This window comes from Paramormyrops kingsleyae, chromosome 15 (genome assembly GCF_048594095.1).
Source record: "Paramormyrops kingsleyae isolate MSU_618 chromosome 15, PKINGS_0.4, whole genome shotgun sequence".
In the NCBI taxonomy this organism is placed as follows: Eukaryota; Metazoa; Chordata; class Actinopteri; order Osteoglossiformes; family Mormyridae; genus Paramormyrops; species Paramormyrops kingsleyae.
This window is the reverse complement of record NC_132811.1, coordinates 7,477,824-7,549,912: the sequence shown is the minus strand read 5'-3', so window position 1 is coordinate 7,549,912 and position 72,089 is coordinate 7,477,824. Positions and strand designations below refer to the sequence as shown.

Sequence of the window (72,089 nt, the reverse complement as noted above, 5' to 3'; positions counted from 1 at the left end):
TGTAGAAGTTGTTCAGCTTGTCGGAGTGTCACAATTGGTGATCTGTTATCACAAGTAGCCCTTTTCAAATGCAATGTAGGCCACAATCACCAAAGTCAGTTTCCAGCTTATGCTTGTGTTGTTTTAATAATCCTCTGTAGCATACATCTGGAATTTTTGTACTGGTTCATGTCCTTGGAAATGAAAACTGCAATCTGCTCCTTTAGCCCTGGGTAAAAACAGTGGTGTTAATCCATGGTTTCTGATTGGGATATGAGTGGACAGTCTAGAAAGACACATGATTTTATGCAGAATCTGACATAGTCCATCACTGAGTCAGAATGCTTGAAAGTGAACCAGTCAGTCAAATCAAAGTAGTCTTGAAATTTAGATTCATGTTTGTGTATCTAGCACTGTGCTTCTATAAAAACTTGCTGGGTATTCTTCAGTTCCTCATGGCAAGCTGGAAGCAGAAGCACCAATTAGTGGTCAGATTTGTGTGGATGTGCAATTGACTTGTAAGCACCTTTGACTGTGGTGTAGCACAAGTTGAGAGTCTGATCACTCCTGGTGGAGCTGATGTCATGCTGGTGGTATTTGGGGAAGAGTTTCTTAGGGATGCAGTTGTTCAATTCCCCGGCTATGATAGAGTTAGGTTCTCAGTGCAGAGTCTGATCTACAAATGGCCGAACACAGCTAGTCTTGCATAGCTACAGCCGCCGGAAGAATATAAGCAACAGTGAGCCGCACGGAGGCAGGTAGGATGGCTGGAACATGATCGTCAGATACACCGACACTAGCAAACAGGACTGGGAAATTGCTTCCATATCGTTGCACCAGTCGTTGTTAAAAAAGGGTGTTTGGGCCCAGCCAGGTCTCAGTGAAGCAGAATACACTGCACTATTGATGGTCCCTTTGAGAGCTGATACGGCTGTGTAGCTTGTCCAGCTTGATTTTCAGGGACTGGAGGTTAGCCAGGAGGATATTGGGGATGGGATTGTGCACCAAGGCAGCCGGGTTAGCATAGCGTTTTGCCACCCCTCCCCCATCGGTTTTTGTCCTATCTGTTTGAAGCATTGTTAAAAACAGTATCTAGTATTTCAGAAGATTTGCTGGGACATTATGTCTCATATTCAACAGAGTGTGGTGTTTAAGCACAATAAAACGCATTACATGTGTAAAAATGAGAAAAACAGGCAAATTGAGAGAGTAGCTATAAGCTGCAATGGAACGGCAGCAAAATATTCCACAAAGTCAGTATCAGCTCTAACATTAACATGACATTTTCCATCCATCTGTCCATCTCTAACTGCTTATCCAGTTCAGTGTTGTAGGGAATGTGATATAGTGACAAAGCAAACACCTTCAGCTGGATGTGCCATTATGCCTATTGTATCTGAGAGATGACATTCAAACGTTGTCAGGGTTGTCTTTAAGCACAATTAGTTCTGTAATCTGTTATCACATGTAGCCCTTTCCTAGGTCAGTTTCCAAGTTATGTCTGTACTGTTTTTTTATCAGTTTTAATAGTCCTCTGTAGCATACATCTGGAATTTTTATATGAAAACTGCAATCTGCTCCTTCATCCCTGGGTAAAAACAGAGGCGTAAATCCACGGCTTTTGGTTGAGATGGGAGCGGACAGTGTAGAAAGACACATATGATTTTATACGGGATCTGAAGCAGTCCATCACTGAGTCAGAATGCTTGAAGATAGACCAGTGAGTCAAATCAAAGCGGTCTTGAAATTTAGATTTGTGTTTGTGTGCCCAGGACTGTGCTTCAGTTTTATCTAACGTGTCAACTATTTTTGTTTTTTTGCTTGTCGGGATCATTTTTTTTCAGCGAGATTTGTCCAACTGTTTGCTCTCTGATACCAGTAAGGGATATGGGCAGTCACCTCAAACACCCGTGATATGATGTAAATGGTTGACTTGCTCTCAGTGGGAGTGTGGAGGGTGAGAAGAGAAGATCAAGGCTCATCAAGCATTGTTGGATTAGAAACTAGCAAGTCAAGCAAATGAAAAACAATTCAGAGGCAGTACCATTCATTTGGTACTAATACACTTGATTTTGTCATGAGTTGCCAAGCACTGAGTATACACAGGGGGCGAGGGGAACTAGTGGATAAGCTACACCTGTGACTTGTTGAGGGAAACTGGAGCTTTTTATCATTCTCTAATCACACCTTATCTCTGGTCATTCCGAGCTACAAAACCAGGAAATGGGTATGCCTTTTCGCCCTCCCAGATACCTACCAGGAGTAAAAAATGTGGACTGTCTGGCAGGGAACTGGGAGGGAGCAAAAACTGGACCTTTTGGGGGTCCCCAAGGACCGGTTGAGAAACACTGAATTAAACAATATACCATTCTTACGTAGAATATTAGGGCATTGCTGTTTTAATTTTGCTGCTAAAGAGTTTACAGTGAATATTTGACATTTACCTTGTTTTTGATTGCTGCATCTAATAGTAGTTACGTAAAGCAGTATTTCCCAACCCAGTCCTTGGGGACCCCCCAGACGGTCCACGTTTTTGCTCCCTCCCCACTCCCTGGCAGACAGTCCACATTTTTGCTCCTGGGAGGGATCTGGGAGGGAGCAAAAATGTGTACTGTCTCTGAGAAACGCTGACCTAAATTATAGATTACAAATAAACTAATAAAGGCTAACTTATCAGAGATTGGTGGTAATTAAAACTGACACGGGGGGGGGCTGAACACCAAGATTGAGAACCCTGCCAGTGAATTAGGGAGTGCCAGTGTTTGTATTGGCAGCAGATGTTTTATGTTAATTCTTGTTTGTGGTGCCATGTTATGAGAGCTACAGGTTGAAAACGGCATGCTGAGTGGCTCGTGGCGGCAGGGATCTGCTGGTGGGTAGCTAAGTGGTTACTCCAGCGTCTGAAAATCTGACCGGAAATAAATGCCTTCTGATATAGGTTTCCTAGGGAAATAAACGTTATGTTCAACAGCATTCTTTTGTAATCCTTCCCTATTCAAGGGGGCTTTCTATAATGATACCGTTTAATAATGCAGCCGATATATGTATAGTTCTACCTTGGGACATTTTGTAATAATTTCATATATACAAAGCTGTTATAGATTTCTAGAAAAGATTTTAATGCATTCATCATAACTGTCAACTGGCTGACTGTAGCAGAAAGGAGTCTAACAAGAAAACATTCAAACCTTTGTATGGCACTTATATTATCTGCAATACAAATGTCGGTTATTTAATCAAGGTATTGTGAAGTGCTTAGTTAATTAGCCGGTCCATCAAAATGAATCTCACCCTGTAATGGACGTACTGAAAAGGAACAGTTTGCATAAAGGCTTTAATTTGTAATAATTACTGAATAAGTCTATGGACACCCTCTGTCTTTCTGGCATTTACCAAAATATAAAAAGAGAAAAATCTCATTGTATCTGTTTAATATGAACAAAGCTTAATAGAATACATAGGATATGAATTTGTGACACTTTGATATTGACCACTGGAACACACGTCATTTTAAAACATTCCGTTTTACTCATTCTGATATTTCAGGTTCACTGCAAACAGGAGCCGGTGTGCCGTCTGATCGCCTCATTATAATCATCTGCCGCTCTGTTACTGTAATGTCTCACATCCAAGGATATTAGTTCCATTTCCTTGAATTTGTGTCAATGTGCAGTTTTTACACAGTAGCTAATTTTCTCAGAATTTCACAGTCAAACTATTATTATATTAGATTTCAATTATATTTGCAAATCTGTCATAGAACGTCATCCGTCTTCCAGCCGCTCGTCCAGACCCGGGTTGCAGGGGGCCTGGAGGACAGCCCAGGCAGCACAGGGCAGACGAGGAGGGGGTATATACTGTACTGAAGGAGAAGGATCCGCAGGACACATAAACACAAGCGCTCCACCAAAACCAACTGGTAGTTACAATTAAATGGATTTACATTATTGGAAAATGAAAATGTTCAAGTGCTTATGTTTTTATAAATGAATGTATGTGTGCATTCATACAAGCCAGGGTCATACACAATAACACAAAGGAACTTATTACACAATTATTTTCCCAGAGGGAAGTCTTCAGCCTATTCAATTTGTTTAACCACTGCAATTGCTAAAAGTGTCTAATTCAGCATTCATTGTTTTCTTTTGTGTTTTTTCTTCTTTATTGCTTTATTGTACTGTGTTTCCCTGCAGAACCACATTATTTGTGCATTTCCAGCCTGTAAATTCTGCAAAGTGATGGAAATGTTGTTTTGCCTATTTAGCTTGCCTGCCAATTCAGCTGCACCCAAACTGCATAATATTTACACTTATTTGCAAAAGTAAAAAAATCTTTTTTGGATGATGAGGATGTCAGACTCAGGCATTCAGAGGCAATGTTCAGTAAACAAGCCTTCATTGTAATTTCACACCACTGAGAGAAGCATTCAGCAACACAGAATTTATATTCAAATCAGTACTTTAGGGTTTGATGCATATTTTTAAACAGGCATTCTATCAGTCAACCCTATTTCTTCTCTTGGGGGCACAAAAGGCCTCCTTATACCTGAGACTAAAGGTCAAGTAATCGTGCTTGTTTTTACATGTAATTCTAATGCATATTTTAATTGGCAACATTTATAACTTATACCACAGCTAACAAACAGAAAATAATAAAGTAAACTAGTCATGGTTAATTTTTCAGAAGAAAATTATTTCAGCTGGTATTCCATAATGTTCCGATATTATTGTTATAATAATAATAATAATAATAATAATAATAATAATAATAAGTAGTAGTGTCATTAATCATAATAACAATAGTGATAATAATAAATGTGTAATTTGTTGAATCTCCTCAACCTGATGTATTATTAATTACCAGAAGTACTGCAGTGGATCTGATTCTTTGAATTGGAGTCAGCGGACCCCTGTGTTTCAAAAAGCAGCCGCTAAAAGTCTGTTCTCCTTTTCCGTCTAAAAAGCTAGCAGTCAATATTGAGGCTGTGGGGTCTTGTTCCTCGCAGCTACACAGCAAAGACACATAGCAAATCTGACCTTTGTTTCCCTGAGCCTCATTAGCAATTCCATTGGTTACCCGTTCAGATATGTGTTATTCATTTCATCATTCCAAATTTTAATTCTGTTTGGCAATACTCCTAGAGTCCTGATGGGCTCTTTTGGCTCTTAGTCTTTACGATTTGTTTTGAACTGAAGTTCCAAAGAAAGAATGTTTTGTATTTTAGGGTTGGGAAAATGTAGTTACCTTTATTAATTGTAATGGATGTTATAGTCATAAAATTACCACTTCCTTGACATTTCAATGTAATCATTACTGTCATCCATACCTTTTAAGTCTAACAGTATCAACTGAGGTAACTTAAGCCCATACTCAGCATCATTCAGAAAAATCACCCCTTGTTGATTCCTTATAATCTTTTATTGATGGTGTATTTGGTCATATCTGATTTATGTGGTTTATATGTTATTATCATTACTATTTTTATTAATACAATTTTGTTTTGAATGTTATAATGGTATTCTTCCATTTTAATAAATGTTTTTTTTTTACAGAATGAAACACCTGGATTTATACATGGCTCTGAATTTAATGCAAATTGAGAAAGCAGTACTGTTGTACTGGAAAGAATTTATTGTTTTTCCCCTTTGTCTCATTTATTGTTGTTGTTTTATGAAATGGGGTGCTGCTTCTGTCTGGCGTGTCCATATATCGCCATGTTAAAATATCAAAGGTTTACGCCTGCTTTGAAGTTTCAAACTGAAAAGAGACACCTGCGTTTTCCCATAATTGTCATTGAACATTTCCTACACTTAGCTCATAATGAATAAGCAAAACATTTGCTTTAGCAGACCTGTTCTCAATACAGAAAAGGGCAGAGGTGATACACATGAACACCAGAAACACCAAGACAGTGGGAGACAATATGCATTAGTTTAGCGAAATCATGAAGGAAGGATTTGTGTGAGAAGACTGATTTATTGTGTACGTGACTGATTTTAATATAACAAAAATATGGAAGTTGAAGAGAAATACCAAAGGGATTAGAGGTATTCTTTTGAATGTACTCAGTATCTTTTTTTCACAGAATACACAGGGATGATGCATGCTTCGCTAGTCTGGTGGTGGCAGGTTTGTGGGATAATTGACTGATGGATACATTGGTCAGGAGATAGGAGACAGTGTTGTTTTCACGCCATAGCGAATCCCCAAGGAAGGTTACCTGGAAGTCATTGTAGTTTGATGAAAATTAGAAAATAGAAAATACAATAAATATGACATGCAACATCATACATTTATTCATAAAATGAGTGGAGTAGACTGGAGTAGAGTGGAGTAGAGTAGAGTACAGATTAGTGGTACAGTAGGTGCTTCCATACTGAAGAAGGCTATTAATGTAATGGTAGGTGCTATAAAAGATGCTATAAAATTGTAATCGTATATTCGTTGAATCCTTTATAGGACTTCCAGCAGCATCTAATTTTAGCTGACATTGAGTTCAGTCATTTATAATATGCATCTGTCCAGTGTTGTAAGAAGGTTATGGATGAGACACAAGGTATAGAACATGCAGTGCAATTTCACTATGTATTGCAAACCATCTAATTTGCAAGTGAAACCGCTTCCTTTGAGGTGTATTACACAACAGCAAGGACAAAATTTTAAGTGTCGAAAGGGCATAGCAGATGGTTTGGTGTACCTTTATTTTATACCAATATTTAATTATATTGAAGTGTTTGTAGCCTAAAACAGAAAAATATATTTGTATTTTGCAACAACTTTTCTGTTGATAAGATAGAAGTTGATCCCGTCACTAGCAATGATGGGTGTTCATACCAGAGCGAAGTAGTGGAGTGTTGCTATAAGAACCACCCCATCCTGAATATCAGTGAAACAAAGCATATTGTTCTGGAATTCATGGTCCACAGCAGGATTCACACAGCCATCACCAGTGATCGATCTCTTGTGGAACCTGTAAGTGACTTGAGGTTCCGGGACAAAGAACACTGGGTCAGTCCTTACAAAAACCTGTCAGCACCTTCACATCCTGAGACAGCTACGGAACAGTAGGATGACTGAGCCAACACTTATCAGCTTCTACTGCAATATCTCTGAAAATGTCCACACCGATGGTCTGATCTGGTCTGGTCACAGTTCAGGTTGTGAGGTCGGCCCAGTAGATCAAAGGGACAGGACTACCATCCATTGACTGGATATATAGCTACTACTGTTAAAGCAAAGTGAGAAGTGTATTTACAAAACCCAAACCAACCTGGCCGTGACCCTCTCTTACTCCTGTGGCCCGGTTGGCAGTTCGTCAGCATCAGGAGACTGATTACCAGATTCAATAACAATTTCTTCCCTCAAGTTATCCACCTAAGCAATAGCTAATTCTGGACTATAATAATATTACTTGCACCTATTATTATCTAATGGCTTTGTGTGATGGTCTGGTGGGTGGTTCAGTGTCATCGCACCTCCAGTGTTGGGTATGATACCCACCACCGCTCTGTGTGCATCAATTTCTATGCTTTCGCCATATTGTCTGGATTTCTGGAGTTACTTCTTTTGCCCGTACAACAGAAAGTGCCCCTCTTTTGACCTTCTAAATGCCCTTGTTTGATAACTGACAATCAAGCACAATGTACCGAGGGCCCCCCCCCCGCCCAAGTCAGCAAAATTTACCAGGGCCCCTAAGCCACGCCCTACCCCATCCCCCACTTTCAGCAACTGCCCCTCGTAAAATCTGTACACGGCATTGCCCCAGTCCCTGCAACCCTGTACTGAATACGCCATTGTAAGATGGATGGAAAACTCTTTTGATGATATCGTGATGAAAAGGAGCCATTACTTATGCATTCTATATTGATTTTTAAGACCGCAATTATATCTCAGGCTATTCTTAATCATTTAAAGATCTCTGTTCTCTAGTGATAACATTAATAACGTCTAGCAAGTCGTTGACATCATGCGAATTATCCCCCTCGCCAGAGGGGCCGTTGCCTTTGGGTCTGTACGCAAGCCTGCACCTTCCAAGGCAGCGTGTAGTGCAGGAAGCGTAGTGCCCAGATCAGTGTGCATAAAACTGTTAAAATATATTTAGAATTACAGTACAGAAAACACATACTTTTGAAGTTGTTAAAATAACTCTGTGCTTCACAGCTCCTCCTTGATATATTAACTGCCATGTAATCTGGCTGCCCCTCCAAATAAAGGGTGCTTATACTTAAATTGTATGCTAAAAATACTTCATTTTAAACATAACTGAACAAAACATAAAAGCATACGCACGTAAGCTATTTAATGCTACGGGAGAAAAGAGTACATGCTTGATTTGTTAATAAATCATTTAAAATTTTTTGATTTAGTCTGCAAGTACAATAGCACTTCTAGGGTTGGGGGTCAGAATGCAGCACCTGCTGTATGTTTGGACTTTGCCATGTTTCCTCCATGATGTCCTACTTGCCTCTTTGACCGCTGTATGCTTGTGTTGTACTGTCTGCCGTGCTTCCATGTTGCTTTGAACAGAAGCATCCACTAAATAAACGAGGCCGCCCTACAACAGGTTAGATCTGTGGATGAATTATTTCACACACAGAGCAAAAATGTTGTCTGACTATTTAGTCAGCATGTTGAATGAATGACTTTTCCATAACAGCTTATAAATGTGAACGCGATCTTTAAAATTCCATTTGTATTGTAAGTATTCTTTTAGTCTGTGAGAAGTTATGAATGCAGCTATTCTGTGAATGTTTTGTATGTAATCGAGACCAGAGAAAACTTATAAGTATAAGATGTTTAGTTTTCAGAATTTAAACTAGCGTGGGTCCAGAAAGACATTAGCATACGCTGATTCTAAGCAGCATGGAAAGGGCCTTAGAAACAGAAGGTTATTTAGGGTAGGAACTTTTACAGTATATTTGCATTTAAAATGCATGTCCGTTTGACGCTATTTTTATGTACTAATTTATGCCTTCAGCCATTCATTTAAACTCTAATCTAATAAGCTAGAGAGATAATAAGAAGATATGCAGGCAAGTCCATTGATAAATCCAGCCCATTAATTGTCAGTGGGGGTTTGCTGAAATGAAAATGTTTTTGGAAAATGTGACACAATCCTGACCTTGCTACTCAGATGGCAAAGTGGAAAGTAATGGAGACATGGGATCAAACAGAAAGGGGAGAGCGATTTGGAAATGATCTGGCCCAGGGTTGAGAATTCCATAGCACAAAGAGGGGCTAACGTAATCGCCACCACTCTCTGCAATGAAATCACTCCAATTCCACCAACTCTCCAGTGGGGGACCCCTCATTAGCTGCTTTGCCGCTATAAATGAGTAAGTTTGGGGGGCTGGCCCTTGGATGCCAGGCTTGGGAGATGGCTTACTGAGATAATGATGATATGAACAGTAGGAAGAACCATCGCCATTGAGTGGGTTGAGTTAAAGAACCAGGAGGGTGGAACGCCCACATAGCTATTAATACAAAACATTTCCGTGTCTTTAACACCAATGCACTAGATCAGCATTCAGCAATGCAATATGTTTGTTTAAATATAATGTGATTATGAATAAGTGTGAATAACACTTGTGTTAATGTAACATCCTGTCATGGAGGCTGATTCATTTGTGAGTGTCTGAGAAGTACTCAAGACTAGACATAACCGGATCCAAAGGGATTTTTTCACCCATTGTTATATATTGTTTCGGATTCTTTCCCATTGTTTTGGTGCTAACAAAGAACACTTACATTACCTTTGCCACAAAACTCTCCAGTCCAGACTCTGAAAAACTAACAATATACAGTACTTCCAGGAGGGAGTTTCCTACCTTACAACACCAGTGTTCGTTAGCCTTTACACACACTGTTACATCAACCTGATTTGAAAAATTATGGTATTAATGCATTGCTACAGCTTTTAAACACATTCATATTTCCCTATCATAATAATATTTAGATCTAAAATTACTTATAAAAAGTATAAGCCATGACTAGAGCATGATTTGTTAAAGATTTCTCCTATAGATAATATAACATTTTATATAAATGATGACTAATAGTAGCAAATAAGTATTTGTACTTTAATTCTGTTACTGAAAATATTTATATAATATGTGCTATTAAAGATTTGTGTTAAAATAAATATTAATTATCATGCATTTTCTGATTCATTTACATTTCTTGTCATGTTTTTACTAAAGTCATTATGATGGTGTGAATAGCAGAGTGTTTGAGCTTTTTCCGTCAGCCCCCATTAGTATGCGAATGTGTCTCTGCTTTTAATATCTATTTATAGAGATCGACAGCCTTTTAAGGTACAATACCTATAGTGTTTTCTGTCAGTATTTTTTCTAAAAACTCACCAGCGGATCCTTTTGAATCCCACACTTCCTACACTGTCAAATGTATTCTGTTTCTATTGTATTATTTTTACATTGACAGTCTGTATTTTAAAATTGGGCTTTAGTTGAATATAGTGTGTATATATGTTGTATGATCTTGTATCTGGAAGCTTATGCTTACTTTAATAGTTCAGTCATTCCTTCTGCTTTAAAAATAAGCCTGAATTGCATTTCTGTTATGTTCCATTCATTTATGGTTCCTTCTGTCACCATCCTCCCCCAAGAAGATTGACATCCATAGCTCATCTCCTTACATGCCTCGCATTGTCCTCTGAATCACCCTGCCACAAAGACTGTCACAGTTCTGCTGCAGTGACAGATAAACACTTTCTTACCTAATCAAATTAATCTCGAAAAAAAGGCTTATTGCTCACAATTTTAGCTTCTTGCTTATGTGTATGTGACATTAATAGGTAAAGAAACCACAATTTTTGAAATTCTTCTCTCGTTTTCCTAGGGAGAAATCCACGAATAACCAGCTGTGAGAACTTTTCAAAGACTTTTTTTTTTCCGCTCCGGTGCTTTATTTTGTAATAATTTTCCTTTCTTGTGGTGTTTTCAGGTCAGTGGCAAGGAATAAAGGTGAAACAAACCTTATAGTAAGTCGACACTTTGTAGCACATTTAACCACTCGTGCTCTGTCCAATCGCATAGCTGCAAATGTAGTGCAGCTTTAGTATGCTATTCACAGCCCCTGCTTGTGTGTTCTGTGTCAATCTGCCACCTTTTATTAGGCTGCCTCATGTGGTTTTTTCGCCCTTGAAAGGTAAGCAAGCAGGGACGGAAGAGACATCTGCCAATGTTCTTCCTCAAAATGATAGACTATTGATGGCAGTGGGAGCACATTTTATATGTTGTACAAATTAGGCGTCAGTTGATTTTTTTCTTTAAAATACAGTTCTTTCGTCGATTTATTTTCTCCAATACATTTTCCATTCCTTAGGAATTTTAATGGTTGGACTCTCTATATACAGTAGGTTTGACTGGCACAAGATTATCAAGCACCCACTTTCAAACAAAGCTGTTTACATAAAATTCTCACATATTTGAACACTAATGGATAACTTTCCTTTTCAGTGTCTGCATGAATGAAAAATAATATCAACATCCATAGACGTAAATCTATCAGTGTATCTATCCAAATGCTTATCCATCTATTTTCCATATACTTACCATGGTTAGACTCTCAGAGTCTATTCCATGCTACACAGGATACAATGGGGGGAGGTTAGGGTTATGGTTGGGGGGGGGGGGGGCGGGGTGGGGGGTGCCCCGGGTGGGAGCTGGTCCATGGCAGGAAATATACAGTACATTCACAGACACTATGGGCAATTCAGAGACGCTAACCTGCCAGACTGTGTTTTTGGACAATGGGAGCAAATCTGAGTAACCAAGAATACCCAAATGACATGGAGAGATCACACAAACACCTGATACTGATATATGTGTCTGTGTGTGTGTGTGTGTGTTTCTGTGTGTACCGATACATTATGACCATCCTCACGTGAAGCGGATAATGTTGACTGTATCCTAAAAAGTGGTGCATGTCAAGGTCTGGGATATACTTCACGGTTATCTAGCATTCAGTACTCGTAGCTGACATGTTGAATGCACAGGAAGGGGTAAAATCTGAGTGACTTTGATAAGGGCAAAATTGTCACGCCAGATGACTGAGTCAGTGCATCTCCGAAACTGCAAGACCAGTGGGGTGCTCTCAGTACCTGCTGAGAGTGGTCCATGGAGGGATAAACCACAAACCGCTGACAGGGTATCGGGTGGCCAAGACTCATCAATGAGAGATGCGAACAAAGGCTGTCCCGTCTGGTACAAATCAACAGAGGGGCTACTGTGGCACAAATCGTAGATGATTTTAATGATGGGAGTCACGGGAGTAACGTGACATTACACGATGCATGGAGCCCAGCTGCGTACGGGGCTGCAGGCCTGTCACAGTGCCCATGTTAACCCCTGTCCTGCAACAAAAGTGCCTACAATGGCCATGTGTGTTGGAACTGCACCTTACAGAAATGGAAGGTTGACTTGTCCAATGAATCCCATTTTCTGTTGCATCATGTGGACGGCTGGGTAGCTGTCAAACACCTGTGGGATGCGTTAGACCAACAAGTCCAATCCCAGCTATGTAGCGCCATACACCCCAGTGCTCGAAACACTGTATGTGATTACAAATTACTCCTGTGACCATTACTAAAATTATCTGTAATTTGTGCCACAGTAGCCCTTCTTTTGGCTTGTACCATACAGGACAGCATTTGGTCAGTTAGCATCAACAAGTCTTTGCTACCCAACACCTTGTTGGTGGATCATGGGTTTTTTTCCTTCTGCAGCCACTCACAGTGAGCACTCCAGTGGTCTGGCCAAGACGATTTGGCTCTTATCAAAGTCAATTGGGTCTTTACTCCTGCCCATTTCTTCTGCATTATATATATACACACACACACATTATATATATATATATACAGTAGAGAATAAGAATTAATTCATTATTCTCGATAGGTTACGTGACGTAAAGTTACAGTGCTTACAGAATACAGCAGTTGTATCTCACACTTTGCATTTTGTGCAAATAAAGGTATACACTACAGATAAAATTGTATATGTATATAAAATTCGTCATGTATATTAGAAATTAACTACTTAATTAGCCATTTACTCCTAAACAATGAATAATTTCTGTTGTCTTGGCTTTGTATTAACTATGCATGCTCTCCCGTGTATTTCCTCATGCTCTTGAAGCAGCATTTCCCCTGTTGGCAGCCATCGCCAATTAGCTCATTTTGGAGTCTGGAGTGTAAATAGTCTTTTCAGTCACCCATGTATGTAAAGAGCTAAGCCCAGACCAGCCCACTGCTAAACCCCACTGTGTTTGTTTGATAATTATGTCGAGTCTCCTTGTCACGGAGCAAACTTGACCAATTAGCCAAATGCAAGAGAAGAGAATAAATTAGAGCAGAAAAGATGAGGAAAGTGAAACACTGAAGAGGAGGAGAGAGTGGGTGGAAGGGAATCTTCAGGGAATGAGAGAGAAAGAAGGAGCAGACAGAATGGATTTTAGGGGAAGGAAATGAGTGAGTTTTCTTTTTTCGAGCGCATTGATCCTCTTTTGAAGCGAAGTGTCAAACACATCACAGAGGTACACTGAAGGGTTTTCATAAGCATATGCAAAACTGCGCTGTCAAGGAGTTTGATTACGATTCAGGAAGTTAGTTACAATCATTATTCATTTGTATATGATGGAATGTTAAAACAAGATTGCTTGCATTTTCTTTGCATTTTTTATTTACTGTGCAATCTTAGTATGTGGATTCATATACATTCCAAGCTACTGTACATATCACCGTCTAATTTGTTGCATTGTTTTATTCTGCATTTTGTCATTCATTATATATGCTTAGACTCGTTTGAGCATGTCGATCACCTAGTAAAGTGGAAGGTGTTCTCATTTGGGTTTGGTATGGAGTATTCTTCATCCAAAGTCAAATTTATTCAGAAAATACTACAAGACTTAATCCTCTCTTGAGAATTTTCCAAGTGCATCAACCAAAAGGTTCCTCCAATATGCTCTGTGCCCAGGCACTGCAATAGATTTTGGTAGTGATTCAATATAAATGGAGAGGCAGAAAGGGTCTTAAAAAGGGAAGGAGAGAAGAATTTTAAGTAATTTTATGTACAAAATAGCAATTATAGAAGAACAAATATTGAAAATATTTGATTTGGTAGATAACAAATATAGGTGGTAAGGAACCTTGCATTTGCTTGTCTTTTAAATGAATACAGTACCAGTTAAACGTGGACACACACCTACTGTCAAGAAAAAAATGACCAAAGACACCGCCCCCCCCCCCCCCCCCCCCGCTCCCCTCAATCTGCTCGAACAAAAGGCGATGGAGTGCTGTGGCGGGTGAGGGGGCCTTCACAGTTACCCAACTTAACTGACATGGTTATATATGATTTGGAAAGAGTTGGACGAGATAGTGAAGCCAATGCAGTCAGTAAGCGCACATGTGGAAACTCCTTCACATCTGCTGGAAAAGCATCCCAGGTGGCCACCTCATGTTCCACGCTGTCATCAAGGCAAAAGCCGGCTACTTTGAAGAACTGAAAATATAATATAGCTTTGATTTGTTTAACAATTTTCTCGATCACTTTCCAATTCCATTCGATACATGTTATTTCATATTTTTAACATTTTCAATATTATTCTGAAAATCAGTCATCTGGTTATTTTCTATTAATATAATCATTGCTTAATTTCTGTGTAAATGATTTAAGAAAATTTTAAATATAAATATGCAAAATATGAAAAGTTCTACTCATGAAGCATGAAGTAGCACACTAAATCACTGCACTTACTAATATACAATGTCTCTTGACAGTAATCCTATGGCACCAGCAGAAATCCTCAGTCTTCCTCCATGCAATACTAGAAAACCAAGTATTTGTTTGTTCATGGTCTAAGACTTTCCCGTGGGCATCTAGAATGGGAAAGATTTGAAGAAATACTTCTGTAGTTTTGACCATCACCTATAGGATTAAATTGAGAATTTAACTCGAGATCCATAAATATTCATCTACCACATGAATAATATTTTCAAGGTATTTTCTGTGTATTAAATGTAAAATATTTTTGTTTTTTTCTTTGTAAAGAGCAACTGCTTTGAAATTTAATCACAAGTACTGGTAAAGAGAAAAATATATCTTTTTCCTAATATTGGTTCTGTCAGTCAAAGTGGAACAGAGAGTTTTAAATGGTATTGGTTGTGTTGACAGAATGCACTTATCCAAATTAAGGCTTTTAAACCGGACAAATAAGATCACAGTCTTTAAGTGCATTAAATAGAGTATCCTTGTCTCATTGTTGTCTAATTGGTAGTACTCATTATCCTCTAAGAACCACAGCACAAGTTTAGTTCAACAGGATCTATAAAATGGAAAATCAATAACTCATATAACTGCATTCCCTGTAAATTGAAAGGAAAAAAGCCATCTAAAACGAAGTGAATTGTTTTTTCCTTCCATTTCAAGGTATTTTTTGATTTTCCTTGTCAATACAAACTCCTTAAATTTTAATTACCTCTAAAGTTGTATATTTATAACAAGAAGTACTGGGATTTACATTACTTGTGGTGTTTTTGATGTTTATATATTATAGTTATTATTCAAATAAACTCTTTTAGCAGTGAAGTAGCAGTATACTCCATTATAAGATTTAAAGATGAAATATCTTTCATAATATGACATGCTCAATTTGAAAGGTATGTTTCTATTATTTAACAGAATCCTAGAGTACATAATATAATGGACAATTGAAACAGACAGAAGTAAACAGAATCAAAATTTGGATCAAAAAAACATTTCTGTATCAAAAAAAGCTTAGTGTTTTAATATGGAAGCCAAACCAGTTTGACATTCATGCCCCAAACATCACTTCTAGTTCTGCTGATAACAGAACTGCGTATTTAACTGGCTGATTGCCTGCACCTGAGAGTGGTTAGTATAGTGAGTCTAAACTCAGGTGAATAGCAGTGTAAGTGTGTGGCCTTCTTGGCTGTGAGCCACGTGCCCCGTGTAAAAGAGAACACTCTCCACAGGGGTACTCTAAAGCCGATAGAGGCCAGCCTAGGCTTTGTCCTGTACGCAGGTCTCAGTGGAGGGAGAGCTGGCTCTTTTGCAGACAGGATCCTAAGAAGTGAGTGCTCTTCAAGGTATTTAAAGCGCTCTCACATAAGGAATTTATCACTGCCTGGTGTAACCCTAAGTACATACACTGTATGGACAAAAGTATTGGGGCACACCTTTTAATCACTGAATTCAGGTGTTTCATTCAGACCCATTGTCACAGGTGTATAAAATCAAGCACCTAACCACGCAGACACATTTGTGAAAGAATGGGTCGTTCCGAAGAGCTCAGTGAATTCTGGTGTTGTACTGTCATTCGATCCTACCTTTGCTATAAGTCAGTTCGTGAAATTTCTTCCCTGCTAGATTTTCCACACTTAACTGTAACAGGTATCATTATGAAGTGGAAGCGTTAAGAAATAACAGAAATTCAGCTACGAAGTGGCAGGCCATGTAAAGTGACAGAGGAGTGCTGAGACGCATAGTGTGTAAAAGTCACTCTGTTGACTCAATAATTGTAGAGTCACAGACTTCCTCTGGCATTAACCGCAGCCAAAACTGTGCGCCAGCAGCTTCAACGATTGGGCTTCCGTGGCCAAGCAGCTGCACGCAAGCCTCACATCACCAAGCGCAATGCCAAGCATCGGATGGAGTGGCGTAAAGCACACCGCCACTGGACTCTGGAGCACTGGAAACATGCTCTGTGGAGTGACGAATTACGCTTCTCTGTCTGGCAGTCTGATGGATGAGTCTGGACTTGGTGGATGCCAAGAGAACGTTACCTGCCTGACTGCATTGTGCTGACTATAAAATTGGGTGGAGGAGGGATAATGGTATGGGGTTGTTTTTCAGGGGCTGGGCCAGGCCCCTTATTTCCAGGGAAGGGAACATTTAATACTTCAGCATACCAAGACATTTTGGGCAATTCTATGCTTCTAAATTTTTGGGACCTGTTTGTGGAAGGTCCTTTCCTGTTCCAGCATGACTGTGCCCCAGTGCACAAAGCAAGGTCCCTAAAGACATGGATGGGTGACTTTGGTGTGGAAGAACGTGACTCACACAGAGCCCTGACCTCAACCTTACTGAATTGCGAGCCAAGCCTTTACATCCAACATCAGTATCTGACCTCAGACATACTCTTCTGGATGAATGGGCAAAAATTCCCACAGACACATTCCAAAATCTTGTGGCAAGCCGCCCCAGAAGAGTGGCAGCTGTTATAGCTTAAACGGGGGACAAACTCCACATGATGCCTATGGATTTAGAATGGGATGTCATAGAAGTTCTTGTGGATGTAATTTGCAGGTTTCCCAATACTTTTGTCCATCTAGTGTATATGCAAAATTTTATTAGAGTTTATTGAGTCCTCACACCTGGACAGGTTCAAGTTTAAATATGCTACCCTAATTTTGTTTTAACAATATAAAAGCAAACGCTTAGCAGTTTTTTCAGTGAAGAGACACTCATCCATCTTATTCAAGCATCTTCCAATGGATTTTCTAACTTTGTTCATGAAAGTTCAAAATCTGTCCATGCACATTCTCCAGATATCATTTTAATAATGTGTGTCTGTATGTGTGTGTGTCTGTGTGTGTGAAGAAAGGTAAACAGTAATCTTTTTGAGACATTTAAAAATGAAAATGCATCATGGAAATTAAAACTCAGACACTAAATTTATAGATATATTTCTTAAATAATTTAATTGCAAAAGGATCTTTTAAAAATATTTCTACAAGAATGCATCTTTTCCACTTGTGTTTGTCTTCAACATTAAATACATTTCAATGTTTTCAAAGAGAAAAAAATTGCATCTCTAAATGTTCTTTATCCTTTACTATACAGGTACAGTACTCAACATTTTTCCTTTCTGGCATCGTGTTTGATGAGGGACTAGAAAATAAACATTTTCACTGTATTCCTTACAATATTTCTTTCAGTAACAGAAAAAAAACTATGTAAAAGTAATAATGTGAAAATAATGGGAGAGACAGATATTTTGGACAGAAACCAGCCTATAATCAAAGAAAGAATCTTGCCACAGGAGGGAAATTTGATATCAGTTCATAACACCAGCACCTTTATCTGCTATCCACAAACTCCTTCATCAGTTTTGCAGGCACCCAAGAAAATGACTTTGAGTCTGTATAGCCCACAGTGACACAAAACAAAGTTTCAACAGGCTTCATAGCCATTGGATGAAAGACTAGAAAACATCTCTCAAGCTGTTGTATAAACAGAAGAAAGTAGCAAGATGTACAATTTTTTACACATTTAAAAAATTTCAAGAAATTTGACTTATTTTAAAGCCTGATGTAACTGTTTATTATTCTTCATAAAAGATTAAACACAAGTTTTTTTTTTTTAGATTTTGTTTTTGTACTCATTTTTGGGGTCTACTGAACCATAAAAAATTAATTAATAATAATTTTACTACAAATGGGCAGATTCTGCATATTGTAGCTTAGGAATAGAATCCTCCGCTTCATTTTCACTAGGCATATCATTTGCATCACATTTGTTTTGTAGCACAAATGTCCATTAGTTGTGTTGGAAAAATAAAGAATATTTAGCTTACATTTTTAGGATCATATTCCGCAGCTCATACCAACCATAAAAACATATTTTTGTTCACGCTGACCTGGATGATTTTCCATGATCGGATAGCAAGGGATGACTGTTTTGTAGAACATTTTCTTGTAATATCAAATATTGATTTTGTTGAAATAGAACAATGGTTGTTTGGTTAAAACTTGTCATTTGTTTTTGCCCTATGAGCACTGTTAAATCAGAGTACCTTTTATTGGAATACCTTTTAATCGGGGGTTTTTTTAATTGTTTTTTTTTTCTTCAAAATATATAAGAACATCCTTAAGTTATATAACTCTATATAATTCTTCTATAAAATCACATCAGGAGAAACTGGTCACTGCTCATTCTGTCATAGTCACCCCCCCACCCCCACCCCCCAAAAAAATGGCCAGCTCAGCGCAGGAAGAGGAACATGGGAAAGAACATTATTTTTCTCTCCTTCGTATTGACTTCAAAATGTGATATTACACCTTTTAAAAATATATCATATATATTTCAGTAAAAACAGATACAAGATGCTGTAAGATCATAACTGTTACTGTCTGACCTTTGCTGTGCTGCGTTTCGTATTCATAATGTTAATATTTTGGTTTTATTTAAATTTGTAAGTAAACAATGTTCATTTAATCTAACTTATAATTACAGGGTGCAATTTCAGTGGGTTAGTAAGCCCTTTCATGTGATTCAAGTAATGGTATGATGGTTTATCTGAACTGGGAAACGAAGAATCTAATTAGTTCGAGAGTACAAAGGTTTTGCATAATGTGGTTAAAGTCCCACAGAAAGTTAAGAAACTTAGGGATCGTGAAGAAAGGAGTTAGACGGGAACAATATATTCTTATGAAACCTGTAAGAAAGTACTATGATAATGCAGAATATCATCAGTGTCTGTTAATCCAAAAAACAATTACAGATCTTGCTGGACAGCCACATTGGCTGAGCCAGAGGAAGCTGTTGTTCCCTCCCTTTACCTCTGTGTGCTGTATTGTCCATGTCAGGCAGCCGTTATCTTTTTTTTGTTCCATCTTTCATGTTTGAAGCTAAACCCGTAAACATCAGACAGGTTGCCTACCGCTCTAATCGGCCCAAGACAGAATGAAGCCGGGCGATTGCAACCGGGCAAAAAATAAGACCGATATCCGCGGGGCGGCGATCTGTCTCTGGCTGTAAATATATTCCTGCAAGTGCTGAATTCCTTGCTGCGTTAATCACTTTGACAAGCTTGGGCCAGAGGTAGCTGATGAGTCAAAAACTGCACTTGGCTGCATTAGCTGCCACAAGGCCGAGGGGCGTTAGGCTATGCAAAGGGCTTGAGCTCTGGAATTTTCCGTAGTTTAGTGGGATGCTGCTCTGCTGCCACAAACGCTTCCTATATCAAGTACCTAGATCTACAAAGGCAGTTCTCAAATGGCAAACTGGACAGAACTGTAAAGTAGCGTCAAGGAACGATGCGTTTGTGCACCTGTTACCAGAATTTCAAGGGAACAGAAGCATACTGCTAAATGCTTTACTGGAATACACTCCTTTTGTTCTCTTAAGCATAGTAGATACTGGCTGAAGTGGATTTGCATCTAACCTAATAAAGATGAATTACACTGTAACATCCTCCTCATAGATTTCCTCATACTTATAGAGCCAGAGCTGGGATATTCAGTAGTTGCAAGGTCTTTGCTCTTATGGAAGCTGCTTTTGCTGTCTGTCCCCAGACACATTAACATGCGGCCACTTCCCAAACCCCTAAACTTGTCTCACTGCCTTCTCACCTCTTGCACGTCGACCAAATCTGATTTTTCCTCCAGTCGACACATCAATGGGGTCTCATTTAAAAAATAATAATAATAAAGTTCAGCTTTTTTATATAGACCTATTTTAGTTGCATGTTATTTATCTATTTAGTTACAAAATGTGAACAGGCTGTTTTGAACAAACAGAAATATGAAAAGAACTTAAGGTAATTTTCTTTCTTCTGTTTACTGAGAAGGGAAGAAACGAATGCACTGGTAATACAATAGAACAAACAAAGAATTGAATTTTGTAAATCCTTGTGATTGAATAAAACTGTATGTCCGTTTGAAATCAGTCCATAAACAATGTGTATACACTTGAGAACTTGCTTGACTTTGGATCCGATAAGCATGTTAATAATGGTATAATGGTCCAATAACGATTACGGAAATAGGACTTCCTTGTCACAACGGAATTCATGCAGGTATTTAGTTTGAATGCCTATATGAAGCTGTATTGCACAGTATTTCTCTGCAAACCATTACACTCTCACATAAGAATGACAGAGGGGCCTGGTCAACGTATTTGTGACGCACCATCCTCAACTCCCAGAAGCTCACCCAGTCCTGGTGGAGGGAAAGTGACCTCATGAAACACACTGAAGCGACTGGGCGCCTTAGAGGAAAACTCTCCCAGGAAAACAAAGAAAAAAAGCTAGGTTGACTTTCCCGAAGCCCTCTTAACGCTACGTCGTTCGTAAATTCTCTTTTAACCTAGAATTTACAGACAACGTCACGTTAAGAAGGCTTCGGGAAACTCACCCCTGGTAAACAAACAAGCAAAACTGCATGTATATCACTAAGAAAACAGCCCATGAGGTTCCAAACCAACCTTAACTTTGTCTTCACGGATTGTTCCGCTCTGTGGGAAGTCCAGCTAACATGCTGTCCTGCAATGACTGAGCAAACGTGTCCATTTCCACACCCTGTTGTTGCTCTGGTATGTCACCTATAAATATAGCATCTTCAATATGAAGATGGGAATATACACAAAAAAATTTGCTACCAATGGAGAGTTTTTTGGTTTCTGTTCTTGCCTTGCAAACCATTAGAATCAGGGGAGCGTGCTTGCTCCTTTTTCTTTCTTCGAATTGCATTTAGCGTGATCCATATGTGGTCTCTGTCTGATGGATTGAGAAACCTGGGGGGATGTGGGGCTGGGGGGAGGGGGGGGTGGTTTATCAGTGGAAGTCGTACAGATCAGGGAATCGGAGACGTTGCCGCCAGCTGCACAGATCACACAAATCGCACGCATGCAAAGGGCACCCCCCCCCCCCCAGCCAAACCCCGGGAGGCACGCGGGGGATGTCAGTTCCAAAAAACGTAGAAAAGAATCATAATAAATGTCCATCAGGTGGAAATGCAGTACTAACATAAAAAACAGGAAGTGTGGGGAATTGTCTGAGGCACTGCAAGCCAGTTTTCTGATTGGCAGAGATGGTCAGGCAGCTGGGGTTTCCCATTGGTTCTCTCCAGGACAGTCCCTCCCCCTTATTCCTCAGACTTGGACTGGAAGTGTTTGGTTCATCTGTAGCCTCATGTCCTGAATGCTGCCCAAAATCTTCTTTTGGTGGCCTGCCAATGTTACTCCTATCCGCAGGAGGTCCCTGAAGAGAGAGAGAGAGAGAGGAGATGGATGTCAGAGAAATCCCTGCAACGCTCAAGCCCATCAGCAAAAGACGAGGTTTCTGATGAAGACAGAGTTCAGTTGGGGAACAGAAGTGCGCACATATAAACGCAGCCACATTTTACTCTGCAGAGTTACCTTGGACAGAATTCACATGAGGATGTTTCTGGGAAATGCTGAAATACCTTGCAATTTGTCAAGAATGTATCTTGTGCTTATGTGTTGTTATAGTGATGGAGTACTAAAGAAAAAAAAAACACACACACACAAGAGTGCCATTTGCGCATAGTTCTGTTTGTTTTTCCCAGCAGATAACAGGTGAGCAAATGAACAGTGGCGTCTGGGAGAGCGATTAAGCCTGTGAGGTCCTCGGACGGCGGGCCTGCCTCTCCCAGCACCGGCTACCACTGGGATTTCACACGAATCTCTCTCGTATTTCCCCTATTCTGCTTCGTCACCCAGTACTGGGGGATGAGATAATAAATGAAGAACATTAGCAGAATTACCAGCCATTTAGAACCACAGAAACCAGCTCACTGCTACACCTGTCAGCCTGTGAAATTGAAATAAATTGCTCCACTCCATCTCCGATCCTCGAACTAATAAGGCTGATGTATTTATTACCATTACATCCAATTCATTATTTGATCCTAAATTAACTCTTTATGTTCCCTTTTTGCATTTCCAATTCAGAGCAAGAATGATTTGGTGTGTCCACAATTATTTTGTTTATACCTCTATTAATTTCCTTTGTTTTTTTATACATATATATTGTGTACTAAGGTGTTATCAGTTCTTAATAAAAGTGCAATGTCAAAAATCACAAGAATACGATGATCTGTTAGTGTTCTGGCAAGAAGCAGTTTCATCTTTAGCACACTGGCACCATTTTTCCAGCTTTTCCAGAGAAAGATCCAATAGGGATATACTTTAAATTAGTAAATGTGCAAACATTCTTCAGATTTAGTCACATTTCTCAAAAGGGAATGTATTAATGAAGATTTTCTACTAAAGCAGTTGTACTAAACCAGCTTGTACGACATATTACTGATTCCATTCTGCGTAAAATCTCTACATAAGGGATCAGCAACAGGGGGCCACTTGCTACTTGAAATTCTAACCTTCAGAAAAAACGTCCCACTTCCTGCTTACCACGGCACCTACTTCCTCCTTAGCATGAGTATCAGAACCTCAAAAACATTCCATATTCCACCTCTCAACCAGACAACAGGCTTTCAAGCCAATTACAACCCTACTTCCGTATTGTACGATTTTTATCTGTCTTTATTTCTCCTGAGTATGCAGCAGTGCTGCTCAAACCATCACTGGCCAGTTGCACTCACTCTGCAGTAATTTGTGCCACTAAGTCAAAGGAGGTGAAGCCGGCGTTAATGAAGTTGTCACGGTAACGGCTCATCTTGATGGCGTCCAGCCAATCGCCCACAGTGGTGAAGGTTGTAAAGTCTGGGATGCAATGGTCAAGCAAGGGCTGGGAGACCCTATGGTGGGAGAAAGAGAGACGGAGAGAGAAAGATAGATGGAGAAAGAGGGAAGGTATTAGAACAAAGTTTGTCCCCACCATAGAACCTTAACCACAACCCCCCCTGCTTGTTCTGCCAATCTGATTACATTCATACACCTCCACTAGGGGCATTGGACTGGACATACAAACAGATGGCTTTTCACTTACAGGGAAGCCAATGCATTAGAATAAGTATTCAGTCCAATTTCATCTACTGAAGAAAAGGAACTTAAATAGACCTAAGTAATTATCTACATCATTATACAGCTTAATGAAAAGAAGAAGAAAAAAAACAGCGTGAAAAATAGTAAATAATGGGCCTGCAGAGAGAGAGGGTAAGTGGGGGGAAGGAGTGAGAGAGAAAGGGCACTACTGTACATTCTCTCTGCTCTGTTGATCCTGTTTGCCTTTTGATGGCATTATATTAAAAAATTAGGCTTAAAAAAGGTTAATAATACTATACAGAAGCTCTATTGTAGAGCGGGGTATAGAACGATGGGGTTTTTATGTTTTTTTTTTTTAATAACCCTGCTTTTTTGAAGATACGGCACTCAGGTACAAGGCAGTCAGAAAAGGACCCTTAATGAATCATTGTCACGGTTGCCTTAAGTTATGCTTTGAAGAGCTGCTTCTCTGCTGAAAGGACGGCTTGTAGCCGCACATGGACAGACGCCAATTAGCACAGAGTCTGTTGTGAGTTTGGACCCCAGCAGCAAACACTGCTGATGTCACGTTTCCCATAGGGCTGGAAGATAAGAGCAAATACACCTTGAGGTCTCATAAAACGTAAATGTGGCCGGATACATGCATTACCTGTGTTGCTACAGTGATAAGTTCGCACCTGTTCACATACCACTCTGCCCTGGCAATATAAAGGTACCCCAGTCCATACAGACAGCAGTTAATCGCTCATTGCTTTGGAGTAGGTACACTCACTGCTTAAGTATCACTAGTTAATTAAAAGTGCTCACATCTGTTTTTTCCCCTTAATATAGCTTATTAACCTTACTCAGTGATGCAAAGGAAATCCTAAATATCCCCTTTTGTCCGAAATATTTCCCTGTCACGATCGACTAACTCATCCCAAGACGATAAAGCTTCTTTATGCCATGATGCTTTCGGGTCACAGAGTGATGTTAAGTTCACACTAAATTTAGATCAGATAGTGATGATGATGAATTTCATTTTGGCTCCTTTACCTCTGAGCAGTATAGATTATACGACCCTAACTTGGAGAACCGGTTAGAAGATGGATAGATAGAGGGATGGATGGATGGATGGATGGATGGATGAAGATGTTATACATAAGATGTATTTCTCTACTGAAGAAAGACTTCTCACTATCATAGACTCCTCAGTCTAGATACGCTAAACACCTGCAAAGCTTTTGATAACAGGTTACCCTACACCTGTTTTTGGGCAACAAGCGAGGATATTGCTACATACATGAATGGGAAATGATACACGTGGATGTATTTATTCATTTTCACCATCAAAGAGTACAGAATTTTTACTTAACATCTGTTACCATTTATGTGCAAATAACAGCCCACCTGTGCAGCTACGTGGTATGAAACGAATCCATAGGGAGTCAGGAACACATTTTATAAAATCAAGTGACAGCTATTTGAAGTATAGTTCGCTTATTAAAAGGCTTCTACGAAATAGGTGTCAACATCTGCCTTCAGCTATAATGTGATATAGAGACACAGTAATCTCTAAGGATTGTTCTAGAGTACCTGAATTATTATGCCTTATATCGTGTTGTCTATGTCTGTGCTGTACCCATGTGTTGCTTGTGATTCGCTATGATTCACAAGGCGCTTATAGTGATGGGCGTGTTCGGTCTTGTCTCGCTCACCCTGCCTGTGTGCTGGTGACCACCTTCAGGCTGGCCGCGTTGCGGATGAGCTTATCCAGCGTGTTCACAATCTGCGAGAACTTGGGCCTGAGATTCCTCTCTTTCACCCAGCAGTCCAGCATCAGCTGATGGAGCGCGGTCGGACAGTCCATGGGGGGCGGCAGTCGATAATCCTGCTCCACGGCATTGATCACCTGGGGGGGGGGGGGGGGGGGGAGACGGGACAAAGTCAACGATCGAGATTCATGAAGGGATGAAAGAAATTACCGCAAAAAAAGCAGGTGAGCACATGTCTCACTCACATCCTGATTGCTCATGTCCCAGTATGGACGTTCACCGTATGACATCACTTCCCACATCACGATTCCGTAACTCCACACGTCACTGGCTGAGGTGAACTTCCTGTAAGAAATGGCCTCGGGTGCTGTCCAGCGAATTGGAATCTTTCCCCCCTGCACACACAAACATGCTGTCAGAAGCCGAGCTACATACAAGCAGCGCTAATGCTATTCATAAGTACGCATAAATGAAAGGGAAACTGACCAGTGAGCTCGTGTAGGTGGGGTCTGTGGTGTTGTCCTCCAAAAACCGGGACAGGCCAAAGTCAGACACCTTGCAGACTAAGTTGCTGTTGACCAGAATATTGCGGGCAGCAAGGTCTCGGTGGACATAGTTCATATCAGACAGATACTTCATCCCGGCCGCGATGCCCCTCAGCATCCCCACCAGCTGGATCACGGTGAACTGCCCATCGTTCATCTGAGAAGGAAACCCGAAGCTCATAAAACACACTCATCCAATCCAGAGATCTCTGTCCTTCATTCTCTCCTACTCTCAGTCATTACTCGCTTAATATTCCTGTGAGGCACTGATTTATTGTCGAACTCCCCTTTAAATGTCAGAGAAAGAGAGCGTGTTTGTCAGAGCCATATAGCAGTAGGGTTAGGGCCTTGTTAAATAGAATAAAATATGGGCAAACTGCTTCTATATTGTTGTATGGATTCAAAACCAGACTAGAATGCAGGTGTGTTATTATCCCCATGGTGAAACTAGGTCCTTTTTATATACCCCATCTTGCTCTCCTCAGCTAGACAGCATTCACAGACTATGGTTTATGTTGATGAGAAATTGTGGCAGTAATATTTAGAGCTGATTCTTGAAAACTGCTTATGACAAAAATATCTGTTGAGAGCTTTCTTGAGACATGAGATGAAGAGAGGGGTTTATAACTGCAGGCTGTAGGTCGTCTTACTCTGAGAAATGAGTCCAGCGCACCGTTCTCCATAAACTCTGTGACAATCATGACCGGCCGGCTCTTGGTGACCACGCCCTCCAGGCGGATGATGTTGGGGTGGTCGAACTGGCCCATGATGCTGGCCTCGCTCAGGAAGTCCCGCCTCTGCCGCTCCGTGTAGCCCGCCTTCAGCGTCTTGATGGCCACGATAATTTCCCGACGGCCAGGCTGCTTGAGTCGGCCACGGCAGACTTCGCCAAACTCTCCTGAGAGAGAAGAACGTGGCAAAAAAAAAAAAAGAGAAAGGAGAAAGTGGAGGGGAAAGAGTGGAGGAGAGTGAGGGAAAAAATTAAAGGGAAAGTCACTGGTTAGAACTAAGGAGCAAGGGGCTGTGAGATCAGCAAGAGCCCAGCTGGCAGGCAGGATGCAGGGGGGGCTGGGCTATAGTGCTATAGTGCAAATAAAACGTGGAAGACGTAGCTGAGGGCGTGAAGTTAAAGCGGGGGAGAAGAAGGGATGAAGGGGGTGGATGTTGTTAGGCATCAGAGGGGAAGAAGGAGGGAGAGGTATTACGGGGCGGGGACAGAAGCTTGGCAGTTCTACGGGGATTCTGTCTGGAGCCTACGTGGATGCATATGTGCAGGTAAGGAGGCAGAAAATAGGCAAGGAGAGAGGAGGAGAGGGTGGATTTGTCACTAAAGGTACGCCTAGAACTCTAAAGGTACTAGGGGCAGCAGTTGATGTTAGATGAGCAAGGGGGCAAGTTGCATTTGCCTTCCATTCCTTCTCAAATCTTCACGGACAGTGGTGGCTGGTGCTGGGATACTGCAATCCTACAGCCTCTAACAACCACCACCATGTTACCAGGATGAAGATTAATAAAGACCGCAGTCTGCTCCACAAAGGGGATGGATGTAAGCATAAGTGCAAATGAAATATCCAATTAGGCCAACTAGACATAATTTTAACCTTGGAGAACAGAATGTACCACTGTAAGTCAGTGTTTCCCAATCTGGTCCTGGCGGGCCAACAGACAGTCCATGTTTTTGCTCCTTCCCAGCTCCCGTAGGGAGATTGCAAAAATGTGGACTGTCTGGCAGGGAGCTGGTAGGGAGCAAAAATGTGGACTGTCTGGCAGGGAGCTGGTAGGGAGCAAAAATGTGGACTGTCTGGCAGGGAGCTGGGAGGGAAGAGAACACGGACCGACAGTGGGTCCCCAAGGAAACACCGATATAAGTAACATTAGACAGGAGCTGAACTGGAATTCTGAAGATGCCATCACAGTGAGGGCAGCTAAAGGTCCATGAAGTGATGGAGTGACCTTCTAATGTTATGGCCTGAAAGTGTCTAGTCGTCCTCGCCCTAACGCTGAGGACCTCGCATGGGTTACCTGCCCCGATGACCTCCTCGATCTTCACACAGGAGATGTCAATTTCTTTGGCAAACTCGCGGACAGCTTCATTCGGATCCTCGTAGGTAAATGGGTCAATGTACACCTTCATTCCAGGAGTAACTGTGCGGAACGCAAAGCAATACATTGAACCTTGATCATTGAAAGAATAATTTATCTAGTTACTAACCCAATTACGTATCCTCATGACAAAGCAAAACATTACAATATGGATTTTTAAACATTTAAACATGTGTAATGAAGATGAGGATAACTTACTATACTGCTGTAATTTCTCTGTATACTCAGACTCTGAGCCATTGCGTTGCTTCCTACGGTAAGAACACACAGATTCAGTCACATGATCATTATTCTTAAATTTCCGTGACAGCTATTGTAAGAAATATAAAACTAAAATGAATTTTTCAATACTAAAAAAGCAAACTTTCTGTCTTAAGCACCTTAACTACTGAGATTAAGAAGGCCCCGAAGCAAATGATGTCATAAAGCCGGTGTTTGACAGCAACTTAAAATAAGTGACTGAAAAGGTTTCCATAAGTAAGATTTCAAGCAATGAACGTCACAATGAATCTTAACTGTTCTGTTTAACCCACTCCACTGTACACTCTCAAATGCTGCAGTTTATTTTTTCCCCCATTTAATTTTTCTTTCTTCAGTACCGGTCTATTAATGGAAGGGGGGGGGGGGGTAAGGGCTGCTGAAATTAGATGTTAATGCGGTTCTTTTGTTGTCTAACCAGTAACCGGGGCAATAATACCCGCTGGTAATTTACATCTCATTTACAATTCAAATGCAGTTCCAGAATATGCCAAGGCCTCTGTTTCACAAACACACTACGAAACAGAAACACAGTGGAATGATGAAAGAAAATAAAAGTGTGGGAGAAGGTTACTTAATCTAGAGCAAAGGAGCAATCATTTCCAGTAGGGTGCTTGATGTGAACTGCATCGGCAAACGCCAGGCAGCCGCCAGAAGGAGACCCAGTGGACAGTGTTCGCAAGTACGGCACTGCGTGCCAGTGAGGAGCCCATTCAGCTCTAACGAGTTCAAGACGCGTATTATAAACCCAAAGATCTTCCTAGGAACAAGTCACCTTCAACTTCTTCTTGCTATTACTGTTGTTACTACGGCTTTGTTCAAGATCGGTCATGCTACCTCAACCACAATTATATTCGTTTACTATTTTGGTTATGGATTTTTTTCCAGAAGGTCTATTCATAGAAGTTACCCATGTAGATCCGAGTGTTTTCAGAAGAACCGCCTTAAGGGGACAATAGCAATTTCCCTTCTGGGTCATCTAGATGTCTGCCATTTCAGCCACAAGATTGCAGCTTCAGTTTGTTGTACAAAAACTATGTGATGCTCTCACGCACACATGACGTAACGGTTTTCCTGACAGCCGCTAGCGGACAGACAATTTCAAACTGACATGAAACTTGCAGGGACTGTGTCAAATGAGACTTTATGGCAGAGGAAACTGTGTTACAGAGGCTGTATGAGAGAGAGCAAAGTGCAGCTCTGCTCAAATTTAAACCTTAGCAATGGTCCAGATATAGCTGATTCAAAGCCATATATAATATACAATTAATGAGAGCAGGACTGTTAAGGGAGTTCATCTGGCATGTGTTAAAAACATCAAGATGTGAAATTTTAAAAATTGATTTCAGATATCTACAGAAGGCATTTTAATATGGTGCCCTGTACTTCAGGCTTGCCTGGGAGAAACTAATCAGAACCTGAAAAAGGACAAAAACTCAAAAGGTGTATTTAAGTGTATTTGGAATTAATAAAAATTTATGCATGTTCGATCTGAGGAAAAGATATTAATATGAAACCGGTAATTTCGATGGGAGAAACTTCTGAATTAATGAATGTCCCCTAGATGCGATTTATCCTCGGGCTGCCCGGTGCGGTGTGAGGTCTTCGGAGGTCCTCACCTCAAGCAGACAATGGCGATGACAACAACGGCAATGATGAAGACCAGACCGGCAGTGGCAGAGCCCACGATGAGGGGCAGCTGTTCTTGCAGGGACTTTTCCGGGTCCCCTGAGGTTACAGAAGGGATGAAAGGGGTCATTGACTGCAAAGAGAACTAACAAAAAACATGCGTCTGTGGCGGCCAGTTCCACTGATCTTTAAGATGGAAAAAATCCCAATATGCACATTCTGTTGTATAATATCTTGCCATTTGTTTGCTGTGGATCTCTTTGAAGGCTCATAATGCTTAATCATACATTCTGAGCTGCTCCAGGTTTTAGGGGCCTTTGGCAAAATGCTTTGTGGTAAGGTTCTCTCCCTACTGAATTCAATCATGGAGGTGCTTATAGGCAATCTCGTACGCATTCATACAGTGATAATATACCGTGATGCAAGCTTAAAAATTGCGCAAGTTGTACGTTACTTTGGAAATATGCTACATAGTTAACGTGATCTCCTATCTATGACCTGGTTAGCTCCCTCGATATATTTAGAACCTGTTATGAGCTGAAAAACAACAGGAACTACAAAAGACAGCATGCATAGAATAGTGTTATTTTAAGTATAATGCCGTTTCCGGAAACAGGGAACTCACTCTGCAAGTTGGTGCTGAAATCCGCCGGGCTGCTGTAGCGGCCGTAGCCGGCAACGGTTCGTGCTCGAACCTGCACGATGTACGGCGTTCCTGCTTTCAGGCCCTCTATCCTGGCAGAGCTGCGCTGTGCAGTCATCGTGTGCGCAATGGCCTCTCCCTGGTCCTGGAGCAAGAGAGACAGCAGTCATCCACCCCTTCCCCTTCTACGATATTCGACGAGAATTTCTCTGCAGTTAATTTGCAACTTTAGCACTATTCAAATGCAGATATGGCAATCATTTCTCCTCTAAAATGTAAATCTCCTGTCAGTTTTCTCCCAGTGTTTTGGATTTATTCTTCAAAGGTTGAGAGAGGAAGAGCAAAGAGGAAAAAAGCTGAAACAAAAACTGTCAAAAAATATTCGCTAAAAAGAAAAAAAATGAATCCATAAAAGACAAAAACCGATACAATAAAATTATCACCATTGTTTTGCATTGTCGCTCACCTTCTCGCGGTACTTGATCTCATAATCCAAGATAATCCCATTGGGTTTTTCTGGAGGCAACCAGGATAAGCTCATAGTGCTGGCTGTAGCCCCCATCAGGTGTACAGTAGGTACTGCAGATGGTGCTGTCATAAAAGATAATACACAAACAAACAAACAAACAAATAATGAATGAAAGAATAAATAGATAAGCAGATAAGCCTTCAGCATTACCATGTTACACAAGTGTTCCAGTTACCATTCCATATTTGGATTCCAATTCATCAGAAAGTATAAGAATCTCATCAGAAGATAACGGGCAAATTTAATTATAGACTGAATTTCTTACTTCTCTTTTTCTTCGTAAAAAGTGATTCTCAGATTCTTGTTACACACATCCTGTCATTTATTCTCCCTCACTGCCATTCTTATCTAAGAAATACTTAAATCAGTTCTCTCACAAAAGTAAAGATGTTTTCCTATATCCGTTTTTATGTTTTGCCACGTAGAAGTTCTCCCTCTGTTCTTCAGGTCTGTGCCATCTTCTCCCTCCGGCGCCATGTTTTTTTTAAAGGATTCTTAATTCCTACGCATTTGCCTTTGATCCTTTTCTTGTAGCTCTTTATTCTTATGATCCACACCCCCCCCCCCTTCCCTACTCAAACTAAAATTCCCATTTAAAACTGCACCACCCCAATTCTCATCTCCTCCGTGTTGTCTCCCTAAAGACAATGCATTCTGGGTCGATCCCCTGGTAATCCCAGCCCAAGGATTAAGGGGCCTGTTTCATCTTAGGTACCGTGTAACCATGGTGGCCCAACTCTGCAGAGCCTTTATTTATTTTTGTTCTTAAAAGGTGAATGAATATTCTAGGACACCCTGGGAGAATCTTCAGAATAATCTTATTGCAGTGCAAGCACTGCACCCCTCTGACCCAGTGTTTAGATGAAGTTTGGGCCGCCGCTGACCCCAGGAATAACCCGCTTTATTGGGCCTGCAGAGCAAACAGGACGCTTTGTCCGAAATTTAGCAGTGGAGGTGGGTAATCCAAAGACCGTCTGAGCCAGCGGTGGAGCAAAAGCAGGCCTAATGCATAGTCACATGTCCTACGGACATATCAGATGTCTGGTGTAATATAAAGAAGAGGTGAACCTGCAATCTCTGGTTGCGGAGATGGAAGCAGAGCCCCATACAGGGAGACCAGATGGGCCAAGCGCTGTGAACTAACTCCAGCATATTATGTGTTTCTGCTATACTGTGAGGGTATCAATTTAAAGCCAACTGTAGGCTATTCATTTTATCTTGGGGCAAACAAAAGGCAAGAGAGGCCCTGACATGCAAGGACTCTGGGCGTGTCGACGCGTATCGGATTACCGGAATACCCACCGGCCTGGTTGGTGGTGATGTTGACGGCGGAAAAGTGCGGGGGGTACGGGCTCTTGTTGGAGACGCCGTTGACGGCCTGGATCTCGAAGCTGTACTGCGTGTGGGCTTGCAGGTTGCGGACGGCCACGCGCCGCTGCGTGAGGCCCAGGTGACGCGGGGAGATGTCCACGTTGTCGTCGCAGCGTGTGCACGCCCCGTGCTCGGGCAGGCACTTCTTGCAGATGATGTTGTAGAGCAGGTCGTCGCGGCCGCCCGAATCTCGAGGCTCGCTCCACTCCAGCAGCAGGGAGGTTTCGTTTACGCTGGAGATGACGCTGCGCGGGGCCGAGGGCACGCCTACCAGCGGCAGACGACAGCAGTTAGGTTATTTAACGCAACAACAGGCTTCCTTCGTTAACACATTAATTAGTTTGCCCCTGCTACCTTCCCACAGATCGAAACACCACAATTACTAAACCTCATACTGTGCGCTGACATTATGTGAGACAGATTTAATATTATATGCTACACAGAGTACTATGCAAAAGTCTCAGGCGGTCAGAGGGAATGTTTAAAGCACAGAACAGCTTAGAACAAAAAAACACAACTTTAGAACGTATGAATATCACGAGGAACAAAACTAACAAGAATTTCTTCTTCTCTCCAAAAAGTCACTGACAACGTCTTGGATGTCTAGATGAACTGGCACCTCGGCCATTCCATAGACTTGTTAGATTTCACCACCCACTCACTTAATTAATTGAATTAGTTCTTAAAAGGTCAGTGGAGTATTAATTAGCCATCCGAGGTGTTCCAGTGGTCGAGTAAAAAAATTCATGGGTTGATTGGAGGTTTGCTGCAAATTCTGGGGCGACTTTAGGACGGGTTTTGAAATGGCTTGGTTTTGAAAAGTCGACAAACTTTGACAGACATAATATCATAGTTTTACACCAACACTAAGACCATTTGATCATCATCTTTTTCGTCTGCCTAAAACTTTTGCACAGCACTGTAATTAGCATAACAGTGCAGCTTTTACTCAGTTCTTATCACAGGTTATACGTCTGCGACGGCGTTTATACTGGGAGGTCAGTAGCTGTAAGATTGGATCTGTTTTTACTCTAAATTGTGAGAGGAAAGTTGCTGGAAGGGTGATGGCAGAAATAAAGGAATTCTTTATCCAATTACCAGGACCGTATCTCCTGGAGCTCTGAGAGAGATTCACACAAAGCACAAAGAAACCTAAAGCGTTGAAGATATTATTTTCCTTTTTTTGATGTAGTTACATCGAAGCAATAAAGTCTTCAGTTTTACTGCAGAGACAAAATGACGGCTGAAAATGATGCTGATCACGTCCTAAGTGTGTGCACTGCAAAAAACGGCCTTTTAAATTGAAGATAAGCTGTTTCTGTTTTGAGACAAGACAGTCTAAAACGAGCAAGATTATCTGCCAGTGCAGTAAGAAAATTGTACTTGGTAAGATTTCCTAAAAATAAGACAATATGCCTAAATGCAAGCAAATTGATCTTATGCATTGGATGTGTTGTTAGTCAGTTTATTGATGAAATTTGAATTTTGTCTAAGTACATGAAAATTATACTTGTTTCATATTTCATTTTTAGCAGTGTGGTGCTTGCGTTTCTTGAGGACAAACTCAAGAAAGCCGTCAGCTTGTCAGTACTTCACTTCCCCATCACTGATCTATACATATCTAATAACATTCAACCAATGGACGTGCGAGAGCCGCCAAGAGTTCATAAAGGAGACCAATGGCCTTTCTGTATGCTAATCAGCCGAGGGGGGTGAACGCTGCTTCCACTGACGGGGAGCCGGTCGCGCGGATATATATCGTGACGCTTACTGGTGCAGGCGGAGTCGGGGGAGTCGTTGTCGGCACGGTAGTAACCGCTGCGGCAGGAACAGATGTTGGACGCCCCCGAGCTTGTGCGGCTGTTGGGGGGACAGGAGGAGCAGAAGTCCTCTCCCTGTCTCGACTTGAAGGTTCCGGGGCTGCAAGCTAAACAGAGGAAGAAAAGATTTTTTTCCATTATAATCTCGGATGCTAGGTTTAACGAATTCCCTTGCTCTTCATTTGTTTTACCCTTTGTGTTTGGGTGTTTTTAATGAGTTTGTCTTTCAGGGTAAACAAAAAAACCCTGCAAACATGAAAGAAAATGATTCAAAATTGCATGCAGAGCCTCTCACACTCCCAATAAACGCAGGAGGGCTGTGATATATATGGTAAATGCCACCAGGATGCCCCAACTGCACCAAACTGCCGTCACACCAGGAAAATTACACTTTCCCTGAATGCATTAGAACACCAGAAAGACAATTCACTTCAGTCACTTCAAAAGCCAATCCATCTTTGAGTAGTTATACAAAGGAAATCACCATTTATATTGTAGTCACTAGAACAACTTGGAATTTTCAATAAACTGGCAGTACAACAACATGACACGACTTTCTGGAAATTAGCGGCAAACTTTTCCATCACAAGTCCAGAGCCCTACTTGCTAAATTTAACAACCGATAACAGTGCATGTCAAACCAACTCCATATATGTTTTATATACTTGAGACCTCCAGGAGGCCACAAGTTGTCTATTAAAAGTTGAGTGTAAATTGAGGGAGCACACGGTATTGCTGTAAACAAGGCAAGGCATTTTCTGAAGGAGAGAAAGTGCTGATCATTCCATTTTAAGAAGGGGAAAGTCAGCCGTTTCCTTTCATCCTTGCTCTCCTTCAACATCCACTCCTGATAGAGTGAGAGAGAAAGAGAGACGGATAAAGGACAGAAAATGCAAATCCTGCAGGCTCTTTTTCGCAGATCTCTCTCTCCCTCTAGCCTCTTGTGTAGTGCGTCAGACTTAAGGAGCAGATTAGAATTTTTGCTGAACCTGGAGGTGAGGAACACATTGTGGCGATGGGCGGTTTGGCGCGGGTAATCGGGAGCAGGGAAAAAGGCCTCATTGATTAATATTCATGTGGATGTCTTCACACTGTGCTGACAGGGTATTAATGAGTTTGACGGCCTTCGGATTGAGTCAGAAAAGCGCGACGATGGAGATCCCCCCCCCCCCGGTTTCCGGGACGGCCTGACGCGAGTGCTTTTTATCAGACGCGGTCACCGGGACTGTAACCTTGGCCTTCCGCGAGCAAACAAATAGGTCTGATCTATGAAATGAAAAGATTTAAGGGGGGGGGGGGGGGGTGTCCTCCTTTGCACCTCCACTACAGCAGGACAGGCATTCAAATTCAGGCAAACTGCCGCAAGAGGACTCAGTGTGTTTCTTTCTGCACCTCCTGCATGCTTTATGTGTCCCTCATGCCAGTTTTCCATCATATGTAAAACGGCCAAGCCCAGGGAGAGAGTAATAATCACACTCCTATCCCTTAGCAACTTTCCACTTTATCACTTCAGGCTTGCCCCCAGACCCCCCCCCCCAAGGCCTTGTGCCCGCCGCACAAATGACATTTGCCCCCTCTTTCCTTTTCATCCCCATCATCCTTATTATGTATCATGTCTTGAAAGTTTTGTTTTCCTCTTTTTTCTTTATATCATCCAATGTCAGCCTGGTTCTTCAGTGACGCAGATGAGAGCACAGATGGTGGGACCATACAATGGCAGGATCTGCATTGAAATGGTAGACTGGTGCAGCTATCCTGCCAGATAATATAAGCGTACTTCAGACAATAGAATGACAAAAAAAGCTATACACTATATATAATCAGTTGCTATGCTGATTGTAATAAACTTCAATCATTCATACATTAGCAATTCTTTTTGAACGTACACAAGTTTATAGTGTGGTTATAATTTATAGCAGCATCTTAGCTTATATATATACTATGTCAGCTATTATATCTATTGTGACGGACTGACATTCCATACAGAATGTACCCCAGCCCTGTACGCCGTGTGGTATAGGCACACGACCCCCCATGACCCAGACCAGATTAAGCGACTGGAAGATGGATAGATGGAAAGATGAATACATTTTTTATATATGTTTGTCTACCTGAAAATGTGTCCAATAAGAAATTGGCTAGTTATTCTAATGGATGATGTGTTAACACTTTATGCAAATTATCGTATGCAAGCTCATCTGACAATGAAAATGCATCTATATATATTACTTAAACACCAGTTAAGGCTGCATGCATACATTCTTCGTGTTGCAGTGTATTGCAGATTCAATAGGTTGTAGTAAAGATTACTAAATAGCTCACCTTGGCATTGAGTGTCCTTTACGGCAGGCTCAAACCCAGCTGCGCAGGTGCAAGCCCCCACCGGAACCATCCACTCTCCGTCTCCGTTGCAGTACAGCTTGAGAGGAACGGACACTTCGAGCGCGTTGGGGACACAGACTCCGGGAGCAATCACCAACGACGTGGCTTCTGCCCCCGTGGCCGTCTCGGGGAACACGGCGAAGTTGGCGATAGTGGTGGAGCACTTCTTGTAGAAGACACGGACGGAGATGAGGGACATGCAGGCCCCCAGATCCTGGAAGGCCAGGTAGAACCCCGCCTTGGAGAGTGGCCCGAAACTGCGGACCTTGGTGTTGACGCGGCCGGACTCCAGCATAGAGAAGCTCTCATCAGGGGCGATGGTGTCCACCTTGACGTATGGGTTCTCCATCCAGAATGGACTGGTGGCCGTCGCTGAGTCTGAGTCCGACTCGTAGTAGAAGAGGTTGAAGGTTTCCTTGCAGGAGCCTGGGATGTTGGGGATGCTGTTGCAGTCACGCACGGTGAACTTCATTTCCACGTAGACTCGCAGCACGTCCTTGCGCGGGATGAAGTTGCTGCGCAGCCAGTTGTTCTGGTTCATTTCGCGCACGTTGCACACCTGGTACGTCCTGATGGGGTTCATGGCGTCATCGTATCCACTGACCTCCTCCCACTTAGAGGAGAAAGGAAACACTGCTAAAGTCCACGTCGTGACTGGGCTTCGACTTAACATTTAGCAAAACATTTAGTAAAACCTAGTAATACGTAATAAAACTGCATGATGAAGCAGAACACACGGTAATACATTAAGTACAGCTAGCTGCGTTTCCTTCTAACGCAAGTTTTAGAGTCACAGAATTGCTTCTTAAATAGACTAAGTGTATAATTAAAAAGTTTTATGTTCAGGACAGCACTGCAAAGTGTGTTAAGTACTTATGGTAACTGCACTCAATTTACATGACGATTTTTGAAAAATATAGCAATGGTACCGAATGCCACAGACGACAAGCAGATGTTAGCTTTACCCCAGTCTGAACAGCTACCCAGAAACCAATCGCCAATTATATTTCCGTTATGGGATATCCGCTACATTCACACTGCAGAAGCTAGTGGGTGAAATATATTGCCTATTCTCTCTATTGTAATTTGTGTTAAAGGTTGAAAACAAATAAATGAACGTGAGTCAAGCGAATGAGTCAGGTGAATGGATAAGCTCCGGATATGCATTTCTCTCAGTGTTTAATTGTCGTTATTATCGATCTTAGTCACACTTCCATTCGGTGCAAATGCATTGCACAGAACTTGTATCCAATATATGTCAAAAGCAAAATTAATTAACTTCACAAAACAGCAGATTATACAACAACAGTATACAACTTAAATAGGTCATTCAGTCTAAGTAGAAGCTATGTGAATAAAACTAATGGTATTCAGATAGTTTATTTAAGCATTGCTTAGCGTAGCATATATACACACTGCAGGCAAATTGCAATTTTAGGTTAATTTAATTACAGTTACTTTTAGATGTGTAGTTAAAGTGATAAATGGCATGCGGGCTTAATCAGAGGTGTTGTGCTGCGTGGGTGAAATGCTCGTGGGACAGCGCTATCCCGGTGCATTACTTCGACAAAACTGCTACGCTCGTGAAGTGGAGGAGATGAAATGATTTAATTCATGCATGATGCAACACCGGGATCTGCTTGGCGAAGGAACCGTATTTAAAGACGTAACAGTATGTTCCCACATCCAGTAAGATGCCCAATTAACCAGCCAAACTGAAAATTATACTTTCAAATACTGCAGTATAATGATGGTGTAACTGCAGGTGGGGGGGGTTGTCCAGTGATTGGTGTCGAGGACAAACAGGTCTAAAATCCAATTAATTTCTGAGGTGTGTGTGTGTGTGTGTGTGTGTGTATATGTGTATGTATGTATATATATATATATATATATATATAGTCACATATATAAGTCCAACATTTCTATGCCCAAATGGTTTAATGACATTAAGCTACTGTCTCCAATTGTCCTCCACACTCCTTAAAAATCCCAGGGGCTGGTGCCTATGTCAAATAAGACCTTTATTTCCCACAAACAAATGGCTCTCCCTGCTCTTCCATCTGTTACAGAGAGATACATGCTACCTCTTTTTGAAGGTGGAGGAGATAGATAACATGTGCCGCCAAGGTGGGCAGAAAAGACGGGGGTCATGTCTGTTCATTTCAGGCTGTCGCGTTGGAGTGCGCTACGTCTGTTTGTCTAGGTAAGTCAAAAGTTTGGTACTTTATCACAGAGGAGAGGGAATAATTTTCTTCTGATGTCTTGACAGACACAATTCTGAAGCAGGTTGTATTTAATCTTCTTTAAACACATTGTTTATTTGGGTACTTTGATTTGTAGTGTTCATTGCTGAATAACCAAATGCACTGAAATAGCAGTGCAACAAGCATAACACCTACTGACGTTATCAACAGAACTTGTATAATACAGAAATAACTGTGAAATTAGAAAAAAAAAAATGGGAATTAAAAGAACTGAGAAGAATGATTTTAAATTAGTGGAGTACAAACTTAAATGAAAAAGATGAACAAACGAATGAAAAATGACACCCAGTGTCTGGAACACAGGGGTTAGATTTCATACTGAGTTTTGGTGATGTGTTAATTTGACAACACATATCAAGATTTGATACCATGTGTAAAATTGGGTGTATACGCAGGTCGTAGGTGTGAATGTTATCAGTCACATCCCCTGGACTTGCACTTTATGGGGGGGGGGTTTATGGGAAAAGAGGACCAGGAGGCACCGGACCAGGTGCCAGGTGGCACTGAAAGTGTGGACTGGTAACAGCTGCAGTGGGATGGTGAGACCCCCAGCAGGCGGGTGTTGGAATGGAATGGGAAGACTGGAATGTAAGCACAATAAAGGGGGGACAGAGGGTGGCTTTAAAGTGGGGGGGTGGGGGGGTGTTGCATGAATAGCCATTGTTGTAGGCAGGGGTGCCGTAAGGGGGGGTAAGTTAGGATGATTCCAAAGGCCCCTGAGTGACAGGGCCCCTAAATTTTTTTTTAAATAATTGGATTGGTCTGGACTGGGGGGCCCAAGATCTGTAGCTACACAGAGGAGCAGAATACATGTTTGGGATGGTGAAGAAGAATCTGTGTTTATTAAAATATGGAGTAGCTTGTGCTTATTTTCCCAGATTGTGGACAGGAATAAGTTAAAAATCAGAACTATAATCCTCTAATTGGGCACAGGGGTATTTCTGAGAGTATTTTTAAGAGTAATTTTTTTTTTTTACAAAAATCAAACAGCATTTTTTAGTTAATGGCTGCGTTAATCTGAGTTTCGAAAACACCACCGCACACGTGTCGCTCCAAACGCACTTACTCACCCCCGTCTCAGGATGCGCTGTCCAGGCCAGTTCCGTCGTGGCCCATTTTGTGTCCATTAATGTTTCTGCAAAACAACAGGAGGAGAAGCATTACTGCACCTGCCGTTTCTCTACAGCCTCCTCGCGCATGGCGAGCTCGCCGCGAAGGGAAAAGGAGACGCTGACACAGAAACCAGTGTGTTCTGATATCCCCAGAGACTCAGAACCTGGCTGGTCGGAACTGATCTCGAGTGCTACGGCTCCCATCCTCGTGACCCAAATATTTTGGATCTACCTGTTATTGCAAAAAATGTGAGGGGGAACCCGTATTGTCAGAGGGGAATTCTCTGTTCTGTTACTATATCTGAGGCCCTAAAATCCTTATCTGAATAACCTGGAAACAACAACGACCACTTTTTTCTGGCAGACAGCTGAAAAAATAACAGGGCATCACGGTGGGTGTTCTGGCAGGCATTGTTAACATTTTACTGAAATGCTAGTTAAGAGATTAATTAGAGGTGTCATCGTTGCCTGAAATGCAGCATGACTGTCACCGAAAAACTACTGCCTCTATCCTCAGGGGTAGCAATTAGAATCTGAGGAGAATGAAATGGGAATGTTATAGATAACTATAAATGATAGAAAAGGCAAGTAATTAAAGAGCATACAAGCAAGGTTCCATACAATCAAACAGTCGTCAGTATACATACACATGGAAAATCACTGTACTTATGTGGATTTCTCAGTCAGAAAATATAATGATTATATATATCTCCGCACTCCTGTACGCACCGTCTACTTAACAGGTATGCATTATGTAACAGTTGTTATACTGACAAAGGTGGCATTACGGTTGAATCGCTTCAGGATGTCAGTAAGTTTGCATGTGTCTGTACTGCCGTTTGGATTGACAGCGTCACTCTTGACAGCGATGTGCAATTTCTCTACTCTGCATGCCGACGCTTAAAGCAATTTTTAATGCAGGAATTAAACTGACAGCATCTGAACCCTCGCATACAGGGGTGACGGTAACGCTGTGTACGCTTGTCTACATGCCCGCTCAGCTAAAAGCAGAACTTTTTGGACCGGGCCAAGTAACCTCCGCCTCCACATTTCCACGTCGTTCTGCTTTGTTTACGCTTTTGTAACGCTGCTGAAAACGGGCAAAGCTGTGCATTGTACAGCTGGTGTGTGCATTTAGATGAGGAGGCAGTATCGGGTGAATGAAGCCGGGCTCAGGACACAGCGTGTGATGACACCCCCCCCCCCCCCCGGGCCGTCACCCCCACCCAAAGCCCAGCAATACACTGAGCAGAGGAGTGAGGGCCTGTGAGGCTGTAATACAGAATAGCAGACTTTTTCTTGTAAAGAGCAGTAACCATCCTGTGTGTGTGTGTGTGGGGGGGGGGTATATATTACACTATTGGCCTCCGGGTCAGGCTCTGGGGACCTGCCCCATGACCCTGAACAGGACAAGGGATTACAGAAAATGGATGGATGGATGGACCAAATGTCCATCGCTCTTTGGTACCCTGGTTACTTAAGGTTTGGGCTGGGTAAGGGTTAAGGTTGTTATTGTTGGGAATAGGTTTTTACCCATATAAATGAATAGATAGTCCCCACAAAGATATTAATACATATGTGTGTGTGTGTGTGTGTGTGTGTGTGCTTATAGAACAGAAATAAAAACAGATAAGATTCACTCTTTGGGGCACAGGAAGCTATAGAGGAAACAGGATGAGGAAAAAGCCTCATAAACAAAAGAAAGATTGCTAACAATGCAAACATAGGCACCTCATAACATGGCTGTAATGGACGCTCACCCACTCTAGTCATATAGGGGAAAAAGGGTCCAGTCCAATCACATGATATCTGAAAGCGCTTAGTTACAGAACATTTTCTGCTACCTACAAAATACACAACGACAATAAAAGATGTCTCTTTCTGGCTTCATCCATGGCTTTTGGCTTCATTTTACGACATGGATTACGTATCTGCAGCCATCACAGAATTCTGTGTGTAATATCTTGATTTGTGACAGCTTTCAAAATATTGATATTATTTGATTCGCTTTAATAATCGGCTGCATTTAAGGTCAAAAGAAGACAGGGAGATAAGCTTCATTGAGGCACAAATGCACAGGTCCCTGACACATGGATTAGCAAGTTTTTTTCTTTATTCTGACACATAGATTTAACGCACCTAGACACACAAACGGTCCATCATGCAAGCAAATACTGCGTAATCCTATAATGACGGGGTACAATTGATAAAAGGGAGACAGACTCACCAATTCCCAACAAAATAAGATGGAGTAACACGCACAGACTCTCTCTCTCTCTCTCTCTCACACACACACACCTTTTACTGTGCCCTGGGTTAAGTCCGATTTTTTTTTTCTCCTTTTGTTCAAACAACCTAACCTAAGAAGAGAGAAAAAGAGCCATTATTTGAGCGAAAGAATGCTTGCTTGTTTTAGACCTTGGCTGCGAGGGCACAAAGAGCAGACAGGTTAGGGATTACAAGGGATTTTTCCAGAGCTTCTTTTGGCTTTCAGCGCCCATTTTGGTAACGCTCTCCTACAGTTAAACTCCAGGGTGAAGCACACCTGTAGCAACACAATACGACCCAAGCGCTCCCTAAGCATGAAGACTAGGAATATGCTGAAACGTGCATGTTTTTTTTTTTTTTGATTCTTTAAGGACAGAAAAGCTAAATTTGCTGCAGGCTGTGTATCTGAGAACACCTTCAGATGTTTATTACTATGCACTGTGACCCGCCATCTCTAAACACTACTTTCAAGAAAATGTAGCTTGGTCAGTCATCAAGACATTCACGCAAACCTTCTATTCCTGGCTATTATTTTTTTCTGTCTCCTGTTAATATATCATCCGCTGCAGCGTTCTAGAAATGCACATCCTTACACGCAACTGTAGCTCCTAAAAGCAAATGGAGGGAAACCTGGACCAAACTCTATCCTAAAACACTTCAGGTCTGTTTAACCAAGAAACAGAAACGTGTCAACAGCAGGCAGTAACACCGCATTAAACTTATTAGAGCTATTAGGCTGATTGCTTTGTGTGCGCCTTTGTCTGCTGCCTTTATTAGCCACGGGGGAGAAGAAGAAGTGCTGTGAAAGGAAGTGAAGGAAGGGCCTATTTAAATTTAAATGATGGCAGGCCTCTCCTTTGTACAGTGAGCGAGTGTGCTGATTAGAAGGACCACATTTGCGTAGAAGTGGCACCAGTAACTGGTCAACAGGAGTAGGTGTGGGTGGCAGGCTCCCCTGTGAGAAATTCACATAAAAGACCCTTGAAAAGACCCAAGCCTCCATCACTATGCCTTCTGTCACTCACGTCACAATGCCTATCACCAGTGCTGCACTGTGTATACTAACCAGGCAGACTATCAGAGCTCAAGAGATCAGCGCATTTCCTTTCAGCTCTAATGGACTTCATGTGTTTCTGTTGTGGCTCCGCTCTTTGGCTCTTTTTCAGCTGTATGAAGAGACGCCTATAGGACAATGATATGGGTGACTCAACATGGAAAATAAAATAAAACATACACGCATTTATGTAACCTTCTATTCTTCCAACCAACTATCTTGAAACTGCTTATTGAAAGGACATCCACAAAGAAAAATGTTAAATTAATTTTTAAAATGAATATATTAAACTTTTAAAGTTGAAATTTAAAAGGACTGGCATTATCTATCTATCTATCTATCTATCTATCTATCTATCTATCTATCTATCTATCTATCTATCTATCTATCGGTGCATTTCTTGTGTTTTATTTGCCTCTACGATCAGGAAGAAACATGCCAGTCAGAATGTCATTGTTTTATATACACGTCAATAAAACTCCACAACTCGTAACTTTGAAATCGGCCTGTTTTATGTTCACTTCCGTTCTTGAGACTATGGTTTTCTGAAGATGTGAACCGACCATTACCCTTTAAGAGCTCTCAGGCAATTCAGCTCAGGAATTACGGCTGTTCCTCAGAAGTCCGTAATTACAGAGCAAGGCGGGCCTGACAGACAAATAACCTTCAGGCCACTTTGTTCAACCAGGTGTGCCTGAGTATATGTGTGTCTTTGTACATATTAGTCTGGGTCTGTGTCCAACCCCTGGTCAATGACGATGGTCTACGTGTCCAACCCCTGGTCAATGACGATGGTCTACGTGTCCAACCCCTGGTCAATGACGATGGTCTACGTGTCCAACCCCTGGTCAATGACGATGGTCTACGTGTCCAACCCCTGGTCAATGACGATGGTCTACGTGTCCAACCCCTGGTCAATGACGATGGTCTATGTGTCCAACCCCTGGTCAATGACGATGTTCTACCAAAATCACGCTCAGCAGGCGCAACCATAAACTGCAGAACCACAGAAGCAAGACATCGACGGAACTTAAATTTCGTTCAAATGATCAGAGTGGACAATGGCCAGAGCTCAGATTTATAGATGCACACCACTCAAATGAATTAAGCATTTATTCCGATATATCTGACAAGAAGTAAATGAACATAATGAAGGTTCTTCTGTGCGTTTAACAGACCATTAACTTTCATAATAAAAAATCTAAAGTTAATATTTAATCTCATGAAGCTTAAACACTTTACCTTCCTTTTTACCTTTCGGTTATAAGAATAACATTTGGTTTTGAACATCTCAATTATTTTATCTCTCTAAATACCGCCTCCTATAATAGCATAACTATGTTTTTCTAATGTCAGCACAGATGTCAGTTGTGTCAACATATGTGAGTCTGCATGCTAACCGGTAATCTTGGATCCTTTGCTCTTTGTAACGTGCTTCCTCAGACAGGCAATACCTGCATTTCCGCATTCCAGGTATTGCGCCGACCTTTTATGCTAGCAAAACCTTTTACAGAAAATGCTGATACAGGTACCTGCAATCTGCAACAATAATGACCACAGTATTATTGAAGCAGCAAAATAATAAAAAATAGACACATTCTCTACAAAAGGCATGGCTTAGTGCATTATTTTTCTGGCGTGGATTATGACTTAAAATATCACAGCCACAGTGACAACATGAAACTGGATATACAGCAAAAGGATACCTTCAGGACACACGTAATTCATGGTGAACCACTCAGAACGGTGCTCAAAAAAACCTCAGATGAATATTTCAGTATTAAACTTCTTGTGACAAAAACATGATTTTAGTATTTCTGCCAAAATATCAAGAATACGACACTTGTATGTTATTGGTTTCAAACAGGCAGACTTTTAAAATATATATGCTACAGCTAAAGTATACCACCTCTTATGGTAAGAGGGTCTGCGCAATGTGCAACGTTAATATTGAAATTAGAATTGGGCGACATCTAATTTTTCATACCGTCAATCCATCTGGACGTCATACCACGGTATACGGTATTCTTAAGTTTTTTTTCAACAAAAGTTGCGCTTTGTCGTATTATAAAACTTGCCGACAGAATTTGGCGGGAGCGCGCGCGATAACATTTCGTCCAATCAGAGATCATCGATAACTTTCATTACGACATTTTTACTCTGCCACAGGAAACAAAACTTAGCAAGCATTGCAATTTTAATAATTGTTCCTTTTCGGGATTATCTGACTTTTGCAAGAGCTCTGCATGCATCATAGTCACGCTTGTGCTCACTCATAGACAGTGCGGTGTCTTTGTGAGAAATTTAACAAAAATGAGCAAGGAGAAAAAATGTGAACAAGAACTGGTCACCAAAAGGCATTAACATTCCGCGGTATGGAAATATTCTGGATTCCATAGAGATGATATTGAGCAAAAGCAATCGGTGCATCTTTGTGTTTGGTGGCACAACCTGTGGCAAAACCCCCAAGTTATTTGACAGACTCCATTGGTAGATAATAACAAGTTCTATATGGATACAGTTTATTTTGGGTGAATTTTCAACTCCCTTTTTGATTTATAAATACCATAATATTGGGGAAAAAAAACCAACATATTGTGATATTTGAAATTTTTCCAATAACATTCAGCCCTAATGGAGAGCATAGAATAATGATGTCACTATCGATTATAATGAAGAGGAACTGTGTTGTAATATGGCCAAGCTGCAGAAATCACCTTTGGGTGCCTTTTAAAGAGATTTAAGGGCCCATATAAGGATTTGAGGTCCAGTTTAAATCATAGTTTCAGAACTTATAAAGATTACATTGCAGATTACATTGTGTTAATCTACACTTTGTATCTTTGAATTTCAAGCTAAAATCCCCCCTAGTCACACAAAACAAATTCAGCACACAAGCATTTCAATTTCCAGACCACTACCAGCTTAATAATAAGGTACTTAACATCTATCTGACAACCCTTCAGAAGCTAAATGCTATATTGAGAGACATGCTCCTACACAGAGTGGATACTATCAATCTATCAGTCAATTTTATTTACTGTGGCATAATTTAACAAAATGCTTTATAATAGATTTTCCAGAAGTGAGAATAATGGCTGACCATGTTGACAGCAGGGCCAAACTCCAGGTCTCCAGTCTTCAGGGCTAAACTAATTTCTGGGGCCCATAAAATGCTGTAGTGACAACCAGGAAAAAAAAATTGGGGCTCCCTACAATTTCGGGGCCCTGGCCAATAGCTCAAGTTAGCCCGTGCATAAAGTCCGTTCTTGGCTGAATGAATGGTCTTCAGACACTGAAAGAAGCTATTTCCTATAGCAGTGGAATGTGTGTGTATCCTCTGAAGATAAAGACGAACGGTAAAGTTAATGAACCATACCTAAACTGTCTAGCTTTTCTTTAGTTGTTCTGGGAGATTAATCAGCAACCTATATACCACCCGTATTTACATAAAGTGGATAAATGAAAAATACCAGTATTTAGACAGGGTAGCAAAGCATAACAGTGCTATGAGGAATGCATCCACTTTCCTCTTTTGGTACCCTCATTACACTTGTATTTTACGTGTGGGCCTGAACAGATTACCAGCCCTGATTCGTGCAGCAGATAGCAGAGCCTTGCAGAGACCCGTCCCTCCTACAGCGAACTCCACTTACCTACTTAAAGACCGCTCCCAGCAACAGACTCATTATGCTGTGGTAACAACAGCCACTTGAGGCTGGGAAAAATTAAGGAAAATGCCCCTTCATTGTTGTCCATGGCAATAAGACCATACAAAATTAACTGCTCTCGATTGTTTAAATATTGTTTATGGGGTACCTATCGATCCGTCTCAGTATATAGACAAAGGCTTTTGCTGGAACTTTCCTGGTCGACTATGTGCCTTATTCACTGCAAATACTAAAGGCGTTTGATTTATGTGAAGCCTACACAAATGCTTGCCAGCACATTATATACTAAAAGCAAAGCAGCAGCTGAGTAAACGTATTTCTCTGTTGTTCATACACAGGCTCTTTTGGAAAATGTCCTTTCTTTAACTCAGCAAAAACAGTACATGCTTTATCCAGACCGAGCCTCCATGAGCTGGGGCCAGCCGCGGTGCATTGCAGGGCACTCACACAGTACAGGCGATTCAGAGCCTCCGATTCATTGAAACAACTATGGGATGGAACCTGAGCACCTCGAGAGAGGAGCCCTGTAAACACAGAGCGAGCAGGGGAGCGGTGTGCAGGCGAGCGGTGTGCAGGCAAGCGGTGTGCAGGCAAGGCCGGGAGCAGATTGACAACCACCACCGCTACAGTGATGCCCGATGAGCCTCAGTTGTATCCCAGCAAAACCTCATTCAACGTGAATCATCCTAGTCGCGAAATAAGTCATCAAATTTTAGGTACTAACAAATGTTGCAACTTCACACCAAAAGACAGCCACTGGAGTACAGTGAGTGTTTCATGTCTAGTCTCAATAGTTCCATTTAAAACTGAAGATTAACAACTACATTTAAAGACACATGTAACAGCCAGAAAGAATGGATCAAAATACACGGTGACTCATTCAAAGTTGTGATAATACCTGAGGCCTGTCATAAATTACATCCCATAATGGTTATAGTATTAGTATAGAGCAATGAGAGTATTTACTTTTCTACTCTGCCGTTTTTGTAAGCATGTATATGCTGGATAAAGAGTGTCAGATGACACATCACCCCTGGGCGGCGCGGTCGCTTTTGCTGGGTCTCACGTTAGCTGAGGGCACGGATCGCGCTAATGCTTACCTGCCTGCTTCTCAGGATTCAGGTCAGGAACTTCGACAACAAAGAGAAGCCAGTAACTGCCAGGAATGCGGCACTTTGGGTCTGGGTTATGCTAACTGACACGCAAAGACACACACACATGCCTAGCTTTGGAGGGACTTAGATTAGCTCTTCTAGATTACCTCTTTCATTTATGAATAGACTTCAAATTGCAGTAGCACACCTTCGTGGTAAAACGTCTGATCTGGAATGCGAGGGGTGGTACCTTCTCAATCTCTGTCACGCTAGGCCATTTATAATTTTTTTTATCTATTTATTTATCTACTCATCTATTAAGACAATGATACCCGATGAAACGTTTCAGGCTTTGTAGCATTCATCACTTTAAAAACCACTGACAAGCAGCTGTGGAGTAATTACTCCACTTTATATATTTATTCCTTCAGAATACTAGCTGTTAGAAAATTTTTTATTTGTTATTTGGGCTCATTACCTCCGAAACAGGAAGATCATTATTATTTATTGTTTTTCTATCAAATCACTTTGCTAGATAAATCACTTAGGATAGTTTTAGCGCACAGCGACTCTCCCCACCCCATGTGATCCTGTCAGCTGGGGTGCTAATCACCGCTCGCTTAATTAATCCTACACTCGGCTGCTGTAATAACTTGACTTATCAGGCCTTTCAGAAAACGTTTTCAGTGTTTTTTTTTTATTTTAAATTATGACTATTGGGAAAAAGTTGGAAGACTGGGATGAGCAGACATTTGGAAAATGGAAAATAGCTTTAACACAAGTCTGATCTTTGCTGCATCGTCATGCAAGTCAATGCAAGGGGCTCCACTTCGAATCCATAGATGCCACATCTTTTGTTTAATCGTGTATTTAACCATGACACCACGACTTGGACCATAATTCGCATTTCACTGCAATGAAAGAAATTGACCAATAAATTGATTGACGTCCAAAGCTCGAGGGCCCCATATGGCTGGGGGTTTATGTGTCTCCAAACAATTACATAAAGAGCTCAGTATAGTGGCCGGTCTGCGCGACGCTCACATATGGAAATCTGGGGAAATAAATCTAACCACCTTAGACACTGTATGACATGTTTACATACATCCATTATTCAAACATTTATGTTTGCCAATTTTATGATAGAGTGGGTTGGTTCATCGCCGGTTACATTAATAAGTTCCAGGTCATTATAGATACATCGATGTCCTTTGCAGCTCTTGGATCTTAAGTTCCATCCATAACCTTTCTCACCTATAATGACCCAAAATGGGTGTAACTCTTGAAGTGGTTCTTCACAGAAGGACAATTCGACGCATAAAGCACACGCATTTAATAGCTCCCTGATTACATTCTTACAGGCTCTCTGTGACACACTAAGGCCATACAATTCCACTAACTGTACCAGGTCTGGTTTACAACATCAGCCCAAAGGAGATACTCAGGGATCGAAAAAAAAAATACTGAAATCAAACTCCAGCCCAGCCAACCGACTAAAAGTATCCTCTCACCACAAGAGTAAGACTGCCAGCAGAGAAACAAGCAAAACGGACAGAGTATCCCAGATGTGTAAGTATAGTTAAGCATCTTTTATTGCAATGTGCATATATAATTAGGAGTATTTATACTGCTTGCTGCTAGCTATGCACAAGCTGCAAGGGCAAGAGAGACACATTTAGGTTTAATCCGGCCATAAGAACGGCATAACAGGCGCAGATGCTACAGTAGAGGGATGTCGAGGGAACTTAGCATGTGTGTCAACCAGAGAGGACAAGCGCTCTGGCTAATGTATTATTCAATCTTCATCGATGTGTAACCGAAGCCGCTGGTCAGGAACGGGGCTGCCGATACCCCAGCGGACGGCGGCCCTTTGAGGCGTTAAGCCAGATTGATTAATCCGCTGACACGGGGTTTTGGAGAAACGGAATAAATGAGGGAGGGGGGCCAGGCCGCACGCGGGCTGAGGCGGCAGGCAGGAGTGCGAGAGCGGAGCGGCAGCAGCGCAGTTAGCCAACTGTGGCAGCAGAGGAGGCCGATAAGGACAAGGACAAGATAAGGGACTAGAAGGAAATGGTGGAGGGAAAACAGGAAAGCAAAGTGCCACGAATTTTACTGTGGCGGGTCCACCCTCCCGTTAAATGTTTATAGAAGTTTGCTTTCATTTTGTCATCAGTTGCCAACTTCATATAAATCACATAATTGTCTCCGAAGCAGTAAAACACATTGAGTTATAGAGCTGTAGCTAGTACACTCAGTTACTTTCGTCGCTCTTTTTGTCTTGCGCTTACACCTAAATCCATGCACAGACAAATGACATGGTAAAACAGGTCTGTTAAGATTTCCTATATAACAAAACCGGTTTGGTCATAAGATAATATTGATGAAAAACAAAGCTTTGACAGGTTCACTAATAACTGACAACCGAGACTGTGACGACTTGGCCTAGTGCAGAAGCTTTAAATTCTATTGAGAATGTAGGTCTATGTCAGTTCACGATTACTGACCTAATTATAGACCATTTGACCACCTGCTAGTCTGTTTTTATCACTTTTCTCCCTGATGGTAATGCATTGGTGAAGTAATCTACAAGCAATTACAGCCACCCAACCTACAAAACTGCAAAAATAGCTGGAGCATAAGTCTAACATACACTGAATTCAGAAACACACTTTACTGTCTTATCCATATGTGGATGTTACAACACTATAAAAACATAATACACTTAAGACAATTATTACAGTTCATTCATTAATAATAAAAAAAAGATTTATACCCTGCAGTGAGTTTTACTGCAATACAGCCATTACGTACATTAAGAGACTTAATCTGGTGCAAAGAATGATTGTAGTCCATGACCTTTTTCAAAGGTCATATGCAGGAGGAGAGCAGGCAAGCCACTGAGAAAGCTTCCGCACAGTAAATATTAAGACAAACACGGGACGTTTTGCCCTCTGCTGCCTGATGCTCCTGGGTGGTCTGGAAGACGTGGGGTTTGCATGACTAATGGAAAACGACGGCTTTAAAACCGAATAGATGCTTATTAAGTATGAGGATGATCCGGTCACACATTAACCAGGTTCCATTATTATGCAATAAGGCACACATAAATCTGAGGCCAGCCTGAGTTCTCTGTACTTATCCCTTCACCATACAAGGTAACACTTTTCCAGCTGTGGTGATTCACTTTGCTGTGTTTCCAGGCTCATGGAGAGAAGTCAACAAACACAGTTACCATCACCGGTCATTGAGACATTTACAACCGTGGCCACATTTCAGGAACTGAAGGGAGAATCACGCTGACTGCAGCTCATGTGAAACTCAGGTTTTGTACTGTCCTGATATCGGAGGGTTTTTTTTTTCCAAATTAAGGCAGAACAAGTAGCACATTTAATCAGCTAACTGTAGACCGTGTCCTCTTTTATTTTATTAGCAACAGGAAGCTCTTCCCAGTCTAACCTTGCTTTATTTAAAGCATTTTAAAATAAATAATATAACAGCATAATATAAGGAGATGCTGCGTTTAATTTAAAGTAAATGTGAAGTATGATGTAGGACACAATACAAACGATGTAAGTGCTGCTTCAAATCGCTGAAAGATTTTTATTATTTTTTTTACTTCTGGTACCTGGAGGAATACACTTAGAATACACTTAGCCTGAATTGCTTCAGTAAAAATATCCAGCTGCAAAAAATGGGCGAATTTGCTGAACTATGTAAGACACTTTGAATCATCTGCAAATAATTAAAGCCAAAAATCGGCTAATAATATTTATGTAAATATTCCTTAGAGTCAAACCAGATGATTACAAGAAATGACGCTTTGTATTACATATTCAGTGTTGCTTTCTAACTATGACAATGTTTAGTGGCAGTAGAGCTTTCAGGTCATAACAATACATAAAACAAAGGATAGGCAAGATGTTCAGTTGAAGTCAATATATAGAGCATTTAATTGCAGTTCTTGACAAAACAAAGAATGAGAATTACCCCTTTAAATGCTGTTAAACATAATTCTGTGACCTGAATCTGATTATGTGAATACACTTCAACCTACATTATGGATACAGGTTTCAGCAGTCATAGAATGAATATATTAGCATACAATAAACAAAACAAGGTTAAGCATATATGGGACACTGATAAGTTATGGACTTGTTATTCCAAGTCTTCTTATCAAGGTTCCTTTGCAGGTTGAAGAAAAGATTCACGAATAATTAATCGCAGATGCTTCATTAACAAAAATGTAAAATACATTTCCCAGAGGACCAAACTGTATGTGGTGTTTTGAGGCAGCCAGGAAAAATCATCTTCTCTGGCCAACAGTGATTGATAGAAGGGTAAATTCAATGTCTAGTCATCAGTATCTTTTTAGCCACAGTTTCCCAGGGGGGGTGTTCAAGGAAAATTTAGTGCTGAGGCCCTTCTTTTCCCATCGCAGCCTTGCACTGGTGGACTTTATCACGCTTATTCATGCTTTCTTTCATTCCTATATTTCTGAAACGTTCTCTCTGCAGGCCTCATGCGTGTACACCGTGAGTGTGTGTGCCCTTCCGAAACGTGATACCATCAACTGAAGTTTTTACACAACGATAATACCGACTAGTTGCTGAGCCCTTCCTAAGGAGTTCAAAGACATAGATAAAACATTTATTTTTTTTTTTCTTGCACCCAGACGGGCCATTTGTCCCGAAGGTGCGAAGGCGTAATCGGAGGCGCAAGGTCTGACCTTTATGTTGGACATCCCCCTCAATATAAGAGAGAAGGGACAGTGTCGGAATGTCAGCTCTTATCAACGAACGGCAAACGGCAAAATCCCATGGCAGCAAATGGCTGTATCTCAGTGCCACTAAGTGACAAGAATTCTATACCACTAAAGAGAGATTAGCAGGAAAGGAAATAAGGGTGCAATTAGGGGCTACCCCTGATAAGAGCCTGTCACAAGAGAAGGGGGCAGGCAGATCAGAGGGGTAAGTTAGGAAGGGTGACTGGGGTAGAACGTATGGCTCTATACAGTAGGGAGGGAAAGAGTAACTGGGTCAAAGAGTAACAAAAACAGAGTGAACGGAAGAAAGCAAACAAGGAAGAAGGAACTCCACTATGCCACCATCCTTCTTAAAAGGCCACCTGTTTGGACAGGGTTTCTATCATCCTCCCCACGCCAAAGTGCACCCAAATTACTGAGCTTGGCCCTGTTCTCTCCTATTTTCTGTTCTTTTTCACCACATAAATAGGCCTACCATGATCTTTTTGACTTGCAGTTCCCTGCACTATGTTGCGATTAAAAATATTTAATTACAGTGACAAAAGCTGAGTCATTTTTGACGGTATGTGTGGTTATTCAGCTGAACGAGGCACAGTAACAAATGACAAAGCGGACGGGGTGACGTATATCACGCTATAGATCACTGCTGAGCATATTATGGACAACTTACTTACTTTTAACTTAAGCGGTACTCCTTCAGGGACTTGAATGGGAAACCTATTTATCGATCCCTTTATCACTGTTATACTCAATTAAGAAAACCAGCGCAGTGAATGTTTTATTGACACTGCGCTGAGTGTCACTGCATTCAGGGACCTGACGCAATTCAGTCCCACAGTCAGGAGTCAAGTTTACCGGCTCATGCGCGACGTCTTCTTTGATCACCACCAAGCCGGTTGTTAAGAAAATACCTCCCAGGTCACACGGAGACTTCAGCTTTTCGCGTGAGAGTGGAGCAGTGACAGGCATGTGCCTCTGGGCGCCTAGAGGTGAATAAGCCTAGTCCGGCCGGAGATGCAGAGATACGCAGGACCATAATCTAAAATATGAGATTCACACCCCCTCCCCACCCCTAATGCTGTGCAATAACTTTTCAAGACATCCCATAGATGAATGACTATGAAGAGATCGACCAGCGAGACCAGTCACACCCCCCTTGCCTTTACTCCAGTCCCCCCAGTCTCACCTGCTTTAGCCAGTCCAAATTCTCTGTTCTCTCATCACCTTTACAAATGAAAGGGCTATATTAAATCCGGGCCAATACTGTACCAAGTGCCTTTTGAAAGTCTCTCTCTCTCTCTCTCTCTCTCTGCAGCCCCCCCCCATTCTCCCACCCCTCACCCCCCCTAACTGCCCTGCCATCCCTTTCTTTCTGTGCTTCTTTTGCTTTATACAGAGTTCCCCGGTTCAGGTTCAGGGAACTTTAATAACAGATAAGCTGTTCGCCTTGGGTTTAATGTTGCTTTAGAGCACACACCGTACCACGGTATCTGAGAGCTTTCACCTGGCTGTGGAGTGCATTCGTCGAGGAAGCACCGGAGCAGCCAAAGCCGCGCATTCCTGCGAAAGTGTGACACTTCATCCACTTCATCCAGAAAGCGATACTAATGTCGCTCGTGTCACGTCAGTCCTGCTACTGAAACTGCAGCACTGAGTGTGGAGAACTGAGAGGCTCTCATCTTCCTAGAGATGGAATCATTTCTCATTCTCAAATGCCACGACAAAACCAGAAGATCCAAACAAACACTATATTAAAAATACACCAGTAAATAATTACGTCAAAATATGCTACATGGATCTGCAGCTGAGTGTTATTTTAACACCAAATGGCAAAAACTATGAGAAAAAATGGAGGCATGAGACTGAGACGGTTCTTTATGGCCTGTCATGAGTACATTTGGAGCTGCTCACTGCACATTTGTACTGGAATAGATGACACATCCCTTCTTCAAATATCCAATTCATTTTCTCGATGATAAGTTATATCTTTTGGATTTTATCTATTACTCATAATCCATTTGTTTCTGAAATTTCATAAATGCACCTGACCTGACAACAGATAACAATGAAAAGCTATTGTCCGTCGGTTAAGACTAACAGAAGGGTGCCTGTTAAGCCGAAATATTTGCTGCTGGAAGCATCTTATCTTCTCCAGCGTCTTGTGCTTGGAAGCAATCCTGTAATATCCAAGTTCGTGTGAAGCCAGGAACATCACCACAAGACAAGAGTCCACTTCCGCTCACGGGTTTCCATTCAAGCTAAAGCTCCCTGCATCGTCAATTAATACATCCTGTAATTAATTAAGCTACTTATTTTAAGAAAATCAAATTCTGCCAGGCACGCCGCTGTATCCCACAGAGCATTAGCCCTTTGCTGTGGTGGTAAACGGTAAAAACGGCGTGCATTCTGCCGAGTGGCTCAGACAGCTGCTGCCTGTCGCTCTCATCATGCTGCAGCCACGTCTGCTGTCATCTGGGTGCGTACACGGCCGCGGGTGTAATCACGCTAAGAGCCCCAGTAGCCGCGGAGAGACACGCGGCCGGTAGCTGATAGCGCACACTTTGACGCGCGTTAGCCGACTCCACATCAGAGCTGTTGAGGCCATTACACTGAAGAGGATACCTATGAGGGAATACGTGACCGTTACAAATTTGAAGGAAAAAAAACTGTAAAATCCATCCATTCAGCCATCATTTTCAGTACCTGCTGGCTGTACTCAGGGTCATGGGGGTATAGAGCCTATTCTGGAAGCTACACCCACAAGGCAAGGAATAACCCAGGATGGGGCGCCAACCCATCGGAGGCCACACCCACACACCATTCACACCTACGGGCAATTTGTTAACTCCAATTCACCTCAGCGTGTTTTTGGACTTTGGGGAGAAACCGGAGTCCCCAGAGGAAACGACATAGAGAGAACATGCAAACTGGAATCGTGGTCCCGAGGTATGAAGTGGCAGTGCTAATCACTGTGCCACTGCATTACGCCACAATGGTAAAATAAATAGTAAAGTCAACTGAATTCAACTTTACTGTCATTATATTATACTGAGGTACACATACAATGGAAAGTGTCTTGTGATTCCTTGAGCAGGTCCATGAAGATTAAAATAGAATAATGGAATAGAATACAATAGTGGAATAACAAATAAAGTAAAAACAAGTAAGAACACAATGGTAACATGTACATTGTACATGTACATTACAACAGCAAAATAAAATATAGAAATAAAGTATTTAATATTTAAAACCATAGTTGGGGCAAAATCCCCCCCGCCCCAGGAACCCTTTGAAGGAAGACAAAAGAAAAAAAAGATCAGGTAAGAGTGAGACTTTCCCTGAAGCTGCCTGTGTTTGATGTGCAGATTAGGAGCAGGTGTAGAATCATGTTGTTGTAAGATGGAATTTAATGCCATTACAAAAGGATGATATATGTCTGTAACCCAGGTAGACTATAGAGCCTGATACAGCTGTTCCATGTTTACTCCGAGGATCAAACACAGAACGATCTGCTTATTTATTGATGTGTCTGCTGAAGAGGCAAAAAGTAACGCAGACGTTAAAACTCATTCTCAAATAAATAAATTAATAAATAAATAAAACGCGAAACATCTTAAATCAACTGTTCAATAAATGTCTGGGAACCATCGGCTGACTGCTCTCTGACCTGCGCGGCTACAGAGCAGCGATTGTGATTCCTGTAAAGGCTGTTAGTCATCAGTCGAGAGACTCTCAGGCTCCACTGCGCTCAACAAGCTAGTCTGGGCTTACTGTCATTTGTGCGAAAACTTTCGACACCCTGTGAGTTTTTATGCATTAATGCTCGTACTGTATCCCGTCTATGCCAAACGATTATGCTTGATAAATTACGGATCTCAGCCAGAATGCTACAGTTTACTTAAGAACAATAACGCTAATAGCACACGTCACTAGAAAGCATTCAGCTATGCTGAGCACTGAATCCATAACGACGTCAGCTCTGGCTGGGACTCACTGTCACTCCACCCCTCCGTCCACCCTCCTGTGCTTAAAGGCACGGTGCATCTGTTCAACATGGCTACTCTTTAGCCTGTGGCCCACACCCTAATTCCTACTTAATCTCATGATACACTCCCTTAGCCTCCTGTAATTTCATTGAATTAAAAAACAGAATGCGTACTATTGCCTACATGGGTAATAGGTGAAACAGACCAGATGACTACAAGATGTGGTGATTTGTAACCAAAAAGGCCCCTGGATTTATTACTACTGCTTATACTGTAACACCAACAGCAGCAACAACAACAACAACAATAATGTTTGTGACTGACTGTTTCCATGGTGATGATGCACTGTAAATGTAGTGTCATACGGTTCACTCAGTGGTATCTTTCAAAGTGTTTAAACGATCCATTATTGTTTGTTTGTTTATTTTAAGCGTACACCAGTGTAGTCAGCCTATCGCTATCCTTCGTCGCAATTTTTCATCTACACAGTCGTTCAGGATTGGACGTTTTTTTACCTTTCTGAAATATTAACCAAATGGAGTTCCTTTCATTCTACATCAGTTCAGTTGACTTTTCTGAATAGCCTTGTCGTTAATCACTAATGGGCTGACTTCAAATGAGTTTCAGTTACATTTATAGTTTTCCTACGTACCTACCAGTATCTATATTTAAAATAGGTAATATGTTAAGTGAGTGAAGTACAACGGCATCTGAAACTAACCCAACACAACCACAATGTTTTTGTTTTTTTGAACAGCGCAGTCAGTAGAGTGTACAGTCATCCTATTTAAAACTTGCTGAAGTAATGCCAAACCAAAGAATTACTCAACATTTTTTTCTGTCTAGTTTTTTTTCTTTTGTAGGCTATACAAAACGCCTAGTAAAAAGAACAAATTATCTGTTATTTCTGGATTTCTATACAACAATTCAACAAGTATTGATCCACTCTCCAGTCCTTCAGAAGTCACAATGTGTCGCATACATAATAAAAAAAAGGACAAAAAGCTTATCTACTTTAAAAACTTGGGAATTAAATTTTATTCCCTTTTACTTGATGATGTAATACTATTTCAGAATAACAACTGTTACTACTCGTGTCAGATTTTTAACGTTCAGAGTGCTTCGTGTAAGACAGTGTTGATGTCACTTCTATCACTTCACTTCTAAGGGATTCTGCTTCCAGAGTTTGCTGTAACTTTAACTGCAGTGTCAGGTGCCTGTGAACCATGCCCAGTTTTCACTGGTGAATGAAGTCCCATGCCGAATGCTGTAAATAGCTCGAATCGCAATAACCTGATATTGCATTATAAACTTTTACTCGTAACCTTGGCTTTTCTGTTCGGTACATTCTTTTCTGGTGAATAAGCAGTAATAAAAATCAGAACAAAAAGAACCCCAAGATTTGCTGTATCACCATTCAGATACTTGGTTTGTACTCAGAGTTAAATGGGTACTCACTGGTGCGAGTTTGGTGCATTCTCACAGAGAACCCATCAACAGGACTTGATATATGAGGGAACAAGGCCTCTGATCTCATCTCCATGAAAATCATCCCATTATGACTCTTCTACACTTGCTAATCTGTGGGATCTAATTTGCCATCAGTTTACCCAGAATTTTGTTGTTAATAGAGCCATCCTGGAAATCACTTTCTTTTTTTCTGTTTCTAAATGATGCTATTATTCTCAGTATCTGCCGTCATATTTTAACTTGCAATTTAAACTAAATTGGTGACACGATCTAATAGCTTTGTTGCAAGTGGAAAGTGCACAGAAATTACTTTTGGTTAAATGAATGGTTTTTGTCTTGTTTTTTTTTTTCGGAATTCTTTCTTAAAGCACTGCTTCAAAAAAAAAAAAAAAGCCTCATCACCACACCACTGCGTTGCCGCTCAAACAGCCATTCCTTTAAAAAAAAACACAACCAACATGGTTCCAGATCTTTCCGTCTCTATCTGTTTATCCCTCAGTGGCCTGCAGGGCCTGGTAAACTCATTGTCAGTGGTATTCTAATGAAGCTTGGCTCTGATTCCTTTGCTTAACTAGGAGTAAGTGTTCAGAACAAAATGGCCCCTGCTGGTTTCCAATGGGTTAAGCAATAATAATAATAATGAAAGGCCTTCCAAGCACAGCAGAGTGAAGAGGATTAAAACCAGACCTGAAAACACTGCGAGCCGCACGCTACGAAACGCACAGGAAGGAGCCTGCAGAGGTGTGATTCAACTCAGAGGGACGAAGAAATACATGTTAATGCTATTCTGAATCACTGTGCATATTGTCTTCACAATAGGACAGGAGTAAATTAAATCTGCTGAAGTTTAAAAGATCGAGCTGACAGATGAGAACGGCAGAAGGGAGGGCAGGGAGATCCTGCTGAAGTTTTCTGAATCGTAATGAAATCATACAAATTAACCCAATGTCACAACATAAGGGCTGGCAGTTAATTCTGAGGTGTTACAACGTGACGTTATGTAATTATTTAATGGAAGGAAAACTTATACCTAAACCTGACAGTGAGCCCCAAAATTAGATTGTATAAACTTCTATAAATAAACATGGAATAGTCATAATAAATTAGACGCGTGTAAAGACTCAACTGGAGAATTTTCTGAGGATTTTTTAAGAATCTAGTAAATTTCTTGTAGAAACTACACTATAAAGTCTATTAGACTTTATATCGTCCTCTGAGACATATGTACTTGGTACTATAAAAATAGTAAACCGTGACACTGCAAAACTTCTGTTCTTGTAACAACAACAACAACAATAATAATAATAATAATTCCAAAATTTTAAGAAAATATATTAGTAAAAAATTAGCGTGGTCTTTGGAAAACACACCTTAGCAACTGAAATGATTATTTTCTTAAATGTTTAAGTGAAGGACTAAATGTTTGTCACCAAATAGTGATCAATGGCGTTATTTTGCATTGTGTACCATTTGTGGATTTGTAGACCATAATATAATTAATGGGATTTACAGTAGGCCATAGTGCACTGAAATGTCGCTGACACTGTAAAATCCTTGAAGAAAAGAGAAATCGCAACGTCAAAGTAAGAAATAGCCATTTAGTAAAGTTTTCCAGCACGTTGTTTTCTGGTGCTGACTTCATAGTGATATGAAATTTGTCTCGCGTCTCGTAAAAACTGGTTCAATAAAAAAAAAAAAAAAAAATCCTAAGATGTGGGGAGAAAAGCTTACAGTCAGGACGATATTATTAGATATGAAAGTGTGATTTCTGACAGCTAAGGATGAGAGCCTTAACTGCATGCAGGATACTTTGACCTACAAATCCGATTTTTTTTTTTTTGTTTGTGCAAAGTCTTTAAAGCTAGTAGGACTTATTACTGCAAACCCAGTCTCTGCATAAATTAAAATTATTTCTTTTACAAAACAGTAATGTTAAATTCATATAGTTCATACATTTTAGTTAAACATAGTTCCCATTGAGAAGTTTGTGGTCAGGAGTAATTGCAGTATGGCAGTATGGATCAATGAGGAAACCTGTCAAAATAGATACTTGAGGCATTAAATAACATGTCTTCTGCATTCCTTTGGGCGTTCGTCTCAAATAGGATCGTTAATTCAAGCTTACATTATCTGCGTTATTCACATTAGATTTAACAGTAAAGAACTTGTGATTGTGGATGGTTTGATATGGGCTAGAATGCAGTATCTCTTAATGCTTAAATTATATATATACACTTTAACTGTATTGCTCCTATCAGGCTACAGAACTGAACTGAACAGTATTTTGAACGATGAAGACGTGGGATATTAATTCTGTTTGTGTAGGTACATGTTATCAGTATTATTCTGTACGTTATTGGAGTGCAGCCCAGCGCTCCATGCCGGCTAGCGCCCTTTAGTCGCTGCTCTCCCGGGATCACCAAAAGCCACGGAGCAGGCCATATATCACCGAGCCATAATAAAAGCTTAGCTAAATCCCGAACCAGGTCAGCGCGGAAATTTATGGCACCACTTAAGGTGGAAATAGATTGCTTTAACAAAATATATCAACTTCGGCACGACGCGACTCCCTGTTCGCAGTCCTTTATCGCCTTGCGCGCGCAACACGCTTCACTTTTTTTTTTCTAGCACTGTGCCACAAGTTGGGCTTGAGAAAGAAACAGTGTCGATAGGATATACATGCACGTATATATGAAGATAAGGAAGAAATTAATACATATCAAAATAAACATGATCGGTGTCTATTGGTTCCAAACAGGTTTCAGAATAATTTCACTCTGCCGGATTCGAGCAGATTTTGATTTATTGATATAATTAGGCTACTTGTTGAATCCTACATAACTCGAGCAGGACAGGCAGAAACTAATCAAAGTATCCACTTTATATCTGCATTTAAAATCATTTTGTTTCCTAACACTATATTGCAGCTGGAAGTTTATTTATTTTACACGGCGGTGATGTTAGTCATTCCCAACTGATACCAATATTAAGGAATGGGATCGATAGCGTTACCAAGAACACAAATAAGTCACTTCGTCTCTGAATATAGGAGGTAGTCAGGATACATAAACATACCAGCGTGTTAAAGTCGTTATCTTTGTAATCAGAGAGGAAAGAACGTTAAAGGCAGAGGGTAGGTGATGTGTATTCTGCCGGGTGGGAATGGTGCGCTGGCAGCCGTAAGCTGGAACAGTATGAATTAGTCACCCAGTTTAGGCATTTCTTTTGCATTTAAACGTGTTAAAAGAGAAAAAAAGAGAGAGAAACAAAAGCATCCAAAAGCCAGTTGATATAAAAATCGTTGACTAATGTTAAAATGTTTTAAACCCAGCTTTCTGTGCATATAAACGCAGTTTTTTACAGTGCAGTCAGTCTCTGGTAGCGCGCAGTGTTACGCGAAAACATAGACCGGTTGTCAGAATTTAATGTTAACGTTTTGTCTCTGATTATTTAAAGTAAACCCGCAAACATATGTTAACGCGTCACATTTATTATGGCCCTCATCTAAGCGCATACTTATGTGTCTATAGGCAGACAACACGTGTGTATCGACACTGATATAAATTGGTAAAATTGGTAATTTAATGTCCAATATATCCGATTTCATTTGAATAAGTACAGCAGAAACGAAGAGGGACCCCGGGCTGTTTCGTTGCATCTGCGTTCAGCTGTAACTTCACTAGGGCGCAGAAGTTGAAGCGCAGCGCCGTTTAATTCCAGTAAAGACGAAGCCGATAATTATACTTATATCATAACATTAAACATTTAATTGTTGAATTAAATGGCGCAACGGACTGGAGAAAATCAGGAAATGTGTGTATTTTCTTGGGACTTTGATTTTGTCTATGGGCACCGGTTTACACAGACAAGCCAGAGACGATAGTTTTAGGAAAGGGGGTCCCCCCCCACCCGCTGATAGATCGTGTTGTGCTAATTTCTTTTGAGTGAAACTGAATAGAGGTGCATCACAGACACAGTAATTCTCAATAAATCGTATTACGATATCCTAAGGTACAGGTAGAAATTAGTAATGCTTATCCATAGAGGTACGCTGCCGTGGTGGCCACGTACATCGGCTTCAGAGGGATTTTTCCAAAACATGCATGATCGGGATATCTAAAACAGCAGGGATCTGTCAACTTCTAATATCTCGAATATATACTCACATATATTTGATGCGTTTATCCCAAAACCGTCGAAATACAAGGAACTGACCTGTGTACATGTGCATCTGTTTTATTCATGGGTGTGTTTTGAAAGCGTGTCGCAATACATATAGTTTCTCTTTATATTTAACTAGTACGGTTATATTTTTTAAATAATAGATGATGGGTGCCTTACCTTCTACAGCTAATGCTGCAGGCAGCAAAAAATTGCATAAAAACAGTAAATAATCCATTGTCATAAAGCAGAGAGCGCGAACATGAAAATAAGTTCCAGAGTGAATTTGAATAAAATCCCCAAATGTCTTGAAGCTTCCTCCAGCTAAGTCTATTCAGAAATGTTCAACCATTCATACATCATATTGTCTTTATTTCTTTTTTCCTCAATGCTCGGAGGAAGAGTCCTCTTGCTGCTTAAGAGAAGACCTTGCCTGGACCAAAGTCCTGCAGCACGTAAATTTAGCATTTGACGACTGAGCAAGTAAGGTAAGTCACCGTACTGCACTCGGCCACTGCGATCATTGATGTTCCCCTGCTGATTTACAACTTTGGTAGAACCAAACAAATCCACCGAAGCTGTGAAGACTCCTTCAAATTGCCCCCGTCGCTTTCTGCATGACAATCATAATGCAGTCAATCATTGATCGTACCAACAAGTCTATATTCAGGCGTGTTCAACTAACCCATGAAGAATAATAAAACGTTTTACTGCAAACATTGTAAGTCCCTGAGTAAATCATCGGTGTGGTAGCGAGTTTAAGCTGCTGCGGTGCGTGTAGGGCTATATAGCTGGAATAAAGACTGCCTTTCCCCGGGCTCCCGAGGAGTGCAAGACTGTGGGGAGAAGAGGAGGGGTTATAGTTAAAGTAGCTGCCAGTCTCTCCTAGTCACACCCCCAACTATCCCCGAAAGCTGCCGAGCTACCATAAGAAGAATACCGTCGCCCATGCTGGGCAGGGGAGAGACGATGAAGGGGCGGCGTGGATTCTAGCGGGGAGACAGCGCCCTCTGCCGGAACACCAAACTTTCAGGAACAAAGTAGAGGGATTTCAATTTTGAACGATTACTCAGGCCTACTATCATTGTTTTTTTTTTTTTTTTTTTTTTTAAAAGAAAATCAAATTGGAAAAGTAAACTATTAAGAGCGTTCCGCTAAATTAAGTTAAATATCGACATTGTATTTAAATAAATATTACTTTTGTGTCTCTCTGCTTAACTCCAAGAAATAGTCTTTGTTTTTTGCTGCACATAACGATGTAACATAGATACTATTAAATCTTAGTATATCTTACGTTTATAAATCTGTTAATAAACAGACAACTGTAGAGCGCACAATAACCATGTAATTTATTTGCGTTTAAATATAGTATTATTTTTTTGTTTTTCTTCAGAGAAAGCTTAAATATGCAACGGCATACCAAATAATGCCTATTCAGACTTTACAGCGAAAAATCTTATCGTTACTCTTAGGCTGCATGCACACATACTACTCCTCCTCCTCCTACTACTGCTATATACTAATAATAATAATAATAATAATAATAATAATAATATACTGTCGTCCTGCTTAGTTTGGCAGCAAAAAAATCCATTGATGAGGAAAAAAAGTAAACATCCATTAACATAGCATTATATTCTGTGAGTACAGATAAGCCAATACAGAGAACTAGCGTTGATTAAATTTATACTGTATGTACTGCTCAAGCCTAGTAGCTGCATTAATTCGGGAAGCTCAAACTGTCCATCAGGGGCTTGCTGCGTATCCATCTGTCTCTCAGAGAAGTTAGATGCAGTGTACGTACGTCCAGGAGAAGAGAATTCAGATTAAATTTTACGGTGCACTAATCTATTTCATCTTCGTATTAACTTCGTATCTCGGCGTGAATCAATATCAAATAAAAGGAAAACGTTTTTTTTTCCAGTACTCAAACTAATTTCTAATTTCATTCCAGATGGTTAGAAAACGATACCAAATGTAAATGGAAAAGTTAAATTCTCTTCCCTTGAATTTCAATAATGAATTATTATACTAATTATTCATTTTCACCTAAGCAGCATTATACCTTGTGTTTTTGTAGTTATTAAGTCTGAAAAATGATATAAAGTGCTTTGGGTTGCTGAGATGTAAATCTATGAAATCTGTTTTCCAATCTGAAAGCAACAACAGCAACTATCATCTTATTTGGCACTTACTCCATGTTAAGTAGAAGATGTAAGGCTGTATTTAAGTATCTGAACACGAGAAGGAGTAACCTACATTAAATCCTCTCCTTCATACCCATCAGACTGCCCTGAAATGTATTACTCTTGGAGGTGACCACCAGAAATGAGACTCTGATGACTAGATAGTCACTGGCTGCATGTCTGTTTTCTCAGTAGGTCTATGTTGATGCACCAAGCTTAAGGACCTGTTGTCTCTGGGGTCACGTCCCGCTCAAAGGTGATCAGTTATGGAGGCCTGTGACAGTTTGAAATATGTGTATGAGTTGCTTTCTTACTGAAAGCCTTAAAATTATACAAGCCAACATTAAGGCCATAAATTGTGTGGAAAATCACCATGATTATAGACCATTGCAGTGTTTTCATTCATTTCGATTAAAGATTTGAAAGAGGTATCTTTAAAATCAGTAACATTTAACCTGTGGCACACTTATTAATTAGAAATATATAAAAGGACAAACAAGACTGTCTGTTAACTGTGAGAGTATTTTGACATTTGGTGTTTTGAAACCTTGAGGAATCTTTTAAATTACAGATTCATTTTCTTTTTTTATGTAAGATTTCCAAATGTATACAACAGCATAAAATTCATGGGTATATTTATAAGTGAAAATATTTATATTTATTAGTTATAATGAAGTTAAATATTGTTCGCTTTTATTGGCTTTATTTAATCAGTGCATAAATATATTTCAGATTTAAACTGTTGTGAGAACAAGCACCAAGAACATGCAATGAAAATGTTGATAATGAAGTTTTCATATGATTAATCCATATTTATACAATCAGTCAAGAGGTACACAAAGTTCTACACAAGTACCTCAGTTGACGCACTGATGTATTAAGTACTCTGAGTATTATGTGGTAATTACTTGTGTTGTACCTTCTCCATGCTGATTCATAAACTGCACGATGCTACATGTCACTTAATGCGTTACAGTAAAGTATTAATATTTATTGGCGTGTATTTAACTAAGGCTCCCTACTGCCATGACCCTGCATAGGAGAAGCAGGTATAGATGGGTGGATGGATGGATGGATGGATGGATGTAACTATTTATTTAGAGAAAATGTTGTTCATTATGGCTGATTAAATGTCATGTTAGATCATTTTGTCCTACGGATTGAATTTGTGACTGGATTGATTCATTATTCAGGATAATAATAATAATAATAATAATAATAATAATGCTTTGGCATATTTTATAAGTTTCTAACATCACTTGAAAATGTCCCCTTTGAAATGCATTTTTTTGTGTCTATGCTGAAAGCTCTTTCTAGCTGGCTCAAAAAGTTTACTTATCCTGATGAATGTCATGCTGAGGTGAAGAGTAAGAACACTTTGTGTTTATAGCATAGCTAGTATTTAGATGACATCACAGACACAAGAAAACACCAGCCCATAGCTTCATAACATACATAAATTCACATCCCAAAGTCATAATAAACACAGTGTTTAACCTTTACTAACCTTAAAACATGTTGACTGACTCTTGATCATTCCTTTAAATAGATTTATAAGTTGCTTCTGTGACAATTAGATGTAGATAGTCTAAATATGTACAATAATTCAAATAATTTGGTTTGGTTTTAAAAAAACTAAAGCTAAAGTAATTCAATCATGTGGTTCATTTTATTCCAACAAAACAAAAACACTTAAAAATCTTAAGCCTGTATGACTACGGGGCATTTTTAGTTCCGCGTATCAAGGCCATACAGTTAAATCCAGCAGATAGTGCACGAATATCTACCATGTTTCATGTGTCTGCATTTGCAAAGAAGTAAATGAATGACTGATTATACCTCAAAGTGAATTCTTTCATACATAATCATACATAAACATACCATATATTGTATATTGTTTGCATAATTGTAATTCATAACATTCATATGAACATTCATAACATTATACATAATTCATACATAATTGAATGTGCACTGAAGAGCAAGTTATGAATGAGCAGGAAGTCTTTAGTAGTTTAGTAGATTACTTAATTATATTCCTTCTATATTATTTTTAAAGTTTTCTTTATTTTTATTTTATTTTTAATTTTTTGTCTGTGCTTTTTTGTGAACCGTAATGAAGAACACGCCTTCTCTTTCAAATTACGTGGAGTGTTGAATTAGGTTTTTTAAAAATTATTATTATACTGTAATAGTGTGTAAGTTGTTTCAGCATGTTTCTTTTTCAAACGACGAGCTAAGTACTCCAGTAAGCGCTCCACGTCTGACATTTATTAGTTTTATTGTCGTTGTTTTATTACCACGTGGATATTTCTCACACGTAGGTCCTGCGCTAGCGATTCAACTAGCCGCTATCTGGCCTAATGCGACGAGGGCACGGTCATATCGCTTTCCCCGGGGTGGACTGGGACGGCAGCTTGGGGGGGGGAGGGGTGTGTGTGTGTGGTGGCTGGTGTCTGGAGAACCTCAGGGTGGAATTCCAGCCTGGGACGGGCAGTACCCTTTTCACAGTCTCTAATCCCCAGGCCTCCCTCAGCGCCTGAGCACTTAGGCAAGATCACAGGGAGTCTATCGCACCCCAGAGTCGGGGGTCTTTTCCTCACTACACCACATTAGCAGAATTTTTACTTGCCGATTTTCCTTGTACGCAACTGTGACTTTCTTTCATTGCCAAGCTTTTTGTGAGTATACTCTTACCCCATTCTCACCATGAAGACTCACCTTTCTATCACTTCTTGTCTTAACTCTTACTTAACCATATATTTCAGATATTTCATTTTACTTTATTTTTTTTTCCTGTCTTTTTTCCTGCTCTCTTTTTGATCGTATGTGCCCTAGTAAAAAGCTAGAGACGTAAAAATTTGTTGCTGCTTCCACCTGCTGGCATCATATTATTTAACCCTTGATTTTACAGTTATGTAAAAAAACCTCGAAACCAGCATCGGTTCTAGGGTCTGCCGATGCGTATAAAAAAAGATATAAAAGTATAAAATTCTGTCTCTTCCCTTCACAATAAATGAGTTCCGTGTTCATTGTGGCGCTGAATTTGGTGTTTCATAACAACAAAACCACAATATACATTTTACATATAATGAACAAAACATGACTAAAAGGCATTTGGGGCTTTAGCTTCATTATCCTGATCGTGGCGCCATCCCTGATCTCAAAATTAAAAAAAATAAATAAATCACTTTAGCTAGGTGTATTTTTATTTTTCCGCTACACCGCAAAAATCAATGTCCAGAAATAAAATAAATTCAGTAGAATTTTATTGTGTTTGTTGGTTTAATGTGAGGAGATTCACAGCATTAAATGACCATCAGCCCTGTCTTTTACTTATTTTGGTAATAAGTGCATTTTTAAATTGTTGAATTCCATAGCATGGGTCTCCAGCAGGTCGTTATGTTTATTTATTTATTTTTGTTGAACTTCATGATTACTACTAATTAACAAGTCTCCCAGGTGAAGATCATGATCCTCACCCTAAAGCTAATTTCTGACATCTAGGCATATTGTAGCACTATAGTAACATATTACATAAATATGCATTAGTGACATGTGTTTCCCCATTGCCCAAGATAATAAAATATTCAAAACTATAAAAAAAGATTTTAATTTAATTATTTCATGGGATTAATTGAAGAAAGCACAGGCACATTTGAATGATCTGACCAATGTATACATGCATGGCTGGGAATCAGAATCTACTGATGAGGCAAATAATTAAATTGTGCAGGTACCATAGCTAAGGTTTGTTAATGATGAGAATGTATGCATTTCAGTCAGTATTAGATGAATAACTATGATAGAAATATGCAACAGTGTAACATTGCTGTTAAAGTTGGCATAGAATTAAAGATACGAAACAATGTGCTTTGGGCGTCTCATACAGGCACGGCGGAAAAAGAAAATATTGACTGACTATGAGAGATGCACTGTATAGATATTTGCAGAGGAAACACTATGTTCTAGGAAGACACCTTGCTGTCTGTCTGTCATTGTGTTGAGCCCATGCTCAACACATACTTGCCATCGGCTTGAATATCTCTGCGATGCAGTGGGCAAAACACCATCTGACCTAGAAACTGGCTGCCCAGGGCCTATGACAAAATTCATTTAGTTGTTTCCCTGGTTAATACGCATTCTGTCCGCCTCTATTTAGCACAATTCCACCAGTTACCGGCCCTTTAAGTATATGATTTTTTTTTTTTTTCCAAGTCAATTTTATGGAGAGAAATCATTACGCAATTATCAGATTTTGGCACTTCTTTATCTGTCTGTCTGTCTGTCTGTGTCTGTAAAATTGCATTTATTTGTTGCAGAAACTGATTCCTTGGAGAATTTTAAATTTGTGGTTTACCGGTGTCACAATGTTGCAATGCAGAATGCACACTAAGGAGGCTTAACTCATTGGAGCTATGATAAGATAAGAAGGCTAATGAGCAACTCGATTTAAAATAGCCACCTTTTCATAGCCATGCTTAGATTCCAAACTATTTCATACGTATGGTGGTAACAGCAGATCTAAAATTTAAAGTTAATAACAAGATCACAGATAATCTCAACTGCGGCAATATTGTATCACATTATAGCTCAGTGAAGGAAAAAAAGATAAAAATGAAGATACCTGCAAAGAGGAAAAAGCTCCTAAGGTAAATGCACAGTAAATAAAAAGGCCAATGCAAAGCTGACACAAAAATTAAAAATGGTACAGTGGGCTTTCATTTTTAAGCCAGTGAATTTCAGTAGCTCAGCCAGTGACAGAGCCCCAAACACTGTACAGGCTGATGTTGCAAAGGACTACAGACATAGAAACATGACAGATATTGGTGCAAATACAATTGGTGTTAAATTACGTCAGAAAATTAAAAAGAAGAGGAAAGAAAATAGTTTTTTAGGTGTGTTAAGCCTAGGGAACTGGATATATACATATAATATAGATCCAACTATTTAGCCATAAACATTCAGCGTACAAAAATTAATATAGCTGTAGAGAAAAAAATCCATAAAACTTGGTGCTAATGAGCAGCAAACTCTTCACTGCAGAAAATCAGCCACTGGTGGCGATGCTGTGATTTACCAGTGGTGCTTATTTAACTCCGGGCTGATTTACTGCTACTGCAAGACGTCCACTTTACACCGTTTCTCCAACCTGTTTCTGTGAGGCGGCATCTTCATTCATGATATCACAAATGAGTTAACCCTACTTCTTTTATTATGCAAATCACCACTAAATTAACAAATCTAGTAGCACCTTAAAGAATGTTAAATCAATGAACATTACATGATCCTCAAAGCGGGGAAGTTAACATATCAGTTTCATAAATGTCACTAGTCTCTTTCCCCCTGTATTAATGATTTTAAGGATATCAAGGTGTGACCCTGTGAGACCCATAATGGTTTTTGAAAGGTTTCTCAAGTGAATTATCAAAAAGACTCCACCCCATTTTTCATTAATCTCTCATATGAATTTAAGACCTTTTGATTTCTTCTCACTGCTAGGGGCGAAGGTGTTCTCAATATGAAAGCTGCAAATTAAATTCACACTTGATGAAACAAACATGTCCTTTATAGTTATCTAACCAGATGAAACGAGATTCTTGTTAAAAGAATCTACCTGGTCCAACTCTATTTCTCACGATGTGCAATCTAATTAAATTATACTCCTTTTATACTGATTTTCTCTGTCGCTCTTTTTGGACAAAGGGCCAAAATCCTCACCATAATATGTTCTTATTAAAGTGCTGAAAAACATCTCAGAACTGATACATTTTATGGCTGTTCTTTTGGTAGCAATTTGTCTGTTGATCCCATTGTACACCTATAATGATTTATGTGAAGCTGAGGTTAGTTTCTTTTTCAATTCCAGTCTCATTGAACTAATCGGTCGGGGATCTACTCATTACCCACAGGTACAAAGTAGGCCTTGTGTGATGGGAACAACCACATGGTGATTATGGAGAGAGAGATGCAGTGCTGTCCCTTTGTTAGCCCAATGGAGGTCTGCAGACAGATTTCACAATTGCTTGCTACCTGTGCCAGCTGTTCCTTAGCACTCATTAGATCATTCTTGCCTTTGTTCATTCTTTTCTATACAGACCGTCCCCAGGTTACGAACGAGATCCGTTCCCTATGTCTGTCTGTAAGCTGAATTGGTAGGTAAGTCGGAAAAAATTGTAATACCGTAGTAAATAATTATTGCACAATAAATCTAAAAGTAATTACATATGTTACTGTACCTCGACAAACTGCACTGTTTTTACGAGTATCACAAAGTAGCGCATGCATTCATTATTACAAACCATTGTATTTAATTTTCAATATAATAGGAGTCCATTCATAAGTATTAGTTGTCTATAAATTGGTCGTTCTTAACCCAGGGGCTGCCTATATGTATTACAGCTGTGGAAAAATTAAGAGTCCACTCTATATTTTTAAACAAATCTGCATTTTTAAATCCTAGTTTAATCCTGGTTCTGCTGGCAGAAGGTTACGCTGAGCAGCAGGTCGCTTCCAGGTTCAAAGTTTCTAAGACAACAGTACAAGAATAAGGTGAAGCAGGAGACACTGGGGAAAACCAGAAACCAGCCAAGTAACAGGCAGAAGCGACTTTCTAATGCCAGAGTTGACCGTCAACTTATCTGACAGTTTCTCATGAATCGTAGGATGACCTTCCAAAGGAATGGGGAACATTAAGTGCAGGTGTGAAGTGCACTGCTAGGATAGTTTGTATCAGGCTCCTAGAAGCAGGACTGAAGTCCCATAAGGCAAGGAAGAAGCCCTTCATTAATGAGAATCAGACTGGAGTTTGGGGAAAAATGTATTTGTCAAATGCACACCCATAAATTAAGAAATGAGTGAAACAAAAAATTGTGCTGTGGTCCCTTAATTTTTTCCACGGCTGTGTATATAAGGGTTAAACCACACTGAGGTGAACTATTTTCATATACCCGCAAACCTCTGAGTGGCTTATACCACGCCGAATGAACAACCTAGTCATGGTAAATTTTTCATAAGAAATTATTTCAATTAACACTTAATAATGTTTCACTGTGCTCTTAAAAAGTCCCTATAACGACAGATGGTCTGGTAAGGATACACACTGGAAGCGGCACGTCCGGTAAGTTTCTATCCAAACCATCAACAGATAGGTGCATGTGTTTTGAAAACCAAGGAAAACAATGCTGATTAAGACTGAGTAATAAGTCACGCAGGTTTTCACATGAATACGTTTTATAAAACATTAAAATGCATTAATATGCACCTATAATTCGGCTGCCGGAACTACCTGTGTGGTTAAATGAAAATAATCAACATTGACGTGA

At 40.5% G+C, this 72,089-nt stretch overlaps 1 protein-coding gene across 2 annotated transcripts; it reads right to left on the bottom strand.

Moving 5' to 3' along the window:
• Positions 1-21,541: 21,541 nt before the first annotated feature.
• LOC111860504 (ephrin type-B receptor 3-like) lies at positions 21,542-63,401 on the bottom strand. Of its 2 annotated transcripts, XM_023844258.2 has the most exons (16): positions 62,759-63,401; positions 40,071-40,135; positions 36,677-37,349; positions 34,306-34,461; positions 32,466-32,801; positions 31,101-31,225; positions 30,617-30,779; positions 29,982-30,090; positions 28,303-28,355; positions 28,024-28,146; positions 26,652-26,899; positions 25,943-26,158; positions 25,702-25,851; positions 25,400-25,593; positions 23,360-23,515; positions 21,542-21,996 (listed from the first exon to the last, which is right to left on the bottom strand). In XM_023844258.2, the coding sequence occupies exons 1-16, from the start codon at positions 62,820-62,822 to the stop codon at positions 21,888-21,890; spliced, it is 2,940 nt and encodes a 979-aa protein (XP_023700026.1). In that variant the 5' UTR covers positions 62,823-63,401; the 3' UTR covers positions 21,542-21,887. The 2 variants fall into 2 exon arrangements, with proteins under 2 accessions (XP_023700026.1, XP_023700027.1); XM_023844259.2 differs by lacking the exon at positions 23,360-23,515.
• Positions 63,402-72,089: the final 8,688 nt, after the last annotated feature.

Coding starts and splice junctions, on each gene's coding strand:
- LOC111860504 (XM_023844258.2), bottom strand. CDS start 62,822: ATGACAATGGATTATTTACTGTTTTTATGCAATTTTTTGCTGCCTGCA. Junction 32,802..34,305: donor CCCCGACTCCGCCTGCACCA/GTAAGCGTCACG, acceptor TGCCGCTGGTAG/GCGTGCCCTCGGCCCCGCGC. Junction 31,226..32,465: donor CATCACCACCAACCAGGCCG/GTGGGTATTCCG, acceptor CTTTTATGACAG/CACCATCTGCAGTACCTACT.